At 46.9% G+C, this 72089-nt stretch overlaps 1 protein-coding gene across 1 annotated transcript; it reads right to left on the bottom strand.

The window, feature by feature from the left end:
* Positions 1-33010: 33010 nt before the first annotated feature.
* On the bottom strand, positions 33011-57149 carry LOC127323402 (histone deacetylase 8). The gene is made up of 3 exons (XM_051351548.2): positions 56790-57149; positions 55848-56428; positions 33011-33670 (listed from the first exon to the last, which is right to left on the bottom strand). The coding sequence occupies exons 1-3, from the start codon at positions 57067-57069 to the stop codon at positions 33368-33370; spliced, it is 1164 nt and encodes a 387-aa protein (XP_051207508.1). The 5' UTR covers positions 57070-57149; the 3' UTR covers positions 33011-33367.
* Positions 57150-72089: the final 14940 nt, after the last annotated feature.

The raw sequence follows: 72089 nt of genomic DNA, 5'->3' as shown, positions 1-72089 counted from the left end.
AATCTTGTTATGCTTAATGCTTGTCACTAGGGCCCGAGTGGCATGATCTTAGATTTGAGCTTTATAATTATTGCTTAGATTGTATCTACAAGTTGTATGCACATGTCACTGTCCGGAACCAAAGGCCCCGAAGTGACAAGAATCGGGACAACCGGAGGGGATGGCGGTGATGTGAGGGACACATGTTTTCACGGAGTGTTAATGCTTTGCTCCGGTACTCTATTAAAAGGAGTACCTTAATATCCAGTAGTTTCCCTTGAGGTCCGGCTGCCACCGGCTGGTAGGACAAAAGATGTTGTGCAAGTTTCTCATTGCGAGCACGTACGACTATAATTGGAAAACATGCCTACATAATTAATAATCTTGATGTTCTGTCTTAATGCTTTGATTCCTATCAATTGCCCAACTGTAATTTGTTCACCCAACACCTGTCACTTGTTATTGGAGAGTTACCACTAGTGTAGATCGCTGGGAACCCCGGTCCATCTGTCATCATCATATACTTGTTCTACATGTCATTGGAAATAGTATCAACTATTTTCTGGTGCTATTGCTCTCATATTGCTATTACTGCTGCTGTGTTACTGTTACTACTGCCCTCATATTACTGCTACTTTCACATCACCCCTGTTGCTAGTGCTTTTCCAGGTGCAGCTGAATTGACAACTCAGTTGTTAAGACTTATAAGTATTCTTTACCTCCCCTTGTGTCGAATCAATAAATTTGAGTTTTACTTCCCTCGAAGACTACCGCGATCCCCTATACTTGTGGGTTATCACTTACGCGGGAGCATCTTGTAAAGGGGAAGGGTGCCCTGGCGCGGATGCACTTGATGATTTTCCCCAAGACCAAGCAGGACAAGACCCTGGGGCAGCTGATTGATGCCTTCGCGGTTGACACCAAGGAGGTTATCGAGGTATTCAAGCGTACATCGCGCACTTATGGTGCCGTCCTTGCCTTCCAGCTTATGATGGGTTACAGCTTTAAGGGTGATATCGAAGAGATGACTAAGGAGCTACCGAAAGAGCAGGACGGGCAGCTTGTTGACTTAAGCGCCTTTAAAACGTCTGCCCTTACTTGTGCTCGTCAGCTTCTTGAACTGGTTTCATCAAGGAAGTCGTCGGCTGGACCCAGTTTATCGACTCAGACCCAAGCCCCTTGATTTTTGTAACAAACTTATGCTCGAACTGATGTGAAACATTGTTCTGCTGCAAAACTTATGCTTGTAATAAACTCCGTGCTAGCAATGTTGTTAGCACACTTTTGTTATGATATTTCTTCTTGTATTTCTCCCGATGGGAGTTACTTCGGATGCTCAGCTGTACCATATCCATCATCCTTTGTAACGGTGTTTCTTGCAGGTCTTCCCAGTGCCCTCATTTGTCGACGACTCTTCGGGTGCTCTTCCTCAAGGTGATCGGATCCAGCGTATGAAGGATCGGATTACGCAGATGGAAAAGGACCTGCGCAGCACTTATGCCTTAGCTGCTATTGTCAATAAGAAGAGCGAGATTGCAGCCGACGTGGAGCGGTACGCTCTTACTGAGCTGCATAAAGCTACCGAGAGTTTGAACTGTAAGTTTCCTGATTCCTTTGCCCTTTTGTCAACAACGCCTTATCTGATTCTTTATTGATTCCTTTGCCAGTCATAGCTTTGAACCGTGCGGAAGAGAACAAGCGGATACACGAGCGAGTGCATGCTTTAACCCAGCTATCCTCATCCGAAGAGATTTTCTGGCGGGAACACTCGAAGGCTTCGGCTGTCGCGAAATTTCAGGATCGGGTCCAACAAGTCCACCAATTCTTTGACAAGTGCTACAAAGCTATGAGGGTGGTTTGGAAGACGATGTTCCCTTTAAACGCAATTCCCCCTACGCTTTTGACTTTGATGTCCGAGTTTAGAAACGCCAAGAAGATTCGGGACTTAGTGCGAGCTCAAGTTTTTGCAGGGGCCAGGTGTACGCTTGCCCTTGTGCTTGCTCGTTATCCCTCAACAAGTTTGCTGTCTATTGCCAACGCAACTGGTGATTTGGAAGCACTGTATCCGAAGGTATTATTGCCCGCCAATATAATTGTCGACAGGCTTGAGGAGGAGTCAAAGGTACCTGAAGAAAGGGAAACTCCGCAAGGGTGATGTCAGGGTTTAAAGTTGTTTTTGTAAAATAAATTGCTTTGGCTAGTCCATCCAAGTGTTAGGATTGTTAAGCCGAAACTTTTTATTTGGTAAATACATGAATATGTACTTTTACCATGTTGATGCCTTTGGCAAATTTTTGAAGGAGCAAATCTTAATTGCCCGTTAGATGTATGTATACTAGTTGGTCAGCAAATCATTATGAGTGATCAGCTCGTGTTGCAGGTTTTGCTAAACCTGTTGTATGCGCAACTTTGTTTTCAACCGATTGTAAGTTTCGACAGTCACTCCCGAATATTTCGGGTGCAATGATTCTGCCGATGAGCCCGTTGTTCTTTGATATTTTCATAAGTAAAATATCGAACGTGGGTTGTGTTTATATTTTCCAAACTCTTGCTTTGTACGGCACTCGTAGAGGCATCTGAAGCAGAGGGAAGGATTAATGTCCTTGTTTTTCTTTGCAACACTCGTAGAGGCTTTTCCCTTGGGGCGCGATCTTCTGCCGCGCGTTACGTTGTACCGTTGCTTGTAAGCAAGGTTCACGGTGGCGCGGTCATAGATGCTTTAAATTACTGCAATGCTCAACAAGGAATCGAAACTTAATTTCTCATTAATAGGGTAAATACGAAACTATAGGGCGAAAAAGGGGAAGCCCTGTTTGGAAATGAAACTAAATGCTAGTAGATTGCTTAAGTATTGAAGGGGTTCTTCTCATCTTCTGGCTTGGTCACCGTGTTGGTGTTTTTTGAAGCGACGTCGACTTCGCCAGGGATCTGGGCAGCGATTGTCAGTGGCTTGCTGCCTCCTATATCTTCTGCATCGTCAACTGCCGAAGCTTTTGCTGCCGAAACTTGGGCTGCCGAAGTTTGTACTGCCAAAGCTTCGAGAGCGGGGTCGTCAGACTTCTTCTTTGCCCCTCTAACGCGTTCTTCTTCCTTAATACTGCGTGACGAGGTCTTCGGCGGAAGGTCAGCAATTTCCTGCCTCAGGCCAAACTTAGCAGCAATCCTCTGAAAGTCCCGATCACAATTGTCCGAGCGTGAGAAACTTCCATGGACTGTAATGTTTGTCCCATTGTTCCCAGGCATTTTCAGCTTGAGGTATGCGTAGTGCGGTACAGCCATGAACTTGGCATAAGCTGGTCTCCTGAGTATAGCGTGATACTGCGACTCCCAGTTCACGACTTCGAACTCGATCTTCTCCTTCCTGAAATTGTCGGGTTTGCCGAAGACGACGTTCAGGTACGCTTTGCCAAGAGAGTACGCTGGTGAAGTAGGGAGGATCTCATGGAAGCGGGTGTCTGATTCTTCTAGCATTCTCATGGTGATCCCCATACTTTGGATTGTGTCAAGGAATATCAGGTTGAGTCCACTTCCTCCGTCCATGAAGACTTTGCTCATCTTGAACCCTCCTATCTGTGCTTCGACCACTAGGGCAGCGTGTCCTGGTTTTGGTATAGTCATCGGGTGATCCGCTCGGCTGAACGTGATGTTCTGAGACGACCACTCGACATACTCAGGGATGTTCGCCATGATGCTTTCTGCCAGGTTGATTTCTCGGGTGAGCTTCTTCATTTCTCTCCTTGAAACGCCTGTCCTGTGGATCATACTCATCTGCCCACGTGGTGGTGGAAATGCCTCGTTGGGTTGATGAGGTTGAGCTTGCTGGACCTGGTGTTGCGGTGGGGGTGGTGGTGGTGGTGGTGGTAGCTGTTCTTTGGCCTTTCTTGGATGAGTTTATGCATATCGATGAACTGCCGACAGTCCCTGAGCAGGTGGCTAGACTTTATTTTACCATCCTTGGAATCGGTATATGAATGCAGGTAGCAGGGGGCGTTGATCTGCTCAGCGTAGGGTAGTTCGGGGGTTCTCTGTTGTCGTGGTTTATAGTTGCCACGATTCCCAGAGTTGTTCCGATTACCGTCCTGTCGATCATCTCGCCTGTCATCGTACGTATCATCCTGCCGATCAGAGTAGCCTGCGGCCACCAAGTTGTTGTCATCGTAGCTGCAGTTCTTCCTTCTCTTATTGTGATCCCTTCGACCACCCGAATCATGCTTCGGCTGGTCGTCTTCTTCGTTGTCGCTGCGCTGTCGTGGCTTTCGAACGTTGTCTTCGCCATCGGCCCAGCTGTTGGCGATTTCCATTAACTTGGTTATGTTTTTCAGATTCTTGCGTCCAAGTTCTTCTATATAGCTTTCACGTTGGATGCCATCACTGAAGGCGTCGATTGCTCTATCGACATATACGTCTTCCGCAGCGTTCAGGAGCTTGGTGAATCTCCCGATGTATGCGCGCATCGACTCCTTCTGCTTTTGCTGACAATGCCGTAACTCTTCAATCCCGACGGGCCTTTTGTAGGTTGCTTGGAAGTTGGCGACGAAGGCTTCTACTAGGTCGTCCCATGACTTGATGGAACCCTTCGGGAGACCTCTTAGCCAGGCTCGCGCTGAGTCCTTTAGGTAAAGCTGCAGGCACTGCATCGCTGCTATTTGGTTCCCTTTTTGCAGAATCACTGTCTGCAGATAATCCTCTATCCAGGATCTCGGCTCCTGCTGCCCATCGTACTTGGCGGCGTCGGTAGGGGTGGGTTTGAACTTCTTGGGTGGCATCGCCTCCCGAATTTTGTAGCTTAAACAATCGGCTCCCCTAAGCTCGCCGTCGTTCTCCTGGGTCTCATCCGAAGAATCGAAGTCGAGTTCCTCTCTGGCGGCGCGTCGCCGCCTTGCTTTGTCGATCCTACTCTGAGTAATTTCATCCGAGCGTCTCTCGCGTGGTGTTTTGAGCCACTTGCTTGCAACGTAGTCTTGTCCTTTCTTGGGACCAGATTGTCTCCCAATATCGCGAGACTTTCTAGGGCACCTCGGTGGGCCTGAGCCATGGAACCTTCAGGGCGCTGATTGATGAGATATGCAGCGAGGTTGGCGGTCGCTCCCGCGACGGTCTTTGGTTGTGGCATGCCCGCGGTGTCTGTGGTCATGAAGGACTTGGTCAAATTTGATGTTATTTCTCTAGCATCGTCTTCCGAGAGCCTGGACATTCTTGATCGATGTTTGCCTCCTCCGTGGGTACTTCGAGAGGCACTTCCCTGCGAGCCCCTTCGTCGCTCGCTGGATCGGTCTGCCGCAGATAGGCGTCTCTCGAGGGTGGCTTGCTCCTTAGATAGGCGCTCCCGATTTTTCTCCAATATGGAGCGGTAAGCATTGAGAGTGCCAACCGTGGTTCCCGCCGGAAGTGGTGTGTTGTTAAGCACGGCTGCCTTGGCTGCTGCCCACTCCTCCTCTGCGATGGTGTGGTCGCTGTTGTTGTTGCTGGCGCTGTTCTCAAAACTAGCTACTTTCTTTGGAACGGGGGGTGCGATCTCCATCTCCCCTGTTAGCAACATAAACTTGGAGGGGCGCCACTCTTCGGGTGTCTCCTTGGGTGATGATGTCGATGCTGTCCTCTCCCGACGAATAGTGGGCATTGCAGATGAACGGCGTGTCGCTCGACCCTAGCCCGTGCCTGGTGTCGCAGTTCATGCAGTAGTACGAGGTTAACTCCGAGGACGCGGGATCATCGGATCCGACCGACATGGAGGATGCTGAACGGGGAGTCGAAGGCGCAGGCGAACTCGACGGGCTCGTCAGGCCAGCCGAAAGGTCGAGTGACGATGATGCGCTTGGACTCGTCGACCTGGAGATGGGAGATTCCAGCAGCCGAAGGATTCCTTCTGAGTTGACGTTGTAGTGGACGCTCCCGAAGGTCATCTCCATGTTGCCTTGTAGACCGGAGAAAGTCGAGCGAGACGAATCGCTATGTGGGGTGAACTCGTAGGAGCCGAAACGAATCGGGCTTCCCAGACGAGGCGATGACGGTGTTGATGAAGCTGCCGATGACATGACGGTTTCAGCCGATGTCCGATCTTGTGCCGACAGGGTTCCCACAGACGGCGCTAATTGTCGAGGGTACTCCTCGTCAATGCCCTCCGATAGGGGCTTAGGGTTGATGGAATCCTGCAAGCTGACACGAGACATCGGTTCACAGACAAGCGGGGAGAGCATTTTACCCAGGTTCGGGGCCCTCGATGAGGTAAAACCCTTACGTCTTGCCTGTCTGTTCTTGATTATGATGATAATGGGTTACAATGGGGTGCCGAATAGTTCGGCTGAGATCTGGTCGAGATGGCTAATCGCTAAGGTGACCTAGCTCTAAGCTTTTGCTGGGTAAGATTGTTAAGATTGATCGTGTCCCTCGGCAGCCCCTCTCCTGGCCTTTATATAGGAGGCCAGGTCTCAAGAGGTCTAACCGAATACGACTAGGTTTACAGTAATTTTAGATCTAATCTTTCCTTGTTCGGCCGCTTCCTTGTCTTGCCCGCCAAGGATTCCTCTGGTGCGCCGCCCAGGTGGCCCATCTTGCCTCCAGGTGTCTTCATGGGCCTCCAACTAATCAATACAGGATAGGGCAATGTCGGTTACCCGAAGGGTAATGCCCACGTCAGTCGCGCCGAGCGTCCGCTCGCTTCCCCCATGGGCCCGCCTGGCAGCGACCCTGTATCAAGGCCATCGCTTCCGCGGCCAGTGCTTCCGCGGTCAGCGCTTCCGCGTCTGCGGCGCAGCCTTCGCCTTCAATGTCGCAGCTGCCTGTTCTGCGCGCGCACTGGCGGGCGGCGGCTTGGCTTCTGCGCCGCCTTCAATGGCATCGTATCCCGCGCGCGGCCGGCCTTAAAAGTCGACCGGCACAGTTCTTGCCCTCGCCTACACCTCCACTCCCACCTCCACCGCCGCGCCGCCGCAGCACCATGGGAAAGAAGAAGAACGACTTCGAGGGGTCCGGCAGCGGCAGCAAGAAGGGGGAGCAGACGCAGAGGGTGCCGCTGCCCATCACGCTGGTGAGGCTGATGCACGGGAACTGGACACTGTGCGAGGCCTGGTCGGGCGTGCAATTGCCTGGCGGCTGGCGGTTCAGCTGCCGCTGGGTGCTCGTCCCTCCTGTGCCTGCGCGCGAGCCAGATAGGAGCGCCGGGATCCGGCGAAGGAGGCGGTACCTGCCATCGGACCTTTACGCCGATCCGGCGTACGCCATCGACTCCGACAGCTGGCGCACGTATCTCGTGTCCTAGAGGGATCGGTGGAGGAGGGCGGACTTCATGGGCGATAGGGACTATCCTTCGACCGTCCACCGCCGCCTCGTCCTGGAAGACAGCAGGCGGCGACGAGTTCGCACCAGGCACCCACGCGTGCGCAGGACGACGACGACGACGATGATGACGACGTTGACGACTATATCGAGGCGCTGGCGTACCAGAACGAGGAGGTCAAGGACGACAGCGACGACTACGTCGCGCTCGTCTTCCAGGAATGGCAGCAGGTGATACGTCTCCGACGTATCGATAATTTCTTATGTTCCATGCCACATTATTGATGTTATCTACATGTTTTATGCACACTTTATGTCATATTCGTGCATTTTCTGGAACTAACCTATTAACAAGATGCCGAAGTGCCGATTCTTTGTTTTCTGCTGTTTTTGGTTTCAGAAATCCTAGTAAGGAAATATTCTCGGAATTGGACGAAATCAACGCCCAGGGGCCTATTTTTTCACGAAGCTTCCAGAAGTCCGAAGACGAAACGAAGAGGGGCCATGGGGTGGCCAAACCCTAGGGCGGCGCGGCCCCACCCCTGGCCGCGCCGGCCTATGGTCTGGGCCCCCCGTGCCGCCTCTTGACTTGCCCTTCCGCCTACTTAAAGCCTCCGTGACGAAACCCCAGTACCGAGAGCCACGATACGGAAAACCTTCCAGAGACGCCGCCAACGCCGATCCCATCTCGGGGGATCCAGGAGATCGCCTCCGGCACCCTGCCGGAGAGGGGAATCATCTCCCGGAGGACTCTACGCCGCCATGGTCGCCTCCGGTGTGATGTGTGAGTAGTCTACCCCTGGACTATGGGTCCATAGCAGTAGCTAGATGGTTGTCTTCTCCCCATTGTGCTATCATTGTCGGATCTTGTGAGCTGCCTAACATGATCAAGATCATCTATCTGTAATTCTATATGTTGCGTTTGTTGGGATCCGATGAATAGAGAATACTTGTTATGTTGATTATCAAAGTTATATCTACGTGTTGTTTATGATCTTGCATGCTTTCCGTTACTAGTAGATGCTCTGGCCAAGTAGATGCTTGTAACTCCAAGAGGGAGTACTTATGCTCGATAGTGGGTTCATGCCTGCATTGACACCGGGACGGTGTGAGAAAGTTCTAAGGTTGTGTTGTGCTTTGTTGCCACTAGGGATAAAACATTGATGCTATGTCTAAGGATGTAGTTGTTGATTACATTACGCACCATACTTAATGCAATTGTCTGTTGCTTTGCAACTTAATACTGGAGGGGGTTCGGATGATAACCTGAAGGTGGACTTTTTAGGCGTAGATGCAGTTGGATGGCGGTCTATGTACTTTGTCGTAATGCCCAATTAAATCTCACTATACTCATCATGATATGTGATGACCCACAAGTATAGGGGGTGTATCGTAGTATCTTCGATAAGTAAGAATGTCGATCCCAACGAGGAGCAGAAGGTGTTGACAAGCAGTTTCGATGAAGGATTCACTGTAAATGCTCACAGACAAGTATTCAGGGGGGTTTGATGTAACAGTTGAATAAAGTACGAGTATGTAAAGTGCGAGAGTAATAATTGCAGCGAGTGGCCCAATCCTTTTTAGCACAAAGGACAAGCCGGTTTGTTTACTTATAATGACCAAACGTTCTCGAGGACACACGGGATTTTAGTCTAGTGCTTTCGCTACATACGGCTAAATAATCTTCATTGTTGTGATAAGTGTTGTGTGGGTGAACCTATGCTAATGTACCGCCCTTCCTAGGACTAATACATACTTGTGATTATACCCCTTGCAAGCATCCGCAACTACAAGAAAGTAATTAAGAAATAAATCTAACCACAGCCTTAAACTCTGAGATCCTGCGATCCCTCCTGCATCGATATACCAACGGGGGTTTAGGTTTCTGTCACTCCGGCAACCCCGCAATTGGCAAACGAATACAAGATGCATTCCCCTAGGCCCATAAATGGTGAAGTGTCATGTAGTCGACGTTCACATGACACCACTAGAAGAATAACACCACAACTTAAATATCACACCATTGAATATTACTCATCCATAGTTCACTACTAACATTTAGACTTCACCCATGTCCTCAAGAACTAAACGAACTACTCACGAGACATCATACGGAACATGATCAGAGGTGATATGATGATGAATAACAATCTGAACATAAACTTGGTTCAATGGTTTCACTCAATAGCATCAACAACAAGTAGGAATCGATACCGGGAGAGTTTCCCCTATCAAACAATCAAGATCAAACCCAAATTGCTACGGCGGTGACGGTGTCCAGCGGTGATGACGGCGGTGATGATGGTGGAGATGATGATGATGGTGATGGCGATGATGTCCAGCTCGATGACGGTGACGATGGCGTCGATTTCCCCCTCCCGGAGGGAATTTCCCCGGCGGATTCCTGCCCGCCGGAGAGCTCTTTTCTCTCTGGTGTTCTCCGCCCCGCAGAGGCGGCTGTAACTCTTCACGAGGTACCCTCTGTGGCTTAGGTCTTCGGGACGAAGGGTTTGGCGAAGAAAAGGAGGCGAAAGGGGTCGTGGGCCCTCCACACCACAGGCCGGCGCGGCCAGGGCCTGGGCCGCGCCGCCCTAGGGTGTGGGCCCACCCTGGCTGCTCCTGGCTCCTCCTTCTGGCTTCCTTCGTCATCTTGAAAAATAGGATTTTTGGTATAATTTCCTTCCAGAGTTGATCTTCCGAAATATTGCGTTCTGACGGTGCTTTTTCCAGCAGAATCCACGGCTCCGGTGTTCGATCCTCCAATAATGATGAAACATGCAAAATAGATGAAATAACATAAGTAATGTGTCCCAATATGAAATATATCAATGAATAACAGCAAATTATGATATAAAATAGTGATGCAAATTGGACGTATCAACTCCCCCCAAGCTTAGACTTCGCTTGTCCCCAAGCGAAACTGAGCTCGATAGACATGACCACATGTTTATGGAGTGAAGAGTCGATAAATAAAATACGGACAAGAAGCATCATATTCATTCACACAGGACATTATAGTAGACAACCTCTTATAACTCATATTGAAACAAGTATAGGGTAATCACAAGTAAAGGTGCATGAGAAATCATGATTGGTGATGGCAAACTTCGTTCTTGGTCAGAGAACAACTAACAGATTATATTTATCTTATTGAGCAGCGCTCTCATTTATAAGGCACAACTTGCATACTCAATCATAATGGTCTTCTCATGGTCATTGATAACTTGCAAAGCTATATTCATTCAGATAAAACTTGTACTAAACAAGGAAGAATAAAAGACATGATGTAGCAAATCACAATATAATGGTTTGATCACAACTACTCAAATGCTTGCTTGAGATGGAAGGAAATAGGTTTACTGACTCAACATAAAGTAAAAGACAGGCCCTTCGCAGAGGGAAGCAGGGATTAAATCATGTGCTAGAGCTTTTTCAGTTTTGCAATCATATAAAGAGAATAAAAGTAACATTTTGAGAAGTGTTTGTTGTTGTCAACGACCGTAGCGGTACTCTAACCCCCTTGCCAGACAACCTCCTAAGAGCGGCTCCCATATTATTTTCATTTTGTGTGGCACTCCTTCCAACCTTTCTTTCACAAACCATGGCTAACCGAATCCTCGGGTGCCCGCCAACAATCTCATACCATGAAGGAGTGCCTTTTTATTTTAGCTTTATTATGATATTGACACTCCCCCCAACCTTTGCTTACACAAGCCATGGCTAACCGAATCCTTCGGGTGTCGTCCATCAATCACATACCATGGAGGAGTGTCTATTTAGTTTGATTAATTTGGGACTGGGAATCCCATTGCCAGCTCTTTTTTGCAGAATTATTGGATAAGCGGATGTAGCCACTAGTCCATTGGTGAAAGTTGCCCAACAAGATTGAAAGATAAAACACCACATACTTCCTCATGAGCTATGAAACATTAACACAAATAAGAGATACTAAGTTTTGAATTGTTTAAAGGTAGCACATGAAGTATTTACTTGGAATGGCAGAAAATACCATGTAGTAGGTAGGTATGGTGGACACAAATGGCATAGGTTTGGGTTAAGGTTTGGATGCACGAGAAGTATTCCCTCTCAGTACAGGTCTTTGGCTAGCAAGGTTAATTAGCAAGCATAAGAGTCGAGGGAAACAAACTAATATACATGTGATAGAAACAATCATGCATCTTCCTTGTAAGCACAAACAATTTTAACTTCAGAATAATAAGCTATGAGCTAACAAGAAAGACAATGAAACATCTACATGTATTTCTCTTTTCTATTTAAACCTTAAAGTGTTGTTGCTATTGACCAATGCTAAGTTTGCCAAAACCAAATAGATTTATTCAATGCTCCCAAAGTGATACCAATACTAACAACAAGGTGAATCATATAGTAAAGATTGCAAACTAAAATAAGATGTGCAATATGTAAATGATAAGACTTCTCATTAATATTCCATAACGATAACTCACACCAAGGGATACATAGACAACCAACTAAAGGAGAGATACTTCCAAACGCAACCCATCTTATATGATAACTTCCCTACTCATGATATGACACTACTTGACAATAAAAGTAAAAGGTAGTGATAATGTGATACCGCGGCACTCCCCCAAGCTTGGAACAAACCAAGGGGATGCCAATACCGATGATGAATTACTCCTTCGGCGATGGTGGTGATGAATTCCTCCCGAGCTTCTTAATAAGCTCCTTCGTCTTCAGTTTCTCAGCTTGATAATTCTGCACTAAGATTCGAAGAGATTCATTGTTATCCGAAGTTGGCGATGACGACATTGTAACGCGAATCGAGTGGTATTCAATCAATCTTCGGAGACGGCAGTTCTCCTCCTGGAGTATCTCCACTTCTCTTTTCAGAGCCCGATATTGATCACAAAACTCATCGGTAACCCGTAGAACTTCTTCCATCATGGGGAAAGAGTCGAGGCTGAGAGCGGGTGGTAGAGGTCCCTGCAAGTTATGAGAAAAAGAACGTCGAGTGTCAACAGATCCCACCAAGATTTGCTTGCTCCCTCCGGCTTGCTGATCTTGTCTTGATGGCACCTCCTTCTCTTCCTCCGAAAGCCCCTTGCCCTTGTTGTTGGAGGCCATGGTGCTTCTAAACCGAAAACAGATCCTGGCAGAAACAGCTCGAAACAAAACACGTCGAAAACACGATATACGGACCTCCAGGGGTCCGGGAGATTATATAGCAAATATTTTCGCGAAATAAGGAAAATACCAGATCGAACCAGAGTCGGTAAGGAGCGACGGGGCGGCCAAACCATAGGCCGGCGCGGGCCCAGGTCAGGCCGCGCCGCCCTATGGTGGCACCCCCTCGTGCATCCTTTCCACTCCGTTTCGAACTCGTAATTTCTCATATTTTCCAAAAACAGCAAAAATATAGTTCGGAAGGTAAATTGCGTACTTTTCATTACCAGATCGTTACCTATTCAAAGTCGAGTTACGGCGGATCGTCAATTTGCCCTTTGATGAAATCTTCCGGTGTCTCCACTTGAATAATATCAACATCAACATTATAGGAATCACCTGAGATATAATGCTTGAGTCTTTGTCCATTCACCACTTGCGTAGCATTGCCTTGGAGAGAGCTAATTTTGATTGCTCCTGAACGATACACCTCCTCGACAACATATGGTCCTTCCCATTTCGAGAGTAATTTCCCTGCAAAGAATCTGAGACGAGACCGATACAATAGGACTTTATCCCCAATATTAAATTCTCTTTTGATAATCCTCCTATCATGCCATTTTTTAACTTTCTCTTTAAAGAGTTTAGCATTTTCATAAGCTTCACTTCTCCATTCATCTAGGGAACTCAATTGCAACAACCTCTTATCACCGGCAAGTTTAGGATCTTTATTTAATTCTCTAACAGCCCAATAAGCTTTGTGCTCTAGTTCTAAAGGTAAATGACAAGCTTTCCCATAAACCATTTTATAAGGTGACATTCCCATGGGATTTTTATAAGCAGTTCTATAAGCCCAAAGTGCATCCTTCAATTTACTAGCCCAATTCTTTCTAGTTTTATTAACGGTCTTTCCCAAAATAGATTTAATCTCTCTATTTGATAATTCTACTTGACCACTAGTTTGAGGATGATAAGCAGAAGCAATTCTATGATTAATACCATACCTAGCAAGAGTTTTTCTAAAACCTCCATGAATAAAATGAGAACCTCCATCAGTCATAATGTATCTAGGTACTCCAAATCTAGGAAAAATAATATCTAAGAGCATTCTTAAAGAGGTCTCACCATCAGCGCTTTTTGTAGGTATAGCTTCCACCCATTTAGTAACATAATCAACAGCAACAAGTATATGAGTGTTACCTTCCGAAGACGGAAAAGGTCCCATGAAGTCAAATCCCCAACAATCAAACGGTTCAATAACAAGAGTATAATTCATAGGCATTTCATTGCGTCTGGAGATATTACCACCCCTTTGGCATTCATCACAAGATAAAATAAACTTTCTCGCATCTTTGAAGAGAGTTGGCCAATAAAAACCTGATTGTAGAACCTTTTGCGCGGTTCTTTCTCCGGCGTGATGTCCTCCATAAGCACTACCATGACATTTACTCAATATCTCCTGTTGTTCATATTCGGGAACACATCTTCGCATAATACCATCCACTCCTTCTTTATATAAGTGTGGGTCATCCCAGAAATAATGCCTCAAATCATAAAAGAATTTCCTCCTTTGCTGAGCTGAAAAGGTTGGAGGCAAGTACTTGGAAACAATAAAGTTAGCATAATCAGCATACCAAGGACTGTCTCGCGAGCTCACCTTTATTACAGCCAATTGTTCATTTGGAAAACTATCATTAACAGGAACAGGATCATAAGCAATATTTTCCAATCTAGACAAATTATCAGCAACAGGATTATCAGCACCTTTCCTATCTACAATATGTAAATCAAATTCTTGCAACAGAAGTACCCATCTAATAAGTCTCGGCTTAGCATCTTTCTTTGTCATTAGGTATCTAATTGCAGCATGATCAGTATGAATAGTAACTTTTGAATCAACAATATAAGATCTAAATTTATCACAAGCAAAAACTACAGCTAATAATTCCTTTTCAGTTGTAGCATAATTTCTTTGAGCAGCATCAAGAGTTTTACTAGCATAATGAATAACATTCAGTTTTTTATCTACTCGCTCGCCTACAGCAAAATCACTAGCATCACACATAATTTCAAAGGGTAAATTCCAATCAGGGGGTTCAACTATAGGAGCAGTTGTTAAGGCTTTCTTAAGAGTTTCAAACGCTTCCTTACAATCATCATCAAAAACAAATGGTACATCTTTTTGAAGAAGATTAGTAAGAGGCTTTGAAATCTTAGAGAAATCTTTAATAAATCTCCTATAAAACCCAGCATGACCAAGAACACTACGAATACCTTTAACATCCCTCGGATAAGGCATCTTCTCGATTGCTTCAACTTTAGCTCTATCAACTTCAATACCTCTCTCAGAAAATTTATGTCCCAATACAATTCCTTCATTAACCATAAAGTGGCATTTCTCCCAATTAAGAACAAGGTTAGTTTCTTCACATCTCTGCAAAACTTTACCAAGGTTTCGCAAGCAGCTATCAAAAGAATTCCCATAGACGGAAAAATCATCCATGAATACCTCTACAATACTTTCACAAAAACCATGAAAAATAGCAGACATGCATCTTTGAAAAGTAGCAGGAGCATTACATAAACCAAAAGGCATGCGTCTATAAGCATAAGTTCCATAGGGACAGGTAAAAGTGGTTTTCTCTTGATCTTTAGCTTTAACAGCAATTTGTGAAAACCCAGAATAACCATCAAGAAAGCAAAAATGAGTATTTTTAGATAATCTTTCTAGCATTTGATCAATAAAGGGTAAAGGGTAATGATCTTTTTTAGTAACTTTATTAACTTTTCGAAAATCAATGCACATTCTATACCCTACAACTACTCTTTGAGGAATGAGCTCATCATTATCATTAGGCACAACAAATCATACCTCCTTTCTTGGGAACACAAAGTGCACAGGACTAACCCATCTACTATCAGCAATAGGATATATAATACCAGCTTCAAGGAGTCGTAGTACCTCATTCCTTACCACTTCTTTCATCTTTGGAATTAGGCAACGCCGAGGTTCAACAACAGGCTTTGCATCATCTTCCATATTAATAGCATGTTGGCAAATAGAAGGAGAAATCCCCTTCAAATCATCAAGAGTGTAGCCAATAGCGCCTCGATGCTTCTTCAATATTTCCAATAACCTTTCTTCCTCAATCTCTGAAAGCTTAGAACTAATAATAACAGGATATATTTTCTTATCATCAATATGAGCATATTTAAGATTATCAGGTAAAGGCTTTAAATCAAAAACAGGATCTTCCTTTGGTGGCGGTGTTGTACCCAAATCTTCCACCGGTAAATCATGCTTGAGAATAGGTTGACGAAGAAAAATTTCCTCAAGCTCATCTCTTTCTTTCCTAAAAATTTCGCTCTCGCTATCCTCCAAATGTTGCTGCAAAGGATTATTAGGAACAAGAATAATAGATGCACATTGCTCCATTTTAATATCATTACTAGGCAAATCAGCTTTATAAGGAGTTTTAGTAAATTTAGAGAAGTTAAACTCATAAGATTCACCAGCAAATTTAGTCAAAATTTTCTCTTTCTTGCAATCTATAATAGCTCCACAAGTATTTAGAAAAGGTCTACCAAAGATAATAGGACAATAATCACTAGCAGCAGAACCAAGTACCAAAAAGTCAGCAGGATATTTAATCTTACCGCATAAAACTTCCACATCTCGAACAATACCAATTGGAGAAATAGTTTCTCTATTAGCCAGCTGAATAACCACATCAATATCTTCAAGTTCACAAGAATCAATTTCGTGCATAATCTCCGTGTAAAGCTCATACGGAATAGCACTAACACTTGCACCAATATCACATAATCCATAATAGCAATGATCACCAATTTTAACAGATAGCATAGGAACACTAGCTTGTTTGGGTTTATTAGGATGTGAAACAATATGTGAAGCATCTTCACAGAAAATAATATGACCATCCTCTACATTTTCAGTCACAAGATCTTTAACTATTGCAACAGCAGGTTCAACTTTTATTTGTTCTTCGGGTTCTACAGGTTTCTTTTCACTTTTATGAACCGCACTATTTATAACAGAGTACTCCTTCATTTTAGCAGGGAAAGGAGTTTTTTCAATATAAACCTCAGGAATAACATGATCAGCAGTTTCAACTACAACACATTTATTAATAGATGAATCAATTTTATCTTTATATGGTTCATGATACTTATCAAAGTTCTTCTTTGGCAATTCATAATGAGAGGCAAAAGCTTTAAAAAGATTTACAGCAACTTGAGAATCAAGACCATATGTAGCACTCATATTACGAAATTTATCAGTATCCATAAAAGCTTCAATGCATTTATAATCATAAATTATACCTGATTCTCGATCTTTGTCATTCTCCCATCCTTCAGTATTTTCTTGGATTCGATCAAGAAGGTCCCTTTTAAACTCTTCTTTGTTGCGTGTAAATGATCCAGAACAAGAAGTATCCAGCAAGGTCTTGTCTTGAAAAGAAAGTCTTGCATAGAAATTATCAATAATAACAAAACCAGCAAGCTCATGAATGGGGCATTTGAGCATTAAAGACTTCAGTCTCCCCAAGCTTGGGCAATACTCTCTCCATCATGAGGCCAAAAATTATATATGCGATTCCGATCCTTATGAATTTCACTTGGAGGATAGAACTTAGAATAAAACCGGGCACAATATCATTCCATTCAAGAGAATCCCCATTATCCAGTAATTTATACCAATGCGCCGCTTTACCAGACAGCGATAAAGAGAATAGTTTCTTCCTCACTTCATCCATAGCAATACCTGCACATTTGAATAAACCGCATAATTCATGCAAAAACAGTAAATGATCACCGGGGTGGACAGTTCCATCCCCTTCATAGCGGTTATCCATAACACGTTCAATAATTTTCATAGGTATTTTATATGGTATTACTTCCTCACCTGGCGCTTCATCCACTACCGTTGCAGTAGTAGTAGATTTCCCAAATAGAAATTGAAGAGAAGATCTCTCCATAATGACTTATAGCAGCAAGTGAGAAATAAAATCAGCACAACAGTAAAGGTTTTCCTTACCAATTCCACTTACCAAAAGCGCTTCACTCCCCGGCAACGGCGCCAGAAAATAGTCTTGATGACCCACAAGTATAGGGGGTGTATCGTAGTATCTTCGATAAGTAAGAATGTCGATCCCAACGAGGAGCAGAAGGTGTTGACAAGCAGTTTCGATGAAGGATTCACTGTAAATGCTCACAGACAAGTATTCAGGGGGGTTTGATGTAACAGTTGAATAAAGTACGAGTATGTAAAGTGCGAGAGTAATAATTGCAGCGAGTGGCCCAATCCTTTTTAGCACAAAGGACAAGCCGGTTTGTTTACTTATAATGACCAAACGTTCTCGAGGACACACGGGATTTTAGTCTAGTGCTTTCGCTACATACGGCTAAATAATCTTCATTGTTGTGATAAGTGTTGTGTGGGTGAACCTATGCTAATGTACCGCCCTTCCTAGGACTAATACATACTTGTGATTATACCCCTTGCAAGCATCCGCAACTACAAGAAAGTAATTAAGAAATAAATCTAACCACAGCCTTAAACTCTGAGATCCTGCGATCCCTCCTCGCATCGATATACCAACGGGGTTTAGGTTTCTGTCACTCCGGCAACCCCGCAATTGGCAAACGAATACAAGATGCATTCCCCTAGGCCCATAAATGGTGAAGTGTCATGTAGTCGACGTTCACATGACACCACTAGAAGAATAACACCACAACTTAAATATCACACCATTGAATATTACTCATCCATAGTTCACTACTAACATTTAGACTTCACCCATGTCCTCAATAACTAAACGAACTACTCACGAGACATCATACGGAACATGATCAGAGGTGATATGATGATGAATAACAATCTGAACATAAACTTGGTTCAATGGTTTCACTCAATAGCATCAACAACAAGTAGGAATCGATACCGGGAGAGTTTCCCCTATCAAACAATCAAGATCAAACCCAAATTGCTACGGCGGTGACGGTGTCCAGCGGTGATGACGGCGGTGATGATGGTGGAGATGATGATGATGGTGATGGCGATGATGTCCAGCTCGATGACGGTGACGATGGCGTCGATTTCCCCCTCCCGGAGGGAATTTCCCCGGCGGATTCCTGCCCGCCGGAGAGCTCTTTTCTCTCTGGTGTTCTCCGCCCCGCAGAGGCGGCTGTAACTCTTCGCGAGGTACCCTCTGTGGCTTAGGTCTTCGGGACGAAGGGTTTGGCGAAGAAAAGGAGGCGAAAGGGGTCGTGGGCCTTCCACACCACAGGCCGGCGCGGCCAGGGCCTGGGCCGCGCCGCCCTAGGGTGTGGGCCCACCCTGGCTGCTCCTGGCTCCTCCTTCTGGCTTCCTTCGTCATCTTGAAAAATAGGATTTTTGGTATAATTTCCTTCCAGAGTTGATCTTCCGAAATATTGCGTTCTGACGGTGCTTTTTCCAGCAGAATCCTGGCTCCGGTGTTTGATCCTCCAATAATGATGAAACATGCAAAATAGATGAAATAACATAAGTAATGTGTCCCAATATGAAATATATCAATGAATAACAGCAAATTATGATATAAAATAGTGATGCAAATTGGACGTATCAATATGTATGTGCATGGTCATGCTCTCTTTATTTGTCAATTGCCCAACTGTAATTTGTTCACCCAACATGCTGTTTGTCTTATGGGAGAGACACCTCTAGTGAACTGTGGACCCCGGTCCAATTCTCTTTACTGAAATACAATCTACTTTGCAATACTTGTTCTCTTGTTTTTCTGCAAACAATCATCTTCCACACAATACGGTTAATCCTTTGTTACAGCAAGCCGGTGAGATTGACAACCTCACTGTTTCGTTGGGGCAAAGTACTTTGGTTGTGTTGTGCAGGTTCCACGTTGGCGCCGGAATCCCTGGTGTTGCGCCGCACTACATCCCGCCGCCATCAACCTTCAACGTGCTTCTTGGCTCCTCCTGGTTCGATAAACCTTGGTTTCTTTCTGAGGGAAAACTTGCTGCTGTGCGCATCATACCTTCCTCTTGGGGTTCCCAACGAACGTGTGAGTTACACGCCATCAAGCATATTTTCTGGCGCCGTTGCCGGGGAGATCAAGACACGCTGCAAGGGGAGTCTCCACTTCTCAATCTCTTTACTTTGTTTTTGTCTTGCTTAGTTTTATTTACTACTTTGTTTGCTGCACTAAATCAAAATACAAAAAAATTAGTTGCTAGTTTTACTTTATTTGCTATCTTGTTTGCTATATCAAAAACACAAAAAAATTAGTTTACTTGCATTTACTTTATCTAGTTTGCTTTATTTACTGTTGCTAAAATGGCCAACGCTGAAAATACTAAGTTGTGTGACTTCACAACCACAAATAATAATGATTTCTTATGCACACCTATTGCTCCACCTCCTACTACAGCAGAATTCTTTGAAATTAAACCTGCTTTACTGAATCTTGTTATGCGAGAGCAATTTTCTGGTGTTAGTTCTGATGATGCTGCTGCCCATCTTAATAATTTTGTTGAACTATGTGAAATGCAAAAATATAAAGATGTAGATGGTGACATTATAAAATTAAAATTGTTCCCTTTCTCATTAAGAGGAAGAGCTAAAGATTGGTTGCTATCTCTGCCTAAGAATAGTATTGATTCATGGACTAAATGCAAGGATGCTTTTATTGGTAGATATTATCCCCCTCCTAAAATTATATCTTTGAGGAGTAGCATAATGAATTTTAAACAATTAGATACTGAACATGTTGCTCAAGCTTGGGAAAGAATGAAATCTCTGGTTAAAAATTGCCCAACCCATGGACTGACTACTTGGATGATCATCCAAACCTTCTATGCAGGACTAAATTTTTCTTCACGGAATTTATTGGATTCAGCTGCTGGAGGTACCTTTATGTCCATCACTCTTGGTGAAGCAACAAAGCTTCTTGATAATATGATGATCAACTACTCTGAATGGCACACGGAAAGAGCTCCACAAGGTAAGAAGGTAAATTCTGTCGAAGAAACCTCTTCCTTGAGTGATAAGATTGATGCTATTATGTCTATGCTTGTGAATGATAGGACTAATATTGATCCTAATAATGTTCCATTAGCTTCATTGGTTGCACAAGAAGAACATGTTGATGTAAACTTCATTAAAAATAATAATTTCAACAACAATGCTTACCGGAACAATTCTAGTAACAACTATAGGCCATATCCTTATAATAATGGCAACGGCTATGGTAATTCTTATGGGAATTCTTACAATAATAATAGGAACACACCCCCTGGACTTGAAGCCATGCTTAAAGAATTTATTAGTACACAAACTGCTTTTAACAAATCTGTTGAAGAAAAGCTTGGGAAAATTGATATACTTGCTTCTAAAGTCGATAGTCTTGCTGTTGATGTTGATCTTTTGAAATCGAAAGTTTTGCCTAATGAGAATCATCATAATAAAATTGTTACTACAGCAAATGCCATCCAAGTTAGAATTAATGAGAATATAAGATTAATGGCTGAACTGCGTGCTAGGTGGGATAGAGAAGAAAATGAAAAACTAGCTAAAGAGAAGAATATAGCTAAAGTTTGGACTATTACCACCACTAGTAATGCTAATGCTACACATGTTGCTGCACCTCCTACTAATACTAATAAAAGAATTGGTGTTAGCAATGTTCCCACTTCTAATACAAAGCGCGAAAAACTGCCTGAAACTGCTAAAACTGCTGAAACTGCTTGTGATAAAGCTGCTGAAATTTTTTCCAACATTGGGGATGATGATCCCATTGCTTTAGATTATAATGGTTTGAATTTTGATGATTTCCACATCTCTGAAGTTATAAAGTTCTTACAAAAACTTGCTAAAAGTCCTAATGCTAGTGCTATAAATTTGGCTTTCACGCATCATATTACAAATGCTCTCATAAAAGCTAGAGAAGAGAAACTAGAGCGCGAAGCCTCTATTCCTAAAAAGCTAGAGGATGGTTGGGAGCCCATCATTAAGATGAAGGTTAAAGATTTTGATTGTAATGCTTTATGTGATCTTGGTGCAAGTATTTCTGTTATGCCTAAGAAAATTTATAATATGCTTGACTTGCCACCGCTGAAAAATTGTTATTTGGATGTTAATCTTGCTGATCATTCTACAAAGAAACCTTTGGGTAAAGTTGATAATGTTCTTATTACCGTTAACAATAACCTTGTCCCCGTTGATTTTGTTGTCTTGGATATTGAATGCAATGCATCTTGTCCCATTATATTGGGAAGACCTTTTCTTCGAACTGTTGGTGCTATCATTGATATGAAGGAAGGTAATATAAAATATCAATTTCCTCTCAAGAAAGGTATGGAACACTTCCCTAGAAAGAGAATGAAGGTACCTTTTGATTCTATTATGAGAACAAATTATGATGTTGACACTTCGTCTCTTGATAATACTTGATGCACACTTTCTGCGCCTAGCTGAAAGGCGTTAAAGAAAAGCGCTTATGGGAAACAACCCATGTTTTTACCTACAGTACTTTGTTTTTATTTTTTGTCTTGGAAGTTGTTTACTACTGTAGCAACCTCTCCTTATCTTAGTTTTGTGTTTTGTTGTGCCAAGTAAAGTCTTTGATAGTAAAGTAAGTACTAGATTTTGATTACTGCGCAGTTCCAGATTTCTTTGCTGTCACGAATCTGGGTCTACCTCCCTGTAGGTAGCTCAGAAAATTAAGCCAATTTACGTGCATGATCCTCAGATATGTACGCAACTTTCATTCAATTTGAGCATTTTCATTTGAGCAAGTCTGGTGCCATTATAAAATTCGTCAATACGAACTGTTCTGTTTTGACAGATTCTGCCTTTTATTTCGCATTGCCTCTTTTGCTATGTTGGATGAATTTCTTTGATCCACTAATGTCCAGTAGCATTATGCAATGTCCAGAAGTGTTAAGAATGATTGTGTCACCTCTGAATATGTTAATTTTTATTGTGCACTAACCCTCTAATGAGTTGTTTCGAGTTTGGTGTGGAGGAAGTTTTCAAGGATCAAGAGAGGAGTATGATGCAACATGATCAAGGAGAGTGAAAGCTCTAAGCTTGGGGATGCCCCGGTGGTTCACCCCTGCATATTCTAAGAAGACTCAAGCGTCTAAGCTTGGGGATGCCCAAGGCATCCCCTTCTTCATCGACAACATTATCAGGTTCCTCCCCTGAAACTATATTTTTATTCCATCACATCTTATGTGCTTTGCTTGGAGCGTCGGTTTGTTTTTGTTTTTTGTTTTGTTTGAATAAAATGGATCCTAGCATTCACTTTATGGGAGAGAGACACGCTCTGCTGTAGCATATGGACAAGTATGTCCTTGGTTTCTACTCATAGTATTCATGGCGAAGTTTCTCCTTCGTTAAATTGTTATATGGTTGGAATTGGAAAATGATACATGTAGTAATTGCTATTAATGTCTTGGGTAATGTGATACTTGGCAATTGTTGTGCTCATGATTAAGCTCTTGCATCATATGCTTTGCACCCATTAATGAAGAAATACATAGAGCATGCTAAAATTTGGTTTGCATATTTGGTTTCTCTAAGGTCTAGATAATTTCTAGTATTGAGTTTGAACAACAAGGAAGACGGTGTAGAGTCTTATAATGTTTTCAATATGTCTTTTATGTGAGTTTTGCTGCACCGGTTCATCCTTGTGTTTGTTTCAAATAAGCCTTGCTAGCCTAAACCTTGTATCGAGAGGGAATACTTCTCATGCATCCAAAATACTTGAGCCAACCACTATGCCATTTGTGTCCACCATACCTACCTACTACATGGTATTTTCCGCCATTCCAAAGTAAATTGCTTGAGTGCTACCTTTAAAATTCCATCATTCACCTTTGCAATATATAGCTCATGGGACAAATAGCTTAAAAACTATTGTGGTATTGAATATGTAATTATGCACTTTATCTCTTATTAAGTTGCTTGTTGTGCGATAACCATGTTCACTGGGGACGCCATCAACTATTCGTTGTTGAATTTCATGTGAGTTGCTATGCATGTCCGTCTTGTCTGAAGTAAGAGAGATCTACCACCTTATGGTTAAGCATGCATATGTTAGAGAAGAACATTGGGCCGCTAACTAAAGCCATGATCCATGGTGGAAGTTTCAGTTTTGGACATATATCCTCAAATCTCAAATGAGAAAATTATTAATTGTTGTTACATGCTTATGCATAAAAGAGGAGTCCATTATCTGTTGTCTATGTTGTCCCGGTATGGATGTCTAAGTTGAAGAATAATCAATAGCGAGAAATTCAATGCGAGCTTTCTCCTTAGACCTTTGTACAGGCGGCATAGAGGTACCCCTTTGTGACACTTGGTTAAAACAGTGCATTGTGATGATCCGGTAGTCCAAGCTAATTAGGACAAGGTGCGGGCACTATTAGTACACTATGCATGAGGCTTGCAACTTATAAGATATAATTTACATGATGCATATGCTTTATTAGTACCGTTGACAAAATTGTTTCATGTTTTCAAAATCAAAGCTCTAGCACAAATATAGCAATCGATGCTTTTCCTCTATGGAGGACCATTCTTTTACTTTCAATGTTGAGTCAGTTCACCTATTTCTCTCCATCTCAAGAAGCAAACACTTGTGTGAATTATGCATTGATTCCTACATACTTGCTTATTGCACTTATTATATTACTCTATGTTGACAATATCCATGAGATATACATGTTACAAGTTGAAAGCAACCGCTGAAACTTAATCTTCTTTTGTGTTGCTTCAATGCTTTTACTTTGAATTATTGCTTTATGAGTTAACTCTTATGCAAGACTTATTGATGCTTGTCTTGAAGTGCTATTAATGAAAAGTCTTTGCTTTATGATTCACTTGTTTACTCATGTCATATACATTGTTTTGATCGCTGCATTCACTACATATGCTTTACAAATAGTATGATCAAGATTATGATGGCATGTCACTCCAGAAATTATCTGTGTTATCGTTTTACCTGCTCGGGACGAGCAGAACTAAGCTTGGGGATGCTGATACGTCTCCGACGTATCGATAATTTCTTATGTTCCATGCCACATTATTGATGTTATCTACATGTTTTATGCACACTTTATGTCATATTCGTGCATTTTCTGGAACTAACCTATTAACAAGATGCCGAAGTGCCAGTTGCTGTTTTCTGTTGTTTTTGGTTTCAGAAATCCTAGTAAGGAAATATTCTCGGAATTGGACGAAATCAACGCCCAGGGGCCTATTTTTTCACGAAGCTTCCAGAAGTCCGAAGACGAAACGAAGAGGGGCCACGGGGTGGCCAAACCCTAGGGCGGTGCGGCCCCACCCCTGGCCGCGCCGGCCTATGGTCTGGGCCCCCCGTGCCGCCTCTTGACTTGCCCTTCCGCCTACTTAAAGCCTCCGTGACGAAACCCCCAGTACCGAGAGCCACGATACGGAAAACCTTCCAGAGACGCCGCCAACGCCGATCCCATCTCGGGGGATCCAGGAGATCGCCTCCGGCACCCTGCCGGAGAGGGGAATCATCTCCCGGAGGACTCTACGCCGCCATGGTCGCCTCCGGTGTGATGTGTGAGTAGTCTACCCCTGGACTATGGGTCCATAGCAGTAGCTAGATGGTTGTCTTCTCCCCATTGTGCTATCATTGTCGGATCTTGTGAGCTGCCTAACATGATCAAGATCATCTATCTGTAATTCTATATGTTGCGTTTGTTGGGATCCGATGAATAGAGAATACTTGTTATGTTGATTATCAAAGTTATATCTACGTGTTGTTTATGATCTTGCATGCTTTCCGTTACTAGTAGATGCTCTGGCCAAGTAGATGCTTGTAACTCCAAGAGGGAGTACTTATGCTCGATAGTGGGTTCATGCCTGCATTGACACCGGGACGATGTGAAAGTTCTAAGGTTGTGTTGTGTTGTTGCCACTAGGGATAAAATATTGATGCTATGTCTAAGGATGTAGTTGTTGATTACATTACGCACCATACTTAATGCAATTGTCTGTTGCTTTGCAACTTAATACTGGAGGGGGTTCGGATGATAACCTGAAGGTGGACTTTTTAGGCATAGATGCAGTTGGATGGCGGTCTATGTACTTTGTCGTAATGCCTAATTAAATCTCACTATGCTCATCATGATATGTATGTGCATGGTCATGCTCTCTTTATTTGTCAATTGCCCAACTGTAATTTGTTCACCCAACATGCTGTTTGTCTTATGGGAGAGACACCTCTAGTGAACTGTGGACCCCGGTCCAATTCTCTTTACTGAAATACAATCTACTGCAATACTTGTTCTACTGTTTTCTGCAAACAATCATCTTCCACACAATACGGTTAATCCTTTGTTACAGCAAGCCGGTGAGATTGACAACCTCACTGTTTCGTTGGGGCAAAGTACTTTGGTTGTGTTGTGCAGGTTCCACGTTGGCGCCGGAATCCCTGGTGTTACGCCGCACTACATCCCGCCGCCATCAACCTTCAACGTGCTTCTTGGCTCCTCCTGGTTCGATAAACCTTGGTTTATTTCTGAGGGAAAACTTGCTGCTGTGCGCATCATACCTTCCTCTTGGGGTTCCCAACGAACGTGTGAGTTACACGCCATCAGCAGGCCATGGCGGAGGGCCGCGAGTTCGAGTTCCCGGACAACATGACAGACGACGAGATGGCGAAGCTCGGCCTCCTCGTCTCCGAGAACGACCGACCTATGCAGCCGCCGCTGCCCCGGTACGCCACCAGCTTCATACCGCCAGGCCTGTCGGAGGATGAAGCCCTACGACTGGCGTTACAGGACTCGGCCACGCCACAACCGCCGCCGTACAACCCATGGGCGCCTCCACCGCCGCCACAGCCACAGCCCTGGGCGCCTCCACCGCGGCCACAGCCACAACACTGGCTGCCTCCACCTCCGCCACAGCCAGAGTCCTGGGCGGCTCCACCTCCAGCACCGCCGGCGCGCCCGGCGTACGTTCCGCCGGTTTCCAACTGGCCGTGGGTGATACCGGAACTCATCGTGCTCGACAACAACGAGGAGCAGCAGTAGGCGCAGGCATTTAGGGTTTATTTTCATGTGTAAATTATGTTTTCATGTTATAAAAATTGTGTCGTGCCGCTGGAGCCACCCCTCGACTCAAACGGACGCGCGGTCGATTTCGACCATTTCTGCCGACGCAAACGGACGCGCGCGGACATTTCCGGATGCTGAAATGTGTCGCGCCTGTGAGCATGCCCTAAATCTAGAACATCTCTAGCACACACGACCCATATAAAGTGCACCTCAAAATCTATATACGGTTTGAATTTGCGTCAGCCATAACATAAGTGTAGATGAAACTACGTAAATTTAAAACAAAACAAAAAAAAAAGTTCCCAGCTTCAACAATGGCTAGGTCATAGGTCACATACATCATACTGTACTAAACTACACAAAATCCACCCGAATACCCTAAATCTACAAAAGTCAGCTTCGGGAATCTTACCGGAGCCTACGAGCACTGACGAGCTTCAATCGATGTGAGAGCCGAGGTCAACGAAGATCTGCACTGCTCCTCCGCGACGCGGTGCCACTCCTAGCGAGTCGGGTGCTCCTGCTCCGTGATGACGCCCTGCTGGAAGAGGATGTGGTACAACTCCTCCTTGGCGGCTCTTAGAGTATCTCCAGCCGTCTCCCTGACGAGGTTCCAGGACGATCTTTTTTCATTCGGATGGACGAACGGCTCAGCCGCGCCTCCAGCTTCTTATTTTCGTTCGGATTAGACCTTTCATCCGTTCGGAGAGACCAGCTCATCCCCGGGTTTCCAAGGCCCGGACGGGGACTTCGGACGAAACAAAAACGCACGAAACGTTAAGCGGGCCCGCGTTGTTGGCGACACAACCGGTAGTTCCCTCCATTAATTTCGTTTTTCCTCCAAATTGCGCTGCATAGAAGCATTTTCCCGCCGAAATTCTGAGCTACCGCCATTCTTCCCCCACAGTTGCAGCTCCTCCTCTTCCCTTCCACCACCATGCCACCGAAGAAGCTCGCCGCCGATGGCGCGTCGACGGCGAGGAAGCCGCGGGCGCCTAAACAGAGGCCGCCGGGCATCTCTAACGCGGCGTGGGCGGCGGATCAGGAACGGCGGCAACACGAAACTCGCGCCCGGGCGGAGAGGGAGAAGAAGTGCAACGCGAAGAGGGTGGTGGCGGCGGCGGTGGAGGAACAGGCGAGGCTGATCTCCATCAACTTCGGCCGCCCGCACATCGCCCATTTCCCCGGGGCATGGCCTACCCAAGGTATGGTCGGATCTCCTTCCTTCTCGCCGGCGTCGCCGGCCACGGCCATGTACCATGACACCTACGTCGCCGCCGGCATGGCCGGGTTTACGCTGTCGCCGACGGCGTACGACGGTGCGGTGTACGAGGGTATCTCGCCTGCCCTGAGGCGTGGGCCGCTTCCCTTCTCCAACCCCGGGATGCCGACGCCAAATGAGCATGTGATGCACGAGATGATCACGTCGGGCTCCATGGCCGTGGCAGCGAGCCCAAGCTTCACACAAAAGGAGGCAAGGGCGGCAGAAGTCGTCGTGTCGCAGGGCGGCTTCAAGTCCAACCTCGACCAGGGCGATCACCACGCTGATGTGAACGACGGTACCCAATACGTCGACGGAGAAGATGAGGAGGCGTACGTCAACCTGGATGTCGACGAAGAGGAAGCCCCGGAGGTGCCGTCCAAGGGAAAGAAGAAGAGAAGGAAGAAGAACTCGCCGCCAGCTGAGCCGTGGATCAAATGGATGGGCAAAGAAGAGGAGTGCCTTGCCGAAGCTTGGATGACGGTGTCTATGAACGGCATCACCGGCGCGAATCAGAGCTATGTCACGTACTGGCAGCTGGTCAAGGTGGCATTCGACGAGCACAAACTCGTCAACCCGTACTTCAACACAACGGCGATGGATAGCGGCGAGAAGGCAATGGGCACCCATTGGGGGATCGTCCAGGCGGCGTGCAGCAAGTGGCACGGCGTGCAGGAGGAGATCGACAAACATGAAGTGAGCGGCGAGGACTTTGAAGCAAAGGTACACTCACTCGCCGTGGCTCCTCCGTCGATCCTACATCGCCTAATCGCCGGCCTGTTTTTGTAGATGCGGCGGGCGCTCGACTTGTACGCAGCAGACAACGCCGGCCATATGTTCAAGTACCTCAACATATTCGCCCGCATCTTGGGGTGCGACAAGTGGAAGGCGGTGTGCAAGACTCTCGCCAACAACAAGGGCGAGCAGTACAACCCCGACGCTCCAGCCCCTTCCGCGTCGGCGGGCCATCCCAAGCTCGGCCAGAAGAAGCTCAAAGAGCAGAAGAAGGCCGGCCATCCAACCGACAAGTTGCAGGCGTCCTTCGACAAGTGCTGGGCGGACGCGAGGGCGCACACCACCGGGAGGGACGACAAGTACGACGTGTGGTGGAAGGCGATGCTGGCCAACCAGGGCGTCCGGATTGCCTTGCTCAAGGAAACAGCGACGGCGAAGAAGAGGAACACCGACCTGGCGTTCCTGATCGGCGGCAACGACGCCAACATGGACGAAGAGATGAGGGCTTGGTACGATTCCCATCGCCAAGACATCCTCCGGCCACCGTCGGCTCTTTCGTCCTCCGCTTCGACGTCTACTCCCGCCGCTTCGACAACTGTCGACACCGATGCATCGCCAGACGCCACGCCAGACGCCGATGCATCGCCAGACGCCACGCCAGACGCCGATGCATCGCCCGATGCCGCGCCAGACGCCGTTGCTCAGGATGGGACCGCCGATGAGCCTGTAGTCATCTAGTTTCGATCGCCGGAATGTGGCTGATATGATCGCCGGACATTGGCGATTCTTTTGTGTAGCGGGAAGGCAATATTTTGAATCTTCCGCCGCTATAATGGGCGAAAGCCGGGGGAGAGGCTGGGAAAATATTGCCCCCACGCCCTTTTTACATCCAATCCGGCGTTTGTGAAATCCGGATTTTCGCCCGGGGGTGTCCAACGGCTGAGGATGCTCTTAGCGTCCCACATCTCCCCCCGGAGGGGGCGCTCCGTCGTTTCTATCGCGCCAGGTGGGCCCACCACCAAAATCCAACGTGGCGTGGAGCACCGATGCACGCGTCTCGCACCTTGTGCTTAGAAGCCGGCACGGGGGTGTTGGTTGTTTTACTGTGCTCGAGATTATGCACTAGTAGGAAACGGACCTTCCGTCCAGGCCTTTTGTCCCGACCCAGTCTAGAGCCGGAACAAATGGTCAGGCCACGTCGCTCAGAAACCAGCGGGGGGCACGGTGCCTTTTGTCCCGGTTCTTTAAGGACCTTTTGTCCCGGCTGGAGGCTCGGGCCGCGACAAAAGTGTCTGAGGCCTTTTGCGGCCTGCTGGCAGCCCTTTTGTCCCGGTTTGAGGCTCAAATCGGCATAAAATGTCTCGGCCTATATATACAGCCATCCCCATTCTTCCTACATTTTTTCCTTGGTGGTCGAAGGTGGAGGTTTATGCTAGCTTTTTTTCTTCATGTGCACAAGAGGTGTTTGATAAAATATTTGTGAGAACGATGCCACTTGAGATCATTTAATAAGACTTCTCCTCTTTTTTTGTCCTAAAAGGTTAGCAACTATTTTCTCGTCTAGACCGCGCAGTACTAATTTTAGCATGGTGATTGCGTTTGATATATAATTATATTTATGGTGCAGATGAGTCATCCATGGATGTAAGGTAACCGATGCGATCCCACTTTCAGAGAGGGCGTGAAATATTTCCTGCTTGTGGCCGAAACCAACAAGGAGAAGGAAGGTTTTATTTGCTATCCATGTCTGAAATATCGAAATGAGAAGGATTACTCTTGCTCAAGAGACATTCAGAGCCACCTACTTCGGCACGGATTCATGTCCGGCTATAATGTTTGGACCAAGCACGGAGAAGAAGGGGTTATGATGGAAGACGATGATGAAGAAGATAACGATGACAACTACCGATTTATGTTCCCTGAATACGATGATACCGCAATGGAAGACAATGAAGAAGAAGGAGGTGAAGAACGGCCACCACCAGATGAGCCTGGTGATGATGATCTTCGTCGGGCCATTTCTGATGCAAGGAGAGACTGCAACACAGATAAGGAGAGGTTGCAGTTCAACAAGATGTTAGAGGACCACCAAAAATTGTTGTACCCAAGTTGCGAAGATGGGCAGAAAAAGCTGGGTAGAATATTGGAATTGCTGAAATGGAAGGCAGAGACCGGTGTGACTGACTCGAGATTTAAAAAGTTGCTGATAATATTAAAGAAGATGCTTCCAAGAATGAACGAATTGTCCTCCAGTACGTATGAAGCAAAGAAACTTGTCTGCCCTCTAGGATTAGATGTGCAGAAGATACATGCATGCCCTAATGATTGCATCCTCTACCACGGTGAGAAGTACGAGAATGAGAATAAATGCCCGATATGTGGGGCATTGCGGTATAAGATTAGAAGAGATGATCCTGGTGATATTGAGGGCGAGCCACCCAGGAAGAGGATTCCTGCGAAGGTGATGTGGTATGCTTTTATAGTACCACGGTTGAAATGTTTGTTCAGAAACAAAGAGCATGCCAAGTTGTTGAGATGGCACGTAGAAGAACGAAAGAAAGACGCGATGTTGAGACACCCCCTGATGGTAGGTAGTGGAGAAACATCGTGAGAGAGGTCCCGAATTTTGCAGGTGAGGCAAGAAACTTATGGTTTGGTCTAAATATAGATGACATGAATCCTTTTAAAATGAAAAAAATGAAATAAAAGGGGTGGCTGCACCCTAAACCCTAAAGGAGCAGCATCTTGCGCGCCCCACGTGGGGGCCTTTTGTCCCGATCTGTGTTGCCAGCCGGGATAAAAGGTGGTGTCGCCTGCGCGTCCCGCGGCGCCAGGTGGTAAGCAGGCCAGACAAATGGTTGAGCCTTTTGTTCCGTCTCTGTTGTCCTAGTTAGCCAGTCGGGATAAAAGTCTTTTACGGATCGAGACAATAGACTTACTAGTGATGGTTGGGAGGTGGCTGTTTTACTAGGAGCCTAATTTATGATTGGGAACCAATAAACTTATCGGCGGCGCTATTGCCATTAATAGAGATTCTTTAACAATTTGGTTTGGTTGGTTACTACATCATACATAGGGCGGATTAGGCAACTGCAACCTCTGCTCTGTGCAAAGGCAAACGAACCTTGCAAATCAATATTGGTACTACTCATCCAAGGAAATAACATGGGCGGTAATCTGTCCAGAAAATGAATCCGGGACACTAAGAGCCACAGGACTTCACCACAAACACACGGCATAACAAAGGGCACCCTAACGCTGGATGTGGACTCGTGAAAGAAAAGAAATAAAAAGCATTTGTGGACGAAAAATCATTTTAGATCTTGGACACCAGTGCTCTCGCTGTATTAAAAAATTCGAAAATTAGATTTATGTGTTTTAAAAAAATCTGTAGCAAAATTCTAGAAGGAGCTGATGATGTATTCCACTAACATACAAAATCTCAAATACAAATATTTTGTTTTCGGACCTACACAAAAATGACAAAATTTCAATTTTTTTTTGAAGATCAGAATCACTATACTCAGATCTACAAATTTGTTATTTTTGAGTAGCCTAAAATATAAATTATTTCCAGCTGAAAATTTACACGTTTGTGAAATACAATACTGGCTACATCATAATTCATTTTCAGATTTTTCTAAAACTTAAAAATGTAACTTTTAATTACATTTTTAAATGTGCACCAAATCTCTGTCCATTTGTAGAGCATGATTGCTAATATAATCAGTCGAGAGGTATAGAATACGGTTCGATGTGCGATGGAGGTCAGCCTTCATTTCTTCTCTCCATGAAGGGATCGATTCTTTCCATTATTTGTTGATTTAGCAGAAATATGCCCCTTCAACGGATTATATGCTCCCTTCAACGGACAGCATGTAAAAAATATGCTCTGCTCAAACGATGAGAGGTGTGAACAGATATATATGCTCTCTTCAGCGGACAGCATGTAAGGGCATGTACAATGGTAGAGAAGATATGTCTTCCTTTAGGCCACATCAGTTAGAGAAGATGTTAGATATAAGTCATATAATGCATTATCTCTTACAGCTATCTCCAGCAATTAATATTAACAATTAAATTTTAGTAATGTAGGAAATTTGTTGCTAAGAGAAGACTTATGTCATACATTGGAGAAAATAGTCTTACCTCATTTTCTAAGAGACGATCTCTTAGCTAAGCGAAGACAGTCTTCTCTCTTCATTCTCTCTCCTTCAACTAAGCAAAAATCTGACGTGGTATTTTAAAGGGAAGGCTAACATCACCCCATTGTACGTGGCCTAACAGAAATATGATCTGTTCAAACAATGGAAAATGTGGTAATAACGGCTAAACATACTTACTACAGTGCCCTAACAGAAATATGCTCTGTTCAAACAATGGAAAATGTGGTAATAACGGGTAAACATACTTACTACAAGAGTGATAAAAGCATATGTCTGAAAAATTGCCGCTGGTTGCTGTCTGAAGACTTTTACTATTTATCAAACTGTTCAAGGATTAAAAAAAATCTGACTGCTTATCTGTATCTCCTTTTACGGACAAAGTTTACATGACAAGTTAACTATAAGCATACATTTGTCAAAAAGAAAAACTATAAGCATACAGATAAATGGCTATCTAGAGATCTTGGAATACTAAAACTAAATGCTGGCAGCGAGTACCAATTGACATCCCATGACGAACCTAGACAAATACATGTACAATAACCATGTGACCAAGAATACAGGAATCAGGGGTCTAGGGAAGATGCATGAAAATCTGAAGTTTCCCCTTTCCGCTATGATTGCAGACTATGACATGATTTTAAATCAAGGCTGTTCACCGTCTCATAACATCAAAGAGACGTACGCACTTCTAAATGTCCTTCAAAAAGGGAATGGATTCTTTCCAGCATCTTTTCATGACATCGACTACTTTCATGGTATATTTCTCATCCTCTGGATAATATGCGATTGGGTCATCCAGCAATGGGGCTTCAAGATTCAGAACACCTTCTAGAGTCGCATGCAGACAATATGCTGAATAAGTGATGTGGTAACCCCCTTCCTGGACAATCAGTATTTTCCCATCGCTATGCCGATTAGCCATGCTCCTCATTATTTGTCCAATTCTCCTATAACCATCCATGGTCAGGCACTGTCTTCCATTTGGATCAAACTGCATCGGACAAAAATCACAATTAGTTAGTCCAATAGACTCATATAGTTCTTTATCACGCAAAGAAAGAACATGGAGTAATACAGTTTAAGACAGGAGGCTATCATTCATACATGGTCATTTCAATCTTCAAGGTATAATTGCTCCTTGTTAAAATATATCGTCGCATTTCTCCATCAGTTCTAGTTCAAGAAGGTCTCTAGTTCAAGACCCGGCCAATGCACTATTGAATAAAATTAGTTGCAGCCTTCATCGATCCCACACGTAAGGCCTAATAGAGCCTAGACGTGACGGAGAGTGCTGAAATATATTGTCACCCTTACCTACCAGTTCAGACTTTTGCATCAATTCAATATGGTATCAAACCCAAGTGATCTCACTTCTTAAGGTATGTCTAGCCTTGACGTGAGGGGAGTGTTGAAATGTATCGTCTGCCCTTCTCAATTCAATAGTCCTCTTTAATTCAATATATTTTATGTTTAGTACATAACTTTAGTCATCCCCATCTGTACTTGTATATTTATTGTTTCCCTTGGTTTGATGTATAAAAATTTCACACTGTGTTATTCAAGATGGCTACGTAGGTTCATTGGACTTGCTCTCTTGGTGTCTAACAGTAAGAGAGATAAGTCTCATTATCCTAACAGAACGAGAGATAGGGGATCCCCACATCCCTAAGTGATGCGCTACAATCACAGGCGTCTCCAACGTTGATAGGCCGATCACAGGCGTCTCCAACGTTGATAGGCCGCTAGGATAACGTGTGGGCCTTTTCTGCTGCAGGCTTAGCAGCCTGTTTTATGTTTTTCTGAGTTTTAGCTCCTATGCTGTGGGCTGTTTTGTCATGGACTAAACTTTAAGCATGTACGATTGCATGTTTATATGTTGTTTTTCCTGTTAATTATGTATTTAGCTGCTCTAAGAAAAATCCTATATGAATTAAGCTGATGTTAATTGGTGTTAAGCGGTTGAAATCTTCCTCTTATTAAAATGAATCCAAAAAGAAATTAAAGGTCAGTTTTGCATATGATTATAGTCTGACCAACGCTATCTTAGTTTATTTATTTCTAATCCATTTTCCACGTTGGGTAAACAACGGTGATGTGGATTAGAACAGTCATTAGTATGCTTTTAATCAGACCAGTCTAGGGTTAATTTCATGATTATAATTATCATTCTCGCAAAGTTGTGATTTGTTCGAGTGAACAAGAGCAGATTAACAAGACTAACTTCCCTGCCTGGAGGGAAAACTCATGGTCTATATTGCAATATTAGACGAAAAGTGTTTTTAGCTCATGAGCTCTAGAATGTGTTGCGGTCAGAAACCCACCGGCGAGCAGCGACGGGCAACACAGGAGAGCCGGGAGCAACTTAGGGCTGCGGCTGGCCCTGGTCCCTCCGAGCGACGGCCCGCAAAGACTCCGGCACGCACGTCCGATGCTGGTGCAAGGGCGTGCCACCTGACCTATACCTGGTCAGGAAGGTGATGGAGATGCCTCGCTTAGTTTCCTACATGGCATACACGTAAACATTAAATACGAGCCTCGATCGGCTCTCAGGTTGTCCTGTGAATCGGCTCAAGGAGCCGATCCACCCATGATTCGCACGAGGTGTACGAATATATGGTGGTCCTGCTTGATCAAGATAAAGCTTAAAACGATCTACGACGATTTGGGGTTTTCACCGCATAATCGGATCATCCTACTCGTGATTGGGCCTCGCGGTCACGCACGGTGATCGTAAGCCGATCCTAGACAAGGCCTAAAAACCAACACGAGGTTGATCCCCGGAACATCCTGTCTAGGGCTAGCAAACTACACCCTACGCGTCGCTGGATCCTCCAACCCTTCGTAAGGCCTAACTATGCAGATATTAAACTAATCCTTGAAGAACAAGGAGCAACCATAACGGATCGGATCTACTAAATAATGATCAAGCGGGGTGCCGCCCCTACGCCTAGGATAGGCGTAAGGGCGGCTAGATGTCTAAGGGTTGCACGATGATAGCATATGATACGAAGAACAATGCTAACCCTAACACATCTAAGATAACTACGTTGCTCGCCATCAAAAAGGCTTCAGTACGAGCAACGCATGAACAACGAATAAACTTCTACTGCCTAGATCGCAAGATGCGATCTAGGCGACCATGATGCTTACCCTAAGAAACCCTCGAGACAAGGGAGTTGGCGATGCGCCTAGATTGATTTGTGGTGAACGTGATTGTTGTTTCTTTCATAAAACCTAGATACATATTTATAGTCCGTAGACTTTCTAACGTGGGAATAATCCCCACCGTGCACGAGACAAACTCTAACTAACCGACACGTATCCTACTATATTACAGGTACACGGGCAAACTAGCCCAAACTTTGCATAACAGGCCGATTCACGTATTTCTTCCATGTATATTCTTCAAGCCCATCTTGATCGCGGCCCACCTCTGACTCGGTCAAATTCTGGTGATAACACATGCCCCCCTGGTTTTGGAATTGATAATTCCAAAATCACTCTGCTTTTTCTTCGTCGGGTCATGTCGTGGCGTAACCGTCAGATCCTTCATCATGATGCCTTGCCTTCTCAACTTCTCCGCGTGACACTGGCGGTTTTTTTTTTTTGTTAAGCATCACTTCCTCTAAACCGCTAACTGTGGCATTGAATTTCCACCATATCCCCTTTTATTTAACCGCTCCAAACAGCTTCGCTTCGCATCCCCTTCGCATTAGCACTCCAAAAGCCCTCTGCGCCACCATGTCTTCTTCCTCCTCTCGCTTCATCGGATCTTTCCACCCGGTCCTCCTCTTCCCGCGAGCCGGCCATGCCGGAGCAGAACCGGAGGAGGTCCATGCGGCCAACACCCGCCGCGCCATCGAGGCCGGGAGGAATCCAGCCATGATTTCTCCGTCCGGTCCGAGGACGACAAGTCCTTGACCGACGGGGAAAGTGACCTCCGCTTCCTCGCCGACGGGGAAACGGAGGAGGAGAGCGATGACGATCGCTTCTCTGCGACGACTTCACCTCTCCCGAGGAGGAGGAGGAGGAGGAGGAGGAGGAGGAGGAGGAGGACGACACCTCCTCCGACGAGCCGCCGGCCAAACGCTTCGTCCCTCGGCCGGGGAACCTCGGCGACTTCGGCAGCGACGGCAGACGACGCCGACGAGGAGGATGAGGACAATGAGGGCCGGCCGGCGGCCGCTGGGAGGCCGACGACGAGCCCGCCAGGAGTAGCGCCGACAGCCGGCGACGACGGCGGCAACGAGGGCAAACGACGACCCATAGATAGGACCATTAGCATAGGATCGATAGTAGTAGACGGGGCAATGTATCCCCTAGTACTTCCTTTTGGGAGCAATCAGCTCTTTATGTAAGAAATCTTGCTTATCAATGAAGAATTTCCCCAATTTGATTTTGCCGATTTCCCTTGAGCCAATTTAGCCGATTTCCCCTCATACCGATTTTGCCGATTTGTCCACTTAGCCAATGCTTAATGAGCCGATAGCAACGCATCGGTCCTTTACAATCCATCCTTCAATTTTTCAATCGATGACCTTGAGATCTGGTGGATAATGTGGAGTCTTCAAGAGAGCCTTTAAATTCTTCCCACCAGGCCCAATGATCTTCTTCGCAAGAACTCACTATTTTTGAAGAAGGTTGCAATGAAGGGTCGGTAGATGACGCCTCAATCGGCTTCTAAAACAGAGCATCTACAGGCCGCCGCCCCGAGCCTCGGCCAAGGCGAGAATACCGGGTGAGGATGCACAGATCGGACAAAAGGCTTTGAACTCGTGTAATTCCGAGACAGCCACCCCGCCGATTCGGCCCGCTCTTGACCCCATCGATTGCCTCTTCCTCCGTTGAAAGCCGATATTGCAGACGAAACACCAACGGCTTAACGAGCAAAAGGCCGCCTTGTACGCCAAAACCGACTTCGACGCCCCTGCGCAATCGGCTCATTGCGGTGAGGAAGCTCTCACTGTTTGCCCCTCGAGGAAGTAGAGGGCCTCACAAATGAATCTGGACTTGGTGAAGATCCACGTCTTGAACACGCAGCAGTAGATCTGTGTAATTGTACTAGAGTCGATGGCGTGCATCGGCTTCGTTTCTTAGTTCTAAAGTCGATGTCCTTGCATCGCCGTATATCATGAAATTTTTTTTTTTTTTTTACGTCGATTTTTTCTATCGGCCTCCAACATTTCACCGCACACATGTTCATCTCGCACATGTTCATCCGATTAGGTGCCCCGAGCCGAATCTGTCGAACCGCAGATATCGGCTCTGTAGTTAACCAAGGCACATGTATTTGCACGTCGGCTCCGGTAGGACCAATGTTGATTTTTCCTAACTCATCACCGACGTAAAACCGCCGCGATAGATCGATGTTGAACACAAGCGAACATGTGGTGAGGATAATTTTGGCCGATTCTTTGGAATCGGCCTCCATATTGATCGAAGCGCTCAATGAAGGTTTTGTAATGTTCCTTCATAGATCTTTGGGGCCGATCCCAAGGATCGGCCTCGCCACGTTTGCTCATCGGTTTGTTCTTGCTACACGGTCAAGCGGTGGATAAGACCAGCCTAACCACGCCCTTCGTCACGTCGATGCGCTCGCGATCGTCCAAATTGATACCCGAGAGTGGCTCTTGGCCCGCTTTGTTTCCCAAGCGTTCATGCCGCCCGTTGAAATCTCGGTGAGTCATCGGCCCTGGACGACCTCTACCTCATCTCCATCCCACCGTATTACGCATTGGTGCATCGTAGAGGGAATGCAACAGTTGGCGTGGATCCAATCTCTTCCTAGCGAACAAAGATAGGTGCTCTTGCTATCGACGATGAAGAACGTCGTAGGGATAGTTTTCCTTTCTACGGTCGGATCCACGTTCGTAACACCTTGTGCGTCGGACGCTTGGCCGTTGAAATCGCTCAATGTCACGTTGGTCTTGATCGAGATCCGAGCTAGAGCGTCCCAACCGACGTAGCATAGAGTATGGCATAATGTTGACCGCCGCTCCGGTGTCCACCGACATCTTGTTGACAGGCCTCCCATCGATATAACCTCGCAAGTACAGGGGCCTTGAGATGTCCGTAGCTTCTTTCTCGTGGCTTCTCAAAGATAACCGGCCGTGGGCCGCGATCAAGTTGTGCCACGGGTGCCTCGTCTAACCCCTGGAGCACCGAACTCCGTAGGAAGGATGAACACCATGTTTGTGCCGGCCGATGTTTCATCATCGGCTTTCCTTTGCTTGGGGCGCCACTCCATTTTTTGTGGTCGACCCTCTTCATCCAGGGTTCGCTGAATTTTCGCGGCCGGATCGGGCCGCGCCTTCCTTAGCGTGTGCGGGTATAACCTTTCGGCTTCCTCCAAGCCGCGCAATCGCCGAACCCTACGCTTTTGGGAACGGCTGAGTCCATCGGGGCACCACCTTGGCCGGTGGTACTGTCTTCTTCTTCTTCTTCATCGTCTTCCAAATCCTCGAGATCTTCCACCCGAGGGGACTCGGCGTGTTTGCTTCGAGGTGGGAGAGGCCCTAGACGTTTGAACACGGACACGTTAGTCGCATCCTTCCTCTTCGTCTACATTCGGGCGATTGCCGATTGTAGGCAATCGGCTCATTCCCGAATCCCGGCGATTGTCCGAAGAAGGGGCGGTCCAGTGCCTATCCTCGTCGTCTTGCTTCCTCGATTCTTCCTTGGCACGGCGCTCGTAATACTCATCATCTCGATCATGCCTACTATGTCTCCTGGCGTCGCTAGCCAGACGGTCTCATTCATCATCGTCGCAGGATCGTCGGCGTTGGCTATATTGACTCACGTACTTGTTGAGGAGGTGATCGGAGAGAGGTCGCTGATATCTTACATTCCTCACTTCTCCCTCTGTGATGTAGCGCTTGCCATCGTGCCGGAGCCGATCGCGTGGAGCGGCCTCCTCTGTGTCCTTGCTACGAGAGCGCCGCCTCGTCTCCATCCTTGCCGAGTGGTGTCCGGGTCCTACCATGTTGATGTTGAACGAGAATCCTGGTGGCAACCTTCGTGGTAAGTGCACTCCACCATGTTAACGGCGGGGAAGGGGTGGGTGTCGACCTTCATGGCGTCTTGGTTGAAAATCGGACGTCCTTGTTCTATCGCCATTTGGATCTGCGACGCCACACCCTGCGGTCGTTGGTGGCATGGGAGAACGAGTTATGCCATTTGCGGTATGGCTTTCCGTTCAGCTCTCCCGTACCGTGGGGATTTTGAGGCCTTCGGGTAACTTCAATCGCTTCTCCTTGAGTAGGAGGTCGAAGATTTGCTCGAGTTTAGTCACGTCAAAATCGAACCCTCGGGGCGGACCTGGTGGCTTAACCCATTTGCGGGACACGGGGTTGCCCCCGAGTCCATTCAGCCACCGCTACTTCTTGATCTCCCGCAGAGCCTTCGTCTTCATCTGCCTCAACCAGGACTACCGCACGCTTGAATTTGTCCTGGTACAAGTCCGGGTGGCGCTGTTCATATAACGACAGTTTCTGAACCATGTGCGCCAATGAAGGGTAGTCTGCTTGGGAGGCCATGTCCTTGATTGGTGATGCAAGGCCCACCGCCGCCAACTCGACTGCTTCTTTTTCAGTCACACGAGCCGAATAACATCGGTTCCTAAGATTTCTGAAGCGCTGGACGTATTCTGCCACAGTTTCTCCACGCTTCTGACGTATTTGTGCTAGATCGGCAAGGCCAGACTCGGAAGCCTCTGAGTGATACTGCATGTGGAACTGTTCTTTCAACTGCTTCCAAGTCCGGATCGAGTCTGGTGGCAACGAAGTGTACCACCCGAAAGCCGATCCTGTGAGGGACTGTGCGAAGAACCTCACACGTTCGTTGTACCACCCGAAAGCCGATCCTGTGAGGGACTGTGCGAAGAACCTCACACGTAGCTCATCTGCTGCTGCGATCGTGCCCAGCTGTGCCAAGTATCGGCTCACATGCTCGATGGAGCTGGAACCATCTGATCCATTGAACTTGGAGAAATCAGGGAGCCGATATTTGGGTGGTAGCGGGATCAACTTAGCGGGTCCCACCGAGCGTGCCAGAATGTGTTGCGGTCAGAAACCCACCGGCGAGCAGCGACGGGCAACACAGGAGAGCCGGGAGCAACTTAGGGCTGCGGCTGGCCCTGGTCCCTCCGAGCGACGGCCCGCAAAGACTCCGGCACGCACGTCCGATCTTTGGTGCAAGGGCGTGCCACGACCTATACAGTCGGGAAGGTGATGGAGATGCCTCGCTTAGTTTCCTGCATGGCATACACGTAAACATTAAATACGAGCCTCGATCGGCTCTCAGGTTGTCCTGTGAATCGGCTCAAGGAGCCGATCCACCCATGATTCGCACGAGGTGTACGAATATATGGTGGTCCTGCTTGATCAAGATAAAGCTTAAAACGATCTACGACGATTTGGGGTTTTCACCGCATAATCGGATCATCCTACTCGTGATTGGGCCTCGCGGTCACGCACGGTGATCGTAAGCCGATCCTAGACAAGGCCTAAAAACCAACACGAGGTTGATCCCCGGAACATCCTGTCTAGGGCTAGCAAACTACACCCTACGCGTCATTTGGATCCTCCAACCCTTTGTAAGGCCTAACTATGCAGATATTAAACTAATCCTTGAAGAACAAGGAGCAACCATAACGGATCGGATCTACTAAATAATGATCAAGCGGGGTGCCGCCCCTACGCCTAGGATAGGCGTAAGGGCGGCTAGATGTCTAAGGGTTGCACGACGATAGCATATGATACGAAGAACAATGCTAACCCTAACACATCTAAGATAACTACGTTGCTCGCCATCAAAAAGGCTTCAGTACGAGCAACGCATGAACAACGAATAAACTTGTACTGCCTAGATCGCAAGTACTGCCTAGATCGCAAGATGCGATCTAGGCAGCATGATGCTTACCCGGAAGAAACCCTCGAGACAAGGGAGTTGGCGATGCGCCTAGATTGATTTGTGGTGAACGTGATTGTTGTTTCTTTCATAAACCCTAGATACATATTTATAGTCCGTAGACTTTCTAATGTGGGAATAATCCCCACCGTGCACGAGACAAACTCTAACTAACCGACACGTATCCTACTATATTACAGGTACACGGGCAAACTAGCCCAAACTTTGCATAACAGGCCGATTCACGTATTTCTTCCATGTATATTCTTGAAGCCCATCTTGATCGCGGCCCACCTCTGACTCGATCAAATTCTGGTGATAACACATGCCCCCCTGGTTTTGGAATTGATAATTCCAAAATCACTCTGTTCTTTCTTCGTCGGGTCATGTCGTGGCAGAACCGTCGCAGTATCCTTCATCATGATGCCTTGCCTTCTCAACTTCTCCGCGTGACCTGACAGTTTTTTTTTTTTTGTTAAGCATCACTTCCTCGGAAACTGTTGTGCATTGAATTTCCACCATATCCCCTTTTATTTAACCGCTCCAAACAGTTCGCTTCCGCATCCCCTTCGCATTAGCACTCCAAAAGCCCTCCTGCGCCACCATGTCTTCTTCCTCCTCTGCTTCATCGGATCTTTCCACCCAGTCCTCCTCTTCCCGCGAGCCGACGCCGGAGCAGAACCCGGAGGAGGTCCATGCGGCCAACACCCGCCGCGCCATCGAGGCCGGGGAGGAATCCAGCCATGATTTCTCCGTCTGGTCTGAGGACGACAAGTCCTTGACCGACGGGGAAAGTGACCTCCGCTTCCTCGCCGACGGGGAAACGGAGGAGGAGAGCGATGACGATCGCTTCTCCTGCGACGACTTCACCTCTCCCGAGGAGGAGGAGGAGGAGAAGAAGGAGGAGGAGGAGGACGACGACACCTCCTCCGACGAGCCGCCGGCCAAACGCTTCTGTCCCTGGCCGGGAACCTCGGCGACCGACGGCGGCAGCGACGCGACGCTGACGAGGAGGATGAGGACAATGAGGGCCCGGCCGGCGGCCGCTGGAGCAGCGACGACGAGCCCGCCGGGAGTAGCGCCGACAGCGGCGACGACGGCGACGACGAGGGCAGCGACGGCCCATAGATAGGACCATTAGCATAGGATCAGTAGTAATAGACGGGGCAATGTATCCCCTAGTACTTCCTTTTGGGAGCAATCAGCTCTTTATGTAAGAAATCGTGCTTATCAATGAAGAATTTCCCCAATTTGATTTTGCCGATTTCCCTTGAGCCAATTTAGCCGATTTCCCCTCATACTGATTTTGCCGATTTGTCCACTTAGCCAATGCTTAATGAGCCGATAGCAACGCATCGGTCCTTTACAATCCATCCTTCAATTCTTCAACTGATGACCTTGAGATCTGGTGGATAATGTGGAGTCTTCAAGAGAGCCTTTAAATTCTTCCCACCAGGCCCAATGATCTTCTTCTGCAAGAACTCACCATTTTTGAAGAAGGTTGCAATGAAGGGTCAGCCGATGACGCCTCAATCGGATTCTAAAACAGAGCATCTACAGGGCCAGTGCCCCCGAGCCTCGGCCAAGGCGAGAATACCGGTGAGGATGCACAGATCGGACAAAGGCTTTGAACTCGGGTAATTCCGAGACGACCACCTGCCGATTCGGCCGCTCTTGACCCCATCGATTGCCTCTTCCTCCGTTGAAAGCCGATATTGCAGACGAAAGACCAACGGCTTAACGAGCAAAGGCCGCCTTGTACGCCAAAATCGACTTCGACGGTCCTCGCAATCGGCTCATTGCGGTGAGGAAGCTCTCACCGTTTGCCCCCTCGAGGAAGTAGAGGCCTCACAAATGAACCGGACTTGGTGAAGATCCGCGTCTTGAACACGCGACGGGTAGATCTGTGTAATTGTACTAGAGTCGATGGCCGTGCATCGGCCGTTTCTTAGTTCTAAAGTCGATGTCCTTGCATCGGTGTATATCATGAAATTTTTTTTATCGCCGATTTTTTCTATCGGCCTCCAACATTTCATCGCACACATGTTCATCTGCACATGTTCATCGATTAGGTGCCCCCGAGCCGAATACGTCGAGGAATCGCAGATATCGGCTACGTAGTTAACCAAGGCACATGTATTTGCACGTCGGCTCCGGTAGGACCAATGTTGATTTTTCCTAACTCATCGGCCACGTAAAACCGCCGCCCTTGCAGATCGATGTTGAACACAAAGCGAACATGTGGTGAGGATAGTTTTGGCCGATTGCTGGAATCGGCCTCCATATTGATCGAAGCGCTCAATGAAGGTTTTGTAATGTTCCTTCATAGATCTTTGGGGCCGATCCCAAGGATCGGCCTCGCCACGTTTGCTCATCGGTTTGTTCTTGCTACACGGTCAAGCCGGTGGATAAGACCAGCCTAACCCTGCCCTTCGTCACGTCGATGCGCTCGCAGTCGTCCAAATTGATACCCGAGAGTGGCTCTTGGCCTCTTGTTTCCCAAGCGTTCATGCCGCCCGTTGAAATCTCGGTGAGTCATCGGCCTGGACGACCTCTACCTCATCTCCATCCCACCGTATTACGCATTGGTGCATCGTAGAGGGAATGCAACGGTTGGCGTGGATCCAATCTCTTCCTAGCGAAACGACATAGGTGCTCTTGCTATCGACGATGAAGAACGTCGTAGGGATAGTTTTCCTTTCTACGGTCAGATCCACGTTCAGAACACCTTGTGCGTCAGACGCTTGGCCGTTGAAATCGCTCAATGTCACGTTGGTCTTGATCAGATCCGAGCTAGAGCGTCCCAACCGACGTAGCATAGAGTATGGCATAATGTTGACTGCCGCTCCGGTGTCCACTGACATCTTGTTGACAGGCCTCCCATCGATATAACCTCGCAAGTACAGGGCCTTCAGATGTCTGTAGCTTCTTTCTCGTGGCTTCTCAAAGATAACCGGCCGTGGGCCGCAGTCAAGTTGTGCCACAGGTGCCTCGTCTAACCCTGGAGCACTGAACTCCGTAGGAAGGATGAACACCATGTTTGTGCCAGCCGATGTTTCATCATCGGCTTTCCTTTGCTTGGGGCGCCACTCCATTTTTTGTGGTCGACCCTCTTCATCCAGGGTTCGGCTGAATTTTCGCGGCCGGATCGGGCGCGCCTTCCTTAGCGTGTGCGGGTATAACCTTTCGGCTTCCTCCAAGCCGCGCAATCGCCGAACCCTACGCTTTTGGGAACGGCCGAGTCCATCGTGGCACCACCTTGGCCGGTGGTACTGTCTTCTTCTTCTTCTTCATCGTCTTCCAAATCCTCGAGATCTTCCACCCGAGGGGACTCGAGCGTGTTTGCTTCGAGGTGGGAGAGGCCCTAGACGTTTGAACACGGACACGTTAGCTGCATCCTTCCTCTTGTCTACATTCGGGCGATTGCCGATTGTAGGCAATCGGCTCATTCTGAATCCCAGCGAGTGTCGAAGAAGGGGCGGTCCAGTGCCTATCCTCGTCGTCTTGCTTCCTCGATTCTTCCTTGGCACGGCGCTCGTACTCCTCCTCATCGCGATCATGCCGACGATGTCTCTGGCGTCCCTAGCCGGACGGTCTCTATCATCATCGTCGTTTGGATCGTCGGCGTTGGCTATATTGACTCACGTACTTGTTGAGGAGGTGATCGGAGAGAGGTCGCCGATATCTTACATTCCTCACTTCTCCTCTCGTGATGTAGCGCTTGCCATCGTGCCGGAGCCGATCGCGTGGAGCGGCCTCCTCTGTGTCCTTGCTACGAGAGCAGCGCCCTCGTCTCCATCCTTGCCGAGTGGTGTCCAGGTCCTACCATGTTGATGTTGAACGAGAATCTGGGCCGGCAACCTTCGGGGTAAGTGCACTCCACCATGTTAACGGCGGGGAAGGGGTGGGTGTCGACCTTCATGGCGTCTTGGTTGAAAATCGGACGTCCTTGTTCTATCGCCATTTGGATCTGCCGACGCCACACCTGCGGTCGTTGGTGGCATGGGAGAACGAGTTATGCCATTTGCAATATGGCTTTAGTTCGCCTCTGTCACGTGGGGATTTTGAGGCCTTCGGGTAACTTCACCGCTTCTCCTTGAGTAGGAGGTCGAAGATTTGCTCAGTTTTAGTCACGTCAAAATCGAACCCTACGGGCGGACCTGGTGGCTTAACCCATTTGCGGGACACGGGGTTGCCCCGAGTCCATTCGGCCTTGCTACTTCTTGATCTCCCGCAGCCTTCGTCTTCATCCGCCTCAACCGGGACTACCGCACGCTTGAATTTGTCTGGTACAAGTCCGGTGGCGCTTGTTCATATAACGACGATTTCGAACCATGTGCGCCAATGAAGGGTAATCTGCTTGGGAGGCCATGTCCTTGATTGGTGATGCAAGGCCCACCACCGCCAACTCGATTGCTTCTTTTTCGATCACACGAGCCGAATAACATCGGTTCCTAAGATTTAAGCGCCGGACGTATTCGCCACGCTTCTTCACGCTTCGACGTATTTGTGGTAGATCGGCAAGGCCGGACTCGGAAGCCTCGAGTGATACGCATGTGGAACTGTTCTTCCAAGCGCTTCCAAGTCCGGATCGAGTGCGAGTGGCAACGAAGTGTACCACCCGAAAGCCGATCCTGTGAGGGACTGTGCGAAGAACCTCACACGTAGCTCATCTGCTGCTGCGATCGTGCCCAGCTGTGCCAAGTATCGGCTCACATGCCAAGTCCCGCTACCACCCAAATATCGGCTCCCTGATTTCTCCAAGTTCAATGGATCAGATGGTTCCAGCTCCATCGAGCATGTGAGCCGATACTTGGCACAGCTGGGCACGATCGCAGCAGCAGATGAGCTACGTGTGAGGTTCTTCGCACGGTCCCTCACAGATCGGCTTTCGGGTGGTACACTTCGTTGCCACCGGACTCGATCCGGACTTGGAAGCGATTGGAAGAACAGTTCCACATGCGGTATCACTCGAAGCTTCCGAGTCCTGGCCTTGCCGATCTAGCACAAATACGTCGAAGCGTGGAGAAATCCGTGGGCGTAATACGTCCGGGCTTCGTAAATCTTAGGAACCGATGTTATTCGGCCCGTGTGACCGAAAAAGAAGCGATCGAGTTGGCGGTGGTGGGCCTTGCATCACCAATCAAGGACATGGCCTCCCAAGCGTACTACCCTTCATTGGCGCACATGGTTCGTAAACCGTCGTTATATGAACAGCGCCACTCGACTTGTACCAGGACAAATTCAAGCGTGCGGTAGTCCCGGTTGAGGCGGATGAAGACGAAGGCTCTGCGGGAGATCAAGAAGTAGCAGTGGCTGAATGGACTCGGGGGCAACCCCGTGTCCCGCAAATGGGTTAAGCCACCAGTCCGCCCGCAGGGTTCGATTTTGACGTGACTAAAATCGAGCAAATCTTCGACCTCCTACTCAAGGAGAAGCGGTGAAGTTACCCGAAGGCCTCAAAATCCCCACGATCAGAGGCCGAACAGCAAAGCCATACTACAAATGGCATAACTCGTTCTCCCATGCCACCAACGACCGCAGGGTGTGGCGTCGCAGATCCAAATGGCGATAGAACAAGGACGTCCGATTTTCAACCGCACGCCATGAAGGTCGACACCCACCCTTCCCCGCCGTTAACATGGTGGAGTGCACTTACCCGAAGGTTGCCACCAGATTCTCGTTCAACATCAACATGGTAGGACCTGGACACCACTCGGCAAGGATGGAGATGAGGGCACTGCTCTCGTAGCAAGGACACAGAGGAGGCCGCTCCACGCGATCGGCTCCGCACGATGGCAAGCGCTACATCACGAGGGAGAAGTGAGGAATGTAAGATATCGGCGACCTCTCCGATCACCTCCTCAACAAGTACGTGAGTCAATATAGCCAACGCCGACGATCCAGCCGACGATGATGATAGAGACCGTCCGGCTAGGGACGCCGTGAGACATCGTCGGCATGATCGCGATGAGGAGGAGTACGAGCGCCGTGCCAAGGAAGAATCGAGGAAGCAAGACGACGAGGATAGGCACCGGGATCGCCTTTCTTCGTACACCGCTGCGATTCAGAATGAGCCGATTGCCTACAATCGGCAACTGCCCGGAATGTAGATAGAAGAGGAAGGATGCAGCTAACGTGTCCGTGTTCAAACGTCTAGGGCCTCTCCCACCTCGAAGCAAACACGCTGAGTCCCCTCGGGTGGAAGATCTCGAGGATTTGGAAGACGATGAAGAAGAAGAAGAAGAAGAAGAAGAAGAAGAAGAAGAAGAAGAAGAAGAAGAAGAAGACAGGTACCACCGGCCAAGGTGGTGCCCTGATGGACTCAGCCGTTCCCAAAAGCGTAGGGTTCAGCGATTGCGCGGCTTGGAGGAAGCCGAAAGGTTATACCTGCACACGCTAAGGAAGGCGCGGCCTGATCTGGCCGCGAAAATTCAGCGAACCCTGGATGAAGAGGGTCGACCACAAAAAATGGAGTGGCGCCCCAAGCAAAGGAAAGCCGATGATGAAACATCGGCTGGCACAAACATGGTGTTCATCCTTCCTACGGAGTTCAGTGCTCCAGATTAGACGAGGCACCCGTGGCACAACTTGATCGCGGCCCACGGCCGGTTATCTTTGAGAAGCCACGAGAAAGAAGCTACGGACATCGAAGGCCCTGTACTTGCGAGGTTATATCGATGGGAGGCCTGTCAACAAGATGCTGGTGGACACCGGAGCGGCAGTCAACATTATGCCATACTCTATGCTACGTCGGTTGGGACGCTCTAGCTCGGATCTGATCAAGACCAACGTGACATTGAGTGATTTCAACGGCCAAGCGTCTGACGCACAAGGTGTTCTGAACGTGGATCTGACCGTAGGAAGGAAAACTATCCCTACGACGTTCTCCATCGTCGATAGCAAGAGCACCTATGCTGTTCTGCTAGGAAGAGATTGGATCCACGCCAACTGTTGCATTCCCTCCACGATGCACCAATGCGTAATACAGTGGGATGGAGATGAGGTAGAGGTCGTCCAGGCCGATGACTCAGCCGAGATTTCGACGGCTGGCATGAACGCTTGGGAAACAGCAGGCCAAGAGCCACTCTCAGGTATCAATTTGGACGACTGCGAGCGCATCGACGTGACGAAGGGCAGGGTTAGGCTGGTCTTATCCACCGGCTTGACCGTGTAGCAAGAACAAACCGATGAGCAAACGTGGCGAGGCCGATCCCAAAAGATCTATGAAGGAACATTACAAAACCTTCATTGAGCGATTCAATATGGAGGCCGATTCCAGCAATCGGCCAAAATTATCCTCACCACATGTTCTGCTTGTGTGCAACATCGATCTCATCAAGCGGCGGTTTTACGTCTGATGAGTTAGGAAAAGTCAACATTGGTCCTACCGGAGCCGACGTGCAAATACATGTGCCTTGGTTAACTACAGAGCCGATATCTGCAGTTCCCTGACAGATTCGGCTCGGGGGGCACCTAATCAGATGAACATGTGCAGATGAACATGTGTGCAGTCAAATATTGGGGGCCGATAGAAAAAATCGGCCAGTAAAAAAAAAAATTTGATATACAGCCGATGCAAGGACATCGACTTTAGAACTAAGAAACGAAGCCGATGCACAGCCATCGACTCTAGTACAATTACACAGGATCTACCTGCTGCGTGTTCAAGACGCGGATTTTCACCAAGTCCAGTTCATCTGTGAGGCCCTCTACTTCCTCGAGGGGGCAAACAGTGAGAGCTTCCTCAGCTGCAATGAGCCGATTGCAGCAGGATCGTCGAAGTCGGTTTTTGGCGTACAAGGCGGCCTTTGCTCGTTAAGCCGTTGGTGTTTCGTCTGCAATATCGGCTTTCAACGGAGGAAGAGGCAATCGATGGGGTCAAGAGCTAGTGACCGGGCAGGTGGTCTCTTTGCACTACTCGAGTTCAAAGCCTTTTGTTTGATCTCGTGCATCCTCACCGATATTCTCGCCTTGGCCGAGGCTCGGGGCAACGGCCGTAGATGCTCTGTTTTAGAAGCCGATTGAGGCGTCATCGGCTGATCCTTCATTGCAACCTTCTTCAAAAATGGTGAGTTCTTGCAGAAGATCATTGGGCCTGGTGGGAAGAATTTAAAGGCTCTCTTGAAGACTCCACATTATTCACCAGATCTCAAGGTCATCAGTTGAAGAATTGAAGGATGGATTGTAAAGGACCGATGCGTTGCTATCGGCTCATTAAGCATTGGCTAAGTGGACAAATCGGCAAAATCAGTATGAGGGGAAATCGGCTAAATTGGCTCAAGGGAAATCGGCTAAATTGGCTCAAGGGAAATTCTTCATTGATAAGCAAGATTTCTTACATAAAGAGCTGATTGCTCTCAAAAGGAAGTACTAGGGGATACATTGCCCCGTCTACTACTACTGATCCTATGCTAATGGTCCTATCTATGGGCCGTCGCTGCCCTCGTCGTCGCCGTCGTGCCGCCGGCTGTCGGCGCTACTCCCGGCGGCTCTCGTTGCTCCGGCGGCCCGGCCGGCCCTCATTGTCCTCATCCTCCTCGTCGGCGTCGTCGTCGTGCCGCCGTCGAAGTCGCCGAGGTTCCCCGCCAGGGACGAAGCGTTGGCCGGCGGCTCGTCGGAGGAGGTGTCGTCCTCCTCCTCCTCCTCCTCCTTCTCCTCCTCCTCCTCGCTCCTCGGAGAGGTGAAGTCGTCGCGCGGAGAAGCGATCGTCATCGCTCTCCTCCTCCGTTTCCCCGTCGGCGAGGAAGCGGAGGTCACTTTCCCGTCGGTCAAGGACTTGTCGTCCTCGGACCGCACGGAGAAATCATGGCTGATTCCTCCCCGGCCTCGATGGCGCGGCGGTGTTGGCGACATGGACCTCCTCCGGGTTACTCCGGCGTCGGCTCGCGGGAAGAGGAGGACCGGGTGGAAAGATCCGATGAAGCGAGAGGAGGAAGAAGACATGGTGGCGCAGAGGGCTTTTGGAGTGCTAATGCGAAGGGGATGCGAAGCGAAGCTGTTTGGAGCGGTTAAATAAAAGGGGATATGGTGGAAATTCAATGCCACAGCGAGTTTAGAGGAAGTGATGCTTAACAAAAAAAAAACCGCCAGGTCACGCGGAGAAGTTGAGAAGGCAAGGCATCATGATGAAGGATCTTGCGACGATTCTGCCACGACATGACCCGACGAAGAAAAGCAGAGTGATTTTGGAATTATCAATTCCAAAACCAGGGGGGCATGTGTTATCACCGAATTTGACCGAGTCGAGGTGGGCCGCGATCAAGATGGACTTGAAGAATATACATGGAAGAAATACGTGAATCGGCTGTTATGCTAAGTTTGGGCTAGTTTGCCCGTGTATCGGTTATATCGGTGGATACGTGTCGTTGAGTGAGAGTTTGTCTCGTTCTCGGTGGGGATTATTGCCACGTTAGATAGTCTACGGACTATAAATATGTATCTAGGGTTTATGAAATAAACAACAATCACGTTCATCACAAATCAATCTAGGCGCATCGCCAACTCCCTTGTCTCGAGGGTTTCTTCCTGTAAGCATCATCTTTGCCTAGATCGCATCTTGCGATCTAGGCGTCAAGTTTATTCGTTGTTCATGCGTTGCTCGTATCGAAGCCTTTTTGATGGCGAGCAACGTAGTTATCTTAGATGTGTTAGGGTTAGCATTGTTCTTCGTATCATATCGTCGTAGTGCAACCCTTAGACATCTAGCCGCCCTTACACCTATCTTAGGTGTAGGGGCGACCCCGCTTGATCATTATTTAGTAGATCCGATCCGTTATGGTTGCTCCTTGTTCTTCAAGGATTAGTTTAATATCTGCATAGTTAGGCCTTACAAAGGGTTGGAGGATCCAGCGGCGCGTAGGGTGTAGTTTGCTAGCCCTAGACAGATGTTCCGGATCAACCTCGTGTTGGTTTTTAGGCCCTGTCTAGGATCGGCTTACGATCACCGTGCGCGCCGCCGCGAGGCCCAATCACGAGTAGGACGTTCGATTATGCGGTGAAAACCCTAAATCGTCGTAGATCGTTTTAGCTTTATCTTGATCAGCGGGACCACCATATATTCGTACACCTCGTGCGAATCATGGGTGGATCGGCTCTTTGAGCCGATTCACAGACAACCCGAGAGCCGATCGAGGCTCGTATTTAATGTTTACGTGTATGCCATGCGAGAAACTAAGCGAGGCATCTCCATCACCTTCCCGACTGCATAGGTCGTGTGGCACGCCCTTGCACCAGCATCGGACGTGCGTGCCGGAGTCTTTGCGGGCCGTCGCTCGGAGGGACCAGGGCCAGCCGCAGCCCTAAGTTGCTCCCGGCTCTCCTGTGTTGCCCGAGTGCTCTCACTATGTTAAGAAAAATTTAAAAATATTTTTACAAGTTATAAAAATCATGAAAATAATTCTGAAGACGGTCATTGATACATTCCACAATCATGCAAAATCCCAATCCGAAATTCTTTTTATTTTGAGCTAGATAAAAATGACAAAATCTGATATGTTTTGAAGATTTGAAAATGACTACTTAGATCTACAATTTTGTTATTTTTGTGTAGCTCAAAATATTAAGTATTTGAAATTGATTTTTTGCACGTTTGTGGGATACATCATTGACTATTTGCAGATTTTTTTCCAGATTTTTTTGAAACTCAAAAATATGATTTTTGATTTTTTTTAAAACAAGATCACTGGTGCCCATGTGCACCAAATCTCTGTCCAATATTAGAGCTTGACTGTGCCATACCTGCAGATGCTCCCATAGCTTCTCTTGGTATCAGGTGCTGAGAAAAAGGAGTGTGATGTTAAGGCTAAGAAGTGGGAGCGCTCAAACTGCATGGTGATCATTAAGAGCACCATCTCAATTGGGATAAGGGGCCAAATGATTCCAAAGATGCTAAGTGGAGGAGCAGTTTAAGGCTCCTCAATACTTATGTCAGTACCCTAGTTATGAGGATGTTCACCTCCAGTTATTATGGCTCTGGCCGCAAAAGGGAACATATCATGTCCATCTATGATATGGCCACCAAGCTTAAGGAATGGACATGGCTCTCTGCAATGACTTTGTTGTTCATTTCATTTTGACTTCACTGCCAGGTGAGTTTGGCCCTTTTAAGATAAGTTATAATACTCGGAAGGAAAAGTGGAGTATCACTAACCTTATTAGCTATTGCATTGAGGAAGAGGAAAGGTAGAAGCCGACAGGATGCGGCTTACTTAATGTCAGTCCGCTAAGAGGAAACACCAAGGGAAGCCTTTTGAACGATAAGAAGAAGACTCGTTCTCACCAAAGGAGCAGTTTGCTCCCAGAATCGTCCGCGCCGCCGATCGCGCACCGCTCTTCAGCAGAGCGGAGGCGACCGATCAGCTCCTCCACGCTCATCCCCTCCAGATCGAGGAGGGTCTCGATCGAGCACGCGATCTGCGAATATTGCTTCGGAACTTCACGCAAGAATTTCTGCACAATCTTTACCTCGTTGACGTCGTCCCCGAGAGATCGCATGTTATTAGCGAGGGTGGTGATGCGCATGCCGAAGGAGTCGAGGTTCTCGCCGTCCTTGAAGGTGATCTGCTCGAATTCCTTGCGCAGCCGTTGCACCGTCGCTATGTGCGCGCGGTTTACAACCATGCGCATCAGCTTCACCGCCTCCCACGCCTCCTGCGACGTGTTCTTGTTCGCAAGGACCGGCACCATCTCCGGTGGCACCGCTCGCAGCAGCACCGAGAGCGCCGCCATGTCCTCGTGATCGCTGGGCTCCCCCATGCCGCACACGGCCTCCCAGAGGCCTGCGCACGCAGGTTGATCTTCATGATCATTGCCCACTCGATGTAGTTCGTGGTCGTGAGGGTGGGGTAGACGATATGGGAGCTGCTGCCGCCGTCGCGGATCACCCGTTCGTGGACGACGATCTCCCCGCTGCCCCGGCGCACCAGGCTCCTCCCACGTGGGCGTGTGGAAGGCGTGCGTGATGAAGTCCTCGTTGGTGATGCGCTCATTGTGCGCTGCTCCCCAGGCTGCTGCTCCCCCTCCTTGCCGTCCTTCTTGCTGCCGGTCATGGCGATCCAGGAACCACGCGAACGTGGACACGAAGAGGAATTTTGTGCTGCGTAAAACTTGCAGCTTTTCTCGTTGTCTATCTCTGTTATTTATACTGAAATCGTAACAGAAAAACGGAGAGGGGGGAGAGAAAACGGCTGCGCCATCCCACAGCCACTCGCCCACGATCCGCCATTGCCGTCACGCTTGCCTTGACTCGCGCCATCCCGCGAGGCTTGCGCAGCAGCCTAACTAACCTAGCTAGGACTAACTTGGTCGTGGCTCGAACAAGATCGCGCACACGCCACTTATTTGCTAACTGAACGAAACAAACAAACTGACTAACTGATAGAACAAATCTCTGTCAGAGCCTAAAACCTCTAGCTACTGTTCGTTCGTCAGGTTTAAGTGCAACATGCTCCAATTGTTAAGGGTGATAAGTTCGGTTCATTCCAAGGCCCAACTAGTTCGATTAAATGAAGACTATTCCTTATGCTTCAGCTATCAGGATCCTTACGCATGCTCAGTTTGTACGTGCCCTCACTTAGCATTCGTTAGCGAGAGCTTGGCAGATTTCACTCAAATCCACTGGAAGCAGTTAAGATCTTGCGACATCTGCAAGGTACTAAGGGATAGATGCTTACTATAATAGATCCGATGACCTTGAGGTTATAGGTTACTCAGGGTGTGTTTGGTGTGGCCAAACTATACCTTACCAATTTATTGGCTATAATCAAAGGTATGTGTTTGGATGGTTTCCAATTCGCAGGGTGTGCCAAAGCCCCACTAGGAACTCTAGTTCTTTTTTTTTGCCAATGTTGGCCAATTCATGGGCAAGCAAGGCATCAACCACAATTTTGGCTAGCCAAATATTTGGAAGGGCAACCCTGGGCATAAACCAAACACACCCTCAGTGCATGGTGTGCTGATACTAAGAAATCCAAATCAAGTTATATCTTCACCCAGGCGGGGCCATTTCGTGGAAAAGCTCCAAACAACCTCTTATGGCATCGTCTACGATGCAAGCTGAGTTTGTGGTATGTTATAAGGCTACCAGGCAGGCTGTATGGTTTTAGAACTCCATCCTGTATTTAGAAGTGGTAGACGGAATTTCGAAACCACTCACTTTATACTGTGATAGCAAAGCCACAGTTTCTATTTTGAGTAACAACAAACCGACGGGTGCCACCAAACACATCGACAATAAGTATCACATTGCGAAAAAATAGAGTCTAAGATCAAACCATTAAGATCGAGCATATTAGTACTAAGTCAATGCTCCACAGATCCACTTACCAAAGGTCTATAATAAAAGGGATCCCCAAATACCGCAACCTCACACAATTCCCTCTCTCCCGATAAACTCCAAACTGATCCAAAGCTAGCGCAACCCACAGGCCTACTTGTTATGACCGGCCTGGTCTACCGCCGGAGGGGGCCCACTAGCCCAACCGGCCAGGCTTAGTTAGGGGCTTAGCCCAGTTAGCAGATTAGGGTTTCGCAGTTCTCTTATAAATACAAGATGTAATAGACTAAATCGATCAAGCAATAATCAATATCATTATTGCCGACTCCCAGAGGAGTCGGCCTTCTCCCGTCCGCGCCGCCCCAAACCCTAGCCGCCGCCTTCCCACGCGCCCGCGACGGTGCCCTGCCGCTGGCGCCGCCTCTCTTCCTCTCGCTCGCAGCACTTCCACCCCTACAATCTACGCCCTCGTCCCGGTAGAACCCTAGTTTCTACCACTACTCTTCCATGCTGCAACATCACCAACCAAGTCCCCACCACCAAAAGACTACATCTTCGATCTTTGACAGTGATCAATTTTTTTTTACGCAAAATAAGTGTTAACTACAATTTTACTTATCCATATTTTACAATTGTAGAAATGTGCAACTACACACGATTTAGCAAGATAGATAAATAATCCCTCTATTGCAGTGAATAAGGCCTATTTTTTCGAAAGTTAAGCAAAGTGAAGTCTGGCCAAACTTTTAGAAAAAAAACTATCATGAACTATGATATTATATAGATATCATCTGAAAATATATTTCATCATGTATCTAATGGTGTTGATTTTATGGATTATTCATGTTAATGATTGTATCTAAAAACTTGGTCAAAATTAAGTAGTTTGACTTTTCGAAAAAAAAAAGTAAGCCCTATTCATTGGAATGGAGGTAGTAGCACACGCTATGAACTAAGTAGATAAGAATACACAAGTTCAACTTACCGCGCTAGAATCTTGGCCAATGACAAAAACCAGAAGCTGAGGTTGAAACTTGTCAATTGCTGGGACAACCAATTGATTCATTGCATATTCATACCCTGCATCCCCGCTTCCATTAGGCAAAGGTATGTTGAGATTGTACCCAAGCCCCCTGCCTTCACCAATCTCGTCAGCCGAGCCACTCCGTGGATGCGACGGACCCCAAGATCCATGATTCATATGAAGGGAGATTGTGAGCACGTTGTCCGTCCAATAGAAGCCCTCTGCTGTGCCATTCCCATAGTGCACATCTACATCAACAACGGCAACCTTTGCGCGGCCTGAGTCCAGAGCCAGCTGCACTGCAAGCCCAGCATTGTTCAGAAAGCAGTAGCCGTCGGCACGGTCCGGTTGCGCGTGATGGCCAGGGGGGCGGACCAATGCGTAGGCTATCTTCCCATGCCCATCTAGTATGTGCCTCGCCGCTGATAAGGTTGTTCCAGCAGCCAGAAGCGCCGCGCCCCATGAGCCAGGGTTCAAGAAGGTCCCCTCGCATAACTTCTTGGCCCCAATGGCGTTTGCTTGCACGAGCTCGTCAATGTATTCTGCCCACCACAAAAGATTAAGGGCCCGTTGGAAACACAGAAGTTTGTATGAACTTTACCGGAATTTCATTCGTTCCCCACATGAACATGAAAATGGGGCCTAAAAGTACAGTATAGTAGACTTCTATTGCAACGCAAACACCATCTAAATGTACCACAGCACAAAATCGAGGTGATTTAAACAAATGAATCAACAATATGACTGGCAGGCAGATAAGAACTCTAGGTTAAGACTTCCATTGCAACGCCAACACCATCCAGATGTGCCACAACACAAGTGGAGGTAATTCAAACAAGATCAACTATCCGACTGGCAGGCAGATAAGAAGTATAGACTCCGAGATGAGATTTGGGGGCTGACCTGGGGTGTGGAAGGAGAGGAGCTCGCTGGCGTGGGCGGGGCAGCCGGAGTGCCAGGAGAGGAAGGGCGCGATGGGCCCGCGGCGGAGGATGGAGAGCATGTTGCGGACGCGGTCGGCGTTCTCCGGGTGCTGGTCGAGCACGTCGAGGAAGCCCGGGTCGCGGCCCGAGTCGAACACGCCGCGGCCGGCGTCGTGGGCCAGCATGCCCTCATGCCAGAACACCGCCAGACTCTCCAACGCTGAAGGTCCGCCGGCCGCCGAGGAGGAAGAGGAATCCATCAGCGGCGGCGGGTTTCGCTGTGGACCCGACCTGAAGACTTTTTTTTTACAAAGAGACAGAGACTGGAGTTCGCGTCTCGCGTCGACTTGTTCGTTAATTAGTATGGGCTAAAATGGGACAAGCAAGCATAAAGGCGCTGGGCTTGAAATGTGTAAAGTTTCTGATTGTTCCTGGACCTGGGCCTGTACGATGAAATGGGAAGAAGAAAGTCATTCAGTTCTCACTTACCCTAAAAGGAAAAAATCAATTCTCATATATATAAAAAAACTAAAAGTAATACTCGTATGAGCGGGATATGGAAACCTAGTGCCTCCTCCTCCAAAACCTAGTGCACCCACCACCTCCGCCTTCTTTACAGTTTGGTTCCCCTCTCATCTGATCGACCTCGCCGGCCTCACAAGGATGAATGACCTGATCTATGTGTGAAGTTTTTAATAAAATTGCTTTATCGAATCTATAATAAGATTTATTATAGATCAAAGTGAGTACTATTTTTAATACATTAGGTTATAGTTTTGTTAGCCGTCCTTTTTTGTTAGGTCCCCGATCAATGAAAATGGCATCGTCTATAATAATGATTTTTTATCCTTTGATTGACTACGAGATTTCCTTCCCGGTGCCAATGGTAGTGCATTCTGATCTTAATCTGTTAGATTAATGTAGGACTTTTTTTCTTACGGTTCTGTGAGGAAGTTTGTTCTCGCAATGTTTGTCTCCTGCTACCTCCTTTTACAATGGTGAAATGTACTTTTGACTCCCCAGTTTTGTTGATCCGTCTGTTCGGTTGCTTTTTCTAGTCATACTCATAATGGTATTCTTGATATGTCAATCTAGATTGACTACTTTAATGGATGCACCAGTGCACGTAACATTGGTGTTGCAGCTTAAATTAAAATTATTGGTGAACCTTCGTTGGTTTGGTATTTTCCTTATGCAAAATTATGTCATGAAATAAGAAAGAGTTTAAAGATGTTGAAGATATGTTTATGTTTGTTTGAACTTTTTTTAATGAGCTAATTACATCCCAGGTATAACAACTTGCACCTTATGTGCAAATTAGTACAATAAGTTGCAAAATGGGAAATCGGAGTGCAAGAACTTGTAAATCTGAATCATATTAGTCCAATACGTCCATAATGGTGCCATGGTGGCCCCTGTACCAATTTGAAGATTTGTCCTTGAGCTATTTTTTTTCCCGTACTGGGTCCTTCCTCACGTTGACATGTTTTTTTTTAATAAAAAGATAAAGCACCTTTATGTTTTTTCTATCTACGTGCTTCCCTTTTCGTGGCAAAGAGCCAAAGAGAGCAACAAAATCGATGATTGAGATTCAGGGCATCTCCGACGGGGCAACCTAACTCTGAGCGACTGTTTGCATCCGCTCGTGCTGTAAATGCGTCTGGTACCCCTCCAGCGATGCGATGCAAAGTGACTAGGTTGTCCGCAGCGACGCAAACATGGCCCAAAATTGCATCAGGTTTGCGTCTCATCGGACGCTACGCGGACCCAGCGGTCGTCCACCTGGTCCTCGCATGGGCCCGCCTAGCAGGGGCACAACTGCTTCGTCTTCCTCGGCATAACTTACGGGCGGCGCGCTGCAACTTTTGAGGGTCGCGTTAATGGTGCGCCTCGGCTTCCGCGAGCGTGCGCTGCTGTAGGGATTCGTTGCATAGAAAACGAAAAATTTCCTACCGCGAACACGCAATCCAAGCCAAGATGCAATCTAGAAAACGGTAGCAACGAGGGGATGATCGAGACTCACCCTTGAAGAATTCCAAAGCCTACAAGATGAGGCTCTTGTTGCTGCGGTAGACGTTCACTTGCCGCTTGCAAAAGCGCGTAGAAGATCTTGATCACGGCGCCACGAACGGGCAGCACCTCCGTACTCGGTCACACGTTCGGTTGTTGATGAAGACGACGTCCACCTCCCCGTTCCAGCGGGGAGCGGAAGTAGTAGCTCCTCTTGAATCCGGCAGCACGACGGCGTGGTGTCGGTGGTGGTGGAGAATCCCGGCGGAGCTTCGCTAAGCATGTGGGGAAGAAGGAGGAGTGGGGCGGCTAGGGTTTGGGGAGAGGGGGGCGCCGACCACTTGAGGGGTGCGGCCACCTTGTGGTGATGGGGTGGCCGGCCCCCTCCCCTTGGCCCTCATTATATAGGTGGAACACCCAAGAGTTGGTCTACAAGTCTTCGAATAAGACCCCAAACCAAAACCTTCCATATCACATGAAACCTACCCAAGCTAGGACTCCCACTAGAGGTGGGATTCCCACCTTCCCTTGGGAGGGGGTGGCCGGCCACCTTGGTGGAGCCCAAGGTGGAGTCCCCCCTCCTAGGGTTGGCCGGCCATGGGAGGTGGAGTCCTCCCGGGACTCCGCCTTCCTTAGTGATTTCTTCCGGACTTTTCTAGAACCTTCTAGAACCTTCCGTAGAACATTCCGGATCATTTTAAATCTTATAAAATGACTTCCTATATATGAATCTTATTCTCCGGACCATTCCGGAACTCCTCGTGATGTCCGGGATCTCATCCGGGACTCCGAACAAATCTTCGAACTCCATTCCATATTCAAGTTCTACCATTTCAACATCAAACCTTAAGTGTGTCACCCTACGATTCGTGAACTATGCGGACATGGTTGAGTACTCTCTCCGACCAATAACCAATAGCGGGATCTGGAGATCCATAATGGCTCGCACATATTCAACGATGACTTTAGTGATCGAATGAACCATTCACATACGATACCAATTCCCTTTGTCACGCGATATTTTACTTGTCCGAGGTTTGATCATCGGTATCACTCTATACCTTGTTCAACCTCGTCTCCTGACAAGTACTCTTTACTCGTACCGTGGTATGTGGTCTCTTATGAACTTATTCATATGCTTGCAAGACATTAGACGACATTCCACCGAGAGGGCCCAGAGTATATCTATCCGTCATCGGGATGGACAAATCCCACTGTTGATCCATATGCCTCAACTCATACTTTCCGGATACTTAATCCCACCTTTATAACCACCCATTTACGCAGTGACGTTTGATATAATCAAAGTACCTTTCCGGTATAAGTGATTTACATGATCTCATGGTCATAAGGACTAGGTAGCTATGTATCGAAAGCTTATAGCAAATAACTTAATGACGTGATCTTATGCTACGCTTAATTGGGTGTGTCCATTACATCATTCATACAATGATATAACCTTGTTATTAATAACATCCAATGTTCATGATTATGAAACTAATCATCCATTAATCAACAAGCTAGTTAAGAGGCATACTAGGGACTCTTTGTTGTTTACATATCACACATGTATCAATGTTTCGGTTAATACAATTATAGCATGGTATATAAACATTTATCATAAACATAAAGATATATAATTGAAGGAGATATGCCCTAGAGGCAATAATAAAGTGGTTATTATTTATATCTTTATGTTTATGATAAATGTTTATATATCATGCTAGAATTGTATTAACCGAAACATTAGTACATGTGTGATATGTAGACAAACAAGAAGTCCCTAGTATGCCTCTTAAACTAGCTTGTTGATTAATGGATGATTAGTTTCATAATCATGAACATTGGATGTTATTAATAACAAGGTTATGTCATTGTGTGAATGATGTAATGGACACACCCAATTAAGCGTAGCATAAGATCTCGTCATTAAGTTATTTGCTATAAGCTTTCGATACATAGTTACCTAGTCCTTATCATGGTTCAAAAAAGCGTACGCCTAGGTACGCTTAAGCGCGCTTAAGCGCTGAGCGGTTGCCTTCCGCTTCGCTTTTGGCCTAAGCGTTCGATTAAGCGAGACAGGGAATCTGGTCGTATTTTGTGCTAGAATCTCCTCTATGCGAGTGTTGGTGTGTTGCATGTGTTGCTCTACTCCTTGCTCGACGCATTGATGCTATGTTAATTTGATTAGGTCTTGCTTAGCTGCTTGCTACTCCAGTACTGCTTAGCTGCTTGTTTGTGTTTGTTACATTGTTTGCTTAGCTGCTTGTTTGAGTTTGTTACATTGTTTGCTTAGCTGCTTGTGTGTATAAGAAAATTGGAGCAAAACCGAGACTAACCAAGGTATTAATCCTCGTATTCCTCAGAAATGTAGCATTACATGCTTAGGATAAAATTTACAGCATATTATAGGGTTATATGTGCCCATCTTGACTTCTACTTTCATGTTGTTTCATGTTCGTACGATTTTAGCCTGAGCGCTTAAGCGGCGCTTAAGCTCGCTTAAGCAACAGTTCCTCTAAGCAGTGCCTCACCGCTCGCTTAGCGCCTAGCGCTTTTTTGAACCTTGGTCCTTATGACCATGAGATCATGTAAATCACTTATACCGGAAAGGTACTTTGATTACACCAAACACCACTGCGTAAATGGGTGGCTATAAAGGTGGGATTAAGTATCCGGAAAGTATGAGTTGAGGCATATGGATCAACAGTGGGATTTGTCCATCCCGATGACGGATAGATATACTCTGGGCCCTCTCGGTGGAATGTCGTCTAATGTCTTGCAAGCATATGAATGAGTTCATAAGAGACCACATACCACGGTACGAGTAAAGAGTACTTGTCAGGAGACGAGGTTGAACAAGGTATAGAGTGATACCGAAGATCAAACCTCGGACAAGTAAAATATCGCGAGACAAAGGGAATTGGTAATATATGTGTATGGTTCATTCGATCACTAAAGTCATCGTTGAATATGTGGGAGCCATTATGGATCTCCAGATCCCGCTATTGGTTATTGGTCGGAGTGAGTACTCAACCATGTCCGCATAGTTCTCGAACCGTAGGGTGACACACTTAAAGTTGGATGTTGAAATGGTAGTTCTTGAATTATGGAATGAAGTTCGAATATTTGTTCGGAGTCCCGGATGAGATCCCGGACATCACGAGGAGTTCCGGAATGGTCCGGAGAATAAGATTCATATATAGGATGTCATTTTATGTGAAATAAAATGTCGCGGAAGGTTCTATGGAAGGTTCTAGAAGGTTCTAGAAAAGTCCGGAAGAAACCACCAAGGAAGGTGGAGTCCACAAGGGACTCCACCTCCATGGCCGGCCAGCCCTAGTGGGGGTGGAGTCCCAAGTGGACTCCACCATAGGGGGCCGGCCACCCCCACATGGGAGGTGGGAATCCCACCTTTGGGTGGGAGTCCTAGTTGGGCTAGGTTTGCCCCTCCTATGGAAGGTTTTGGTTTCGGGTCTTATTCGAAGACTTGGACACCAACACTTGGGATCCACCAATATAATGAGCGGCCAACGGAGCGCCCCGGCCACCCCAAGACCATAGCTTGGCCGCCCCCTTGAGTGGCCGGCCACCCTCCCAAACCCTAGCTTTGCTCCTCCACTTCATATTGTCCAGGTTTGCTTAGCGAAGCTCCGCGGGACTTCTACACCGCCACCGACACCACGCCGTCGTCTTTGTCGGATTCAAGAGGAGCTACTACTTCCGCTGCCCGCTGGAACGGGAGGTGGACGTCGTCTTCATCAACAACCGAACGTGTGACCGAGTACGGAGGTGCTGCCCGTTCGTGGCGCCGGAACCGATCGTGATCAAGATCTTCTACGCGCTTTTGCAAGCGGCAAGTGATCGTCTACCGCAGCAACAAGAGCCTCATCTTGTAGGCTTTGGAATCTCTTCAAGGGTGAGACTCGATACCCCCTCGTTGCTACCGTCTTCTAGATTGCATCTTGGCTTGGATTGCGTGTTCGCGGTAGGAAAATTTTTGTTGTCTATGCAACGTTATCCTACGGTGGTATCGAGCCGTGTCTATGCATAGATGGTTGCACGAGTAGAACACAATGGTTTGTGGGCGTTGATGCTCTTGTTATCTTTAGTTTGAGTACTTTGCATCTTTATGGCATAGTGGGATGAAGCGGCTCGGACTAACTTTACATGACCGCGTTCATGAGACTTGTTCCTCGTTCGACATGCAACTTGTATTGCATAAGAGGCTTTGCGGGTGTCTGTCTCTCCTACTATAGTAAAGATTCAATTTACTCTTCTATTGAAAACATTAGTATCAACGTTGTGGTTCATGTTCGTAGGTAGATTAGATCTCTCTCGAAAACCCTAAACCACGTAAAATATGCAAACCAAATTAGAGACGTCTAACTTGTTTTTGCAGGGTTTGGTGATGTGATATGGCCATGATATGATGATGAATATGTATGAGATGATCATTATTGTATTGTGGCAACCGGCGAAACCTTATGGTTGTCTTTAAATTTCATGTTGAGTAGTATTTCAAAGTAGTTGTAATAGTTGCTACATGGAGGACAAACATGAAGACGGTGCCATTGACCTTGGTGCTACGCCGACGATGATGGAGATCATGCCCGAAGATGATGGAGATCATATCCGTGCTTTGGAGATGAAGATCAAAGGCACAAGAACAAAAGGGCCATATCATATCACATATGAAGCGCATGTGATGTTAATCCTTTTTATGCATCTTATTTTGCTTAGATCATGACGGTAGCATTATAAGATGATCCCTCACTAAAATCTCAAGATAATAAAGTGTTCATCCTTAGTAGCACCGTTATTAAGTCTTATCGTTTGAAGCATCTCGTGATGATCGGGTGTGATAGATTCGATAAGTACATACAACGGGTGCAAGACAGTTTTGCACATGCGGATACTAAGGTGGCCTTGACGAGCCTAGCATGTACGGACATGGTCTCGGAACACGTGATACCGAAAGGTAGAGCATGAATCATATGGTTGATATGATGAACACTATGAGTGTTCGCCATTGAAATCACACCTTTTCTCGTGATGATCGGGTTTAGGTGCGGTGGATTTGGTTCGTGTGATCACTAAGACAATGCGAGGGATATTGTTTTGAGTGGGAGTTCACCTAGGGTTTTAATTATGTTGAATTAAAATTTGAACTCAATTTGTCATAAACTTAGTCTAAACTATTGCAAATATATGTTGTAGAGATGGCGTCCTCAATCAATTTTAATCGGTTCCTAGAGAAAGAGAAACTTAAGAGCAACGGTAGCAACTTCACCGATTGGTTCCGTCATGTGAGGATCTTCCTCTCTGGCGGAAATCTGCAATTTGTGCTTGATGCACCGCTAGGTGACCCTCCTGCAGAAGATGAATCCGATGAAGTAAAAGCTGTTTACGCAACTCGGAAAACTCGGTACTCTCAAGTTCGGTGTGCCATCCTGTGCGATCTGGAATCCGATCTTCAAAAACGTTTTGAGCACCATGATCCTCATGAGTTGATGAATGAGTGAAAGCTATATTCGAGACTCATGCGGCGATGGAATGCTATGAAGCATCGAAACATTTCTTCAATTGTATGATGGAAGAAGGCAGCTCCGTTAGTGAGCACATGCTCGCCATGACCGGGCATGCGAAGAAACTCGATGACTTGGGAATAGTGATTCCTAACGATCGGGATTAATCGTGTCCTTCAATCACGCCACCAAGTTACAAGAACTTTGTGATGAACTACAATATGCGAACATGAACAAGGAGTTACACGAACTCTTTGGCATGCTAAAAGCTGCTGAGATTGAGATCAAGAAAGAGCACCAAGTGTTGATGGTCAACAAGACCACCGGTTTCAAGAAACAGGGGCAAGTCTAAGGGAAAATTCAAGAAGGGTGGCAAGAAAGCTGCCACGCCTCCTATGAAACCTAAGAACGGCCCTAAGCCTGATCTTGAGTGCTATTCGCAAGGAGAAGGGACACTGGAAGCGTAATTGCTCCAAGTATCCGGCTGATCTAAAGAGCGGCCTTGTCAAGAAGAAGAAAGAAGGTATATCTGATATACATGTTATAGATGTTTATCTCACTAGTTCTCGTTCTAGTACACAGGTATTTGATCTTGGTTCGGTTGCTCATATTTGTAACTCGAAACAGAACTAAAGAATAAACGACAAGCCGAAAGATGAAGTGACGATGCGCGTTGGAAACGGATCCAAGGTCAATGTGATCGCAGTCGGGACACTTCCTCTACATCTACCTTCGGGATTAGTTTTAAGCCTAAATAATTGTTATTATGTACTGCGTTGAGCATGAACATTATATCTGGATCTTGTTTAATGCAAGACGGTTATTCATTCAAGTCTGAGAATAATGGTTGTTCTATTTTTATGAATAATATCTTTTATGGTCGAGCACCACAAAAGAATGGCTTATTTCTGTTAGATCTCGATAGTAGTGATACACATATACATAACATTGATGCTAAGCGAATTAAACTAAATGATAATTCTAGTTATATGTGGCACTTGTCGTCTTGGTCATATTGGAGTGAAACGCATGAAGAAACTCCATACCGATGGATTACTTGAATCACTTGACTTTGAGTCACTTGATAGATGCGAAGCATGTCTAATGGGAAAAATGACAAAGACTCCATTCTCTGGTATGATGGAGCGAAGCTCTTGACTTATTGGAAATCATACATACCGATGTATGTGGACCAATGAGCGTAGCATCGCGCGGTGGTTATCGTTATGTTCTAACCTTCACGAGATGATCTGAGTAGATATGGGTATATCTATTTCATGAAACATAAATCCGAAACTTTCGAGAAGTTTAAGGAATTTCAAAGTGAAGTAGAAAATCAACGTAACAAGAAGATCAAATTTCTACGATCTGATCGTGGAGGTGAATATCTGAGTTATGAGTTTGGCATGCATTTAAAGAAATGCGGAATACTTTCACAATTGACACCGCCGGAACACCTCAACGAAACGGTGTGTCCGAACGTCGTAATCGAACTCTCTTAGATATGGTTCGTAGTATGATGTCTCTTCTTGATTTGCCGTTATCATTTTGGAGTTATGCATTAGAGACACCGCATTCACTTTAAATAGAGCACCATCAAAATCCGTAGAAACGACACCGTATGAATTATGGTTTAATAAGAAACCTAAGGTCGTTCCTGAAAGTTTGGGGTTGCGAAGCCTATGTAAAGAAGTTACAACCGGACAAGCTAGAACCCAAAGCGGAGAAATGCGTCTTCATAGGTTATCCTAAGGAAACTATAGGATACACTTTCTATCACGAATCCGAAGGCAAAATCTTTGTTGCTAAGAACGGAACCTTTCTTGAGAAAGAATTTCTCACTAAAGAAGTGACTGGAAGAAAAGTAGAACTCGATGAGATTGATGAATCTATACTCGTTGATCGAGTAGCGCGATGCGGAAGTTGTACTGTACCGCCTACACACGGCAACGAGAGGAAGCTAATGATAATGATCATGAAACTTCGAACGAGGAAACTATCGAACCTCGCAGATCGACAAGGGAACGTGCCACTCTGATTGGTATGATCCTTGTCTAAATGTCATGATTGTGGATAACAATGATGAGGACCCTGCGACGTATGAAGAAGCGATGATGAGCCCGAGATTCCAACAAATGGCAAGAAGCCATGAAATCCGAAATGGGATCCATGTATGATAACAAAGTATGGACTTTGGTAGACTTACGATAGCCGAAAGGCTGTCGAAAATAAATGGATCTTCAAGAGAAAAAGCAGATCTTGATGGTAATATTACTGTCTATAAAGCTCGACTTGTCGCAAAGGGTTTCAGACAAATTCAAGGAGTTGACTACGATGAGACTTTCTCACCTGTAGCGAAGCTGAAATCTGTGAGGATTTTGTTAGCAATAGCTGCATTTTTCGATTATGAGATTTGGCGGATGGATGTCAAAACGGCGTTCCTTAATGGAGACATTGAGGAAGAGTTGTATATGGTACAACCCAAAGGTTTTGTCGATCCTAAAAATGCGACAAAGTATGCAAACTTCAGCGTTCAATCTATGGTGAAGCAAGCATCGAGAAGTTGGAACCGACGCTTTGATAAGGTGATCAAAGACTTCGGGTTTATACGAGTGTCATGGAGAGGCTGTATTTACAAGAAAGTGAGTGGGAGCTACGTAGCATTCACGATATTATATGTAGATGACATATTATTTATCGGGAATGATATAGAACTATTAAGCGATGTTAAGGGTTATTTGAATAATAGTTTTTCAATGAAAGACCTTGGTGAAGCATCGTATATATTAGGCATCAAGATTTATAGAGATAGATCAAGACGTCTAATAGGGCTATCCACAGTACATATCTGGACAAGATTCTAAAGAAGTTTAGAATGGACGAAAGTAAGAAAGGGTTCTTACCTATGTTACCTGTGCAAGGTATTGAGTAAAACTCAAGGACCGGCTACGAGCGAGAAGAAAGAGAAAGGATGTGTAACATCCCCTATGCCTCGGCCGTAGGATCGATCCTGTGTGCCATGCTCTGTACGAGCCCGGATATAGCACATGCGTTAGTTTGACTAGCGAGATATCAAAGTGATCCGGGAATGGAACAACTTTGGACAGCGGTCAAGAATATCCTGAAGTACTTGAAAAGAACTAAGGATATGTTTCTTTGTTATGGAGGTGACCAAGAGCTCGTTGTAAACGGTTACACCGATGCAAGTTGGAACACTGATCCCGATGACTCTAAGTCACAATGCAGGTACGTGTTTATATTGAATGGTCTTTGCGATGGTGGGCAAGCTCGAAGCGGTGCACGGTGGCGAAGTCTTCAACGGAATCGAGTACATAGCGGCTTCGGAGGCTTCATCGAAGCGGTATGGATGAAGAGGTTCATTGTAGAGCTCGGTGTGGTTAGAGTGCATTGGACCCATTAATCATTTCTTGTGATAACATGGGTGCCATCGCCAATGCACAAGAGCCAAGGTCACACAAGAGGCTGAAGCATATCAAGCTGCGTTACCACTCGATTCGCGAGTACATCGAAGATGGAGAAGTAAAGATTTGCAAAGTACACACTGATCTGAATGTAGCAGATCCGTTGACTAAAGCTCTCCCTAGGGCAAAGCATGACCAACACCGAGAATGCCATGGGTGTTAGGTATATTACAATGTAATCTAGATTAGTGACTCTAGTGCAAGTGGGAGACTGAAGGAGATAGGCCCTAGAGGCAATAATAAAGTGGTTATTATTTATATCTTTATGTTTATGATAAATGTTTATATATCATGCTAGAATTGTATTAACCGAAACATTAGTACATGTGTGATATGTAGACAAACAAGAAGTCCCTAGTATGCCTCTTAAACTAGCTTGTTGATTAATGGATGATTAGTTTCATAATCATGAACATTGGATGTTATTAATAACAAGGTTATGTCATTGTGTGAATGATGTAATGGACACACCCAATTAAGCGTAGCATAAGATCTCGTCATTAAGTTATTTGCTATAAGCTTTCGATACATAGTTACCTAGTCCTTATGACCATGAGATCATGTAAATCACTTATACCGGAAAGGTACTTTGATTACACCAAACACCACTTTGCGTAAATGGGTGGCTATAAAGGTGGGATTAAGTATCCAGGAAAGTATGAGTTGAGGCATATGGATCAACGGTGGGATTTGTCCATCCCGATGACGGATAGATATACTCCGGCCCTCTCGGTGGAATGTCGTCTAATGTCTTGCAAGCATATGAATGAGTTCATAAGAGACCACATACCACGGTACGAGTAAAGAGTACTTGTCAGAGACGAGGTTGAACAAGGTATAGAGTGATACCGAAGATCAAACCTCGGACAAGTAAAATATCGCGAGACAAAGGGAATTGGTAATATATGTGTATGGTTCATTCGATCACTAAAGTCATCGTTGAATATGTGGGAGCCATTATGGATCTCCAGATCCCGCTATTGGTTATTGGTCGGAGTGAGTACTCAACCATGTCCGCATAGTTCTCGAACCGTAGGGTGACACACTTAAAGTTGGATGTTGAAATGGTAGTTCTTGAATTATGGAATGAAGTTCGAATATTTGTTCGGAGTCCCGGATGAGATCCCGGACATCACGAGGAGTTCCGGAATGGTCGGAGAATAAGATTCATATATAGGATGTCATTTTATGTGAAATAAAATGTCGCGGAAGGTTCTATGGAAGGTTCTAGAAGGTTCTAGAAAAGTCCGGAAGAAACCACCAAGGAAGGTGGAGTCCACAAGGGACTCCACCTCCATGGCCGGCCAGCCCTAGTGGGGGTGGAGTCCCAAGTGGACTCCACCATAGGGGGCCGGCCACCCCCCACATGGGAGGTGGGAATCCCACCTTTGGGTGGGAGTCCTAGTTGGGCTAGGTTTGCCCCCTCCTATGGAAGGTTTTGGTTTCGGGTCTTATTCGAAGACTTGGACACCAACACTTGGGATCCACCTATATAATGAGGGGCCAAGGGAGGGGGCCGGCCACCCCAAGACCATAGCTTGGCCGCCCCCTTGAGTGGCCGGCCACCCTCCCAAACCCTAGCTTTGCTCCTCCACTTCATATTGTCCGGTTTGCTTAGCGAAGCTCCGCCGGACTTCTACACCACGCCATACACCACGCCGTCGTGCTGTCGGATTCAAGAGGAGCTACTACTTCCGCTGCCCCGCCGGAACGGGAGGTGGACGTCGTCTTCATCAACAACCGAACGTGTGACCGAGTACGGAGGTGCTGCCCGTTCGTGGCGCCGGAACCGATCGTGATCAAGATCTTCTACGCGCTTTTGCAAGCGGCAAGTGATCGTCTACCGCAGCAACAAGAGCCTCATCTTGTAGGCTTTGGAATCTCTTCAAGGGTGAGACTCGATACCCCCTCGTTGCTACCGTCTTCTAGATTGCATCTTGGCTTGGATTGCGTGTTCGCGGTAGGAAAATTTTTGTTTTCTATGCAACGTTATCCTACAATAATAACCACTTTTATTATTGCCTCTTGGGCTTATCTCCTTCAGCTGCTGTGCGGCATCGCAGTGGTAGAATAATGAAGGCGAGATGGCGTCCGAGCCTTTTAAAGGAACACTGTCGGCGCCCATTTCCCCAACCACACCATTGACACAGCCCACCCTATCCACCCGACCGACGCCATGTGGAAGAAATATTGGCCGTTCCGTAAGACCAAGAACAACCACGAGGCTAGCGGCTCGCGGTCCGGCAAGAAGGCACGGGTCAGGCGGTATGTCCGCATTGAGCTAGCGCGCCACCTTTCGGATGAAAACAGGCCGGTACCATGGCCGGATGCAAACCTGCCTGGAGGAGGCTAGTACCTCAACTCCAGGCGTGTGCAAGTCCCCCCGTGCTACGTGAGGGCCTAGCGCGTCGGGACGAGGTGCGCCGCCGCCGAGCGATCTTGCCGGTCGATCTCCGAGAAGATCCGGCGTATGCGCTCAACTCCTACAACTGAATTTCGATCAGGACGTGGGAGTTCGACGCGCGCCGATGCGCTGGCTACCTCGGCGACGACGACTACTTCGACCGCGAGATTGTCGCGGAAGAAGAGGAGAACAACGACGAGGACGAGGATGAGGCTCCGCCTGCTCGTCCTCTTGCCGGACTCGTTCCTTCTTGCCGGACCGTGAGCCGCTAGTCTCGTGGTCGTTCTTGGTCTTGCGGAACGGCCAACATTTGTTCCCCATGGCATCGGTCGGGTGGATAGAGTGGGCTGTGTCAATGGTGTGGTCGGGGAAATAGGTGTCGGCATCGTTTCTTTAAAAGGCTCGGACGCCATCTCGCCTTCAATGTTCTGCCAATGCGATGTCGTCCAGCAGCGCACGCTCGTGGAAGCCGAGGCACGCCATTAATGCGGCCCTGAAAAGCTGTAGCGCGCCGCCCGTAAGTTATGCCGGGAAGACGAAGCAGCTGTGCTCCTGCTAGGCGGGCCCATGCGAGGACCGGCTGGACGACCGCTGCGTTCGGCGTAGCGTCCGTAGAGACGCAAACCTGACGCAATTTTGGGCCACGTTGTCGCTGCGGATGGCCCGATCACTTTGCGTCGCACCGCTGGAGAGGGTACCAGACGCATTTTCAGCACGAGCGGACGCAAACGGTCGCTCGTCGCCCCGTTGAAGATACCCTGAATCTCAATCAGCGATTTTGTTGCTCTCTTTGGCTCTTTGCCACCAAAAGGGAAGCACATAGATGGAAAAAACACAAAGGTGTGGTCTCTTTTTATTAAAAATTACTGTGAGGAAGGACCTAGTACGGGAAAAAATAGCTCAAGGACAAATCTTGAAATTGGTACAGGGTCCACCATGGCACTATTAGGGACGTTTTGAACTAATATGATTCAGATTTACAAGTTCTTGCACTCCGGTTTCCCATTTTGCAACTTATTGTACTAATTTGCACATGAGGTGCAAGTTGTTATACCTGGGATGTAATTAGCTCTTTTTTAATCGATGGATATAGTATATATACTACCCCATCCGTTCTTCTTTATGTTACGGTCTAGAAAAAATCAGACAAACCAGCAGTGCATTTATTATTACTACTATTCATACTACCTCTATGGCTCTATCCCAAAATTTAAGGCTTATATTATTTTTTTAAAATTCAAAATATATCAAGTTTGACTAATGTTTTACCAAAAATAATTAACATGTAAACTACGAAATTAATATTAATAAATAGATGATGAAATATATTTCCGTATGGTATCTATATATTAGTTGATAGTTTGTTCTAAAAGTTTGGTCAAATTTTACCTAGTTTAACTTTTCTTAAAAAAACATAAGTCTTAAATTTTAGGATGGCACCAATCAATCCAAAAATACTCCCTCCGCTCATTAAAATTTAGATGTATGTACGGAGCCAATGCCAAGACTGTGCATACAGAGACGCATCAAAATTTGGATGTTACCCTACTCATTGCCTCCCACGATCTAGCTGGAGACCGAAATGCAGCGTCATCACGTACTCTAAAGCGTTCCCTAAAGATTTTTAGGAAGCGCTGCATATTTTAACGTTTCTAGTCGCGTGTTTTAAAGTTTCTTTCCACCGCGGCCTAATACGTCTCGAGCCCGTTCCTGCTCCACATGCTACGGACGAGCCGGACAGAGCGAGAAAACAGACAGGTACCCATCTGTCGGCGACCAAATCCAGAATGGTTGGTTCCTGCTTTTTATTTCTCGTCGCCTCCCCTCCCGCGCCTCCTACCCCTCCGCCGCCGCTC

Source organism: Lolium perenne, chromosome 1 (genome assembly GCF_019359855.2).
Source record: "Lolium perenne isolate Kyuss_39 chromosome 1, Kyuss_2.0, whole genome shotgun sequence".
Taxonomy (NCBI): domain Eukaryota; kingdom Viridiplantae; phylum Streptophyta; class Magnoliopsida; order Poales; family Poaceae; genus Lolium; species Lolium perenne.
The sequence above is the reverse complement of the archived record's forward strand: the minus strand, read 5'-3'. Positions and strand labels throughout refer to the sequence as shown.

Bases quoted from the DNA above. Each gene is read 5' to 3' on its own strand.
- LOC127323402 (XM_051351548.2), bottom strand. From the start codon at position 57,069: ATGGATTCCTCTTCCTCCTCGGCGGCCGGCGGACCTTCAGCGTTGGAG. The intron at 56,429-56,789 runs GTCAGCCCCCAA...TGTGGTGGGCAG, and splicing joins CCTCTCCTTCCACACCCCAG to AATACATTGACGAGCTCGTG. The intron at 33,671-55,847 runs GTAAGTTGAACT...TGTCCGATGCAG, and splicing joins TTGGCCAAGATTCTAGCGCG to TTTGATCCAAATGGAAGACA.